The sequence below is a fragment of the Haliotis cracherodii genome, unplaced genomic scaffold (genome assembly GCF_022045235.1).
Source record: "Haliotis cracherodii isolate W230 unplaced genomic scaffold, xgHalCrac1.p SCAF_19, whole genome shotgun sequence".
Classification (NCBI taxonomy): Eukaryota; Metazoa; Mollusca; class Gastropoda; order Lepetellida; family Haliotidae; genus Haliotis; species Haliotis cracherodii.
Genome location: NW_027266274.1, coordinates 14,371,552 through 14,443,640, shown reverse-complemented (window position 1 = coordinate 14,443,640; position 72,089 = coordinate 14,371,552). Strand labels below are relative to the sequence as shown.

The following is a 72,089-nucleotide window of genomic DNA, read 5'->3' as shown; positions in this document are numbered from 1 at the left end:
ATAGCGACAGTAAATAAGGGATTTGTTTGCATTTCATATTTTTGGGTCGGCGGAATAAAACACTGCTATTCATTTGTTTATTTTCCTCACATTTCAGGTTTTTGGAGTCGACGGATTCGTAAACTAGATTTTTTTTATAAAAGGTTGGTCAAAATTCCATGTAGACCCACTTAACAATAGACGTTCCGAAAGAAGAGTGTCCGGATTAACAGCGTCCGGGATTTCGAGGTGACAATGTACCGGAAATGAGTAATGATCCCCCGTAAACCATTGGGTAAATATTGGGTTGGATTTAACCTATTTTCGGGCAAGTATTAGACTCTGAGCCAATACTGATACACATAGATCTTCATCTCTACTCGTTTGGCGCGTGTAAATCAGCAGCGAGAGTGTAATTTTGAGAGGAAAGAAATGTGGTGGAATATGATCCAACATTTCCATGCTGATAGATTTCGTTGTAAATTTCTATTAAGTAAAGAAATATAGCTTCACTGACACAGTTGTTTGAATTTGTACACGTCAGTCGGGCGAGGCGTACATCTTCAGATAACATAACCCAGTTATTGAGGTCAACGCAGGGGGTCATTGACGAGAGGCTTTTATTGAGACAGATAAGATTGAGGGGTGTCAGATTTAACGATGTCTGTTCCCAAGTCGGTTGCTTTGCCCGGGGGTGCCCAGATTCCGGCCGTGGGGTGCGGGACGTGGACCGTGTGGCAGGTAAGAGGGGGTGGGGAGGTGTGAGTGTGGGGCAGGACTTGGACGCTGCTTTTAGAACGTATCACAGGTCTAGACAATATTTACGACATACACGTGGTTTTAAAAGAGGAATCTGGTCTGGTTGACTATACAAAGGGGAGGGGGTGGATTGTATAGAACTGTTCCAGCCAACGACACTTCTGACCATGAAGTGACAAGACTAGACATTACTGATTTGTAAAGTGACATTTATTTAAAGTCGAGTAAGATCAGAAATGAATGATGTATGTCTGTTTCACACTCGTCCCCGTGAAATAATGAAGTAATCCCATCTCTCGACTAATCTCGCTGTCACGAAGATATGTGCAAGCTCGGCACATACCGGCTATTGCAATTCCGGAAGCCTAATGGTGCCACTTTTGTTGCATAATTATAGTTTTTTACTTCTAAATTTCACATATTGTCAATTATCTCTTATTGTTTCGAAATTTCGAGTGTTTTCTGGTTACCTGATTATTTTCTCGATATTTCTATAATTTTCTAGAAATTTCTGGTCACTTCAAGTTTTTCTCGTCAATTCGATTATTTTCCCATTATTTCGATTATATTCTATGCACTTCTAAAACTCGAAATTTTCTGTCGTTTCTTCGATTACTTTCTCGTTACTTCAAGTTTATTTCAAAACTCGAAATTACGAAAATATATTCGAAGAACCGCAATAAACCTCGAAAATTCGAAAAAATATACAAATATATGAAATAATGAGATATTTTTATTAAAAATATATATGTATGCTACCGAAGTATTAAATATTTCAGAATAAAAGGTTCAAATATTTACGTCTTGGGAATTACATGACTATTTAGAAACATATTTGAATGTATGATAAGTGTACCCTTTGAATGTCTCTTTTTCCAAAATGTGCATTTTCATGCTTTCTCCGCATAGAACGAGAATTCATCAAACATTTGGTAAATTGTCACCTTACGTTAAGATGTATATGAAGATATGCATATTTCAAAGATATATAGGTTTCAATCATTAAGATTGTGTCAGTGTGTACCTGCACTGTCACATTCACACCATGTGCTTTGAAAATGCTCCACATCAGTGGTACTGCAGCTCAGCAACATTTACCACTGGGACAATTGTAAGCCTATGTTAAAGTATGGGAGTTACGATTAACTTATCGCTAACATCGCTTTGTGGCACAGGGACCAGGTATGCTATCTATATGCCGTCTTGCTGAGACCGCGGGTGTTTCATCAGTCGATTATCGTCAACAATTCAATGTTTTCTGTATACAACGTTCGATACACGGCCGCGTCATACCAATAGACGTTAAAATATGGTACTTGTTGTTACCCTGTCTGGTGCTCGGCATTAAGGGGCTTAAACACGGATTAGTCCGCTCGGAAACCGGTATAATGTGTCTGAGTGGCTATTCATGTTTAACTGCGGCATGGTATACACGCAATTTGGATATGATGACATGCATCAACCAAGTCAGCGAGCCTGACCGCCCGATCCCGTTAGTCGCCTCTTACGACAAGCAAAGTCGCCTAACACGGCAACCATGGGTTGCTGAAGACCTATTCTACCCCGGATCTTCACTGGTCACCGGCCGTGAGTATTCACGGGCGATGGAGAATGGTAGTTTGTAGAAACCCGTGAAGTATTGACGTCAGTAGATATGATGGAATGGAATGTACGAGAATTGAAATTGTCGGAGGTCTACAGGGCTAGGTGTGGATGAAAAAATGTCAGACCAGCGGACCACGACACCTTAGGTATTAAACTCTTCACGGCAAGTAGGGATGTGCGGAGATGCACTGAGTGAGTGAGTATAGTTTAACGCCGATTTTAGCAATATTCCAGCAATATCACGGCGGGGGACACCAGAAATAGGCTTCACACAATGTATCCATGTCGGGAATCGAACTCGGGTCTTCGGCGTGACGAGCGAACGCTTTAACCACTAGGCTACCCGACCGCCCCGACGTGTACTGAGTTTAAGGTAGAGGAGGAAGATGATTTGACAGTTAATGTTTCATGCTAGAGTCAGCAATATTCCAGCTCTGTCAAGGACATCTAAATATAACCGGGTCAAGGACAGGAAGACCATTGGTTTATGGCACGACCAGCCTTTCATCATTTGCGTCCGATAACAAACGTAAATATATATTTAAAAATATAATCAGCAACATCGCATGGCCTCAGCACTTGATCTCCATTCTAACCTGCTCCTACAACAAACATTGAGTATGCATGAATCAATAAGAATACACGTAGCTGGGTAATGTTTAGGGGGCACGGGTGGCCCAGTCGTCTAAGGCGCCGCGATTCGCTGATCAGAGTTGCGTCCTTTAGGCACGCCAGAAACCTATGATTGTGGGTTCGAATTCCGGTTCGCCCCGATTATGTTTCTAGGTTTGTCAACACCCTACCCGTGCTCGTGGGTTTCACCGAAGTGGTAAACGTCTGAGACCTGCATCACTTCGGGCTTTCCTCCAACATTAAGCTGACACGCCGCGATATAACTGGAATACTGTTAAAAGCGGCGTCAAACCCAACTCACTCACTCACTCACTCACTTTCAGATACTCTTTCCCTTGTCACCGTAGATCGTCACATCAACATGGTTGACGAAAATATTTCTTATTATCTTTAACGACTTTATCAACTATAGTTTGTCGTCCATTCATGTGTGTGTCTGAAACTCCTGATAAGCTCCATTAACGTTATCTTCGTCCAAGTTATCTACAGTTCTATGAATGTCTTAATCTAAGACTTTATCGTCAGATAGAAACGTCACAGGGATGTTGCTGACATTATGAGGCTCAGGACAAAATAAAATGTCCCTGTCCACAGTAACCTCAATAGGGGTCGAAGAATAGAAACCGGACAAGTTGAGTGTGTAGGTCCTGACTCGATTATTCACAGACCACCGTCATATAACTGCATGCTACTGTAACACGGCTGACGTATTGATGCATGCTACTGTAACACTGCTAACGTATTGATGACTGCATGCTACTGTAACACGGCTGACGTATTGATGACAACATGCTTCTGTAACACGGCTGACGTATTAATTACTGCATGCTACTGTAACACGGCTAACGTATTGATGACCGCATGCTACTGTAACACGGCTGACGTATTGATGACTGTCTGCTACTGTAACACGGCTGACGTATTGATGCATGCTACTGTAACACGGCTGACGTATTGATGCATGCTACTGTAACACGGCTGACGTAATGATGACTGCATGCTACTGTAACGGCTGACGTAATGATGACTGCATGCTACTGTAACACGGCTGACGTATTGATGATTGTCTGCTACTGTAACACGGCTGAGGTATTGATGCATGCTACTGTAACACGGCTGAGGTATTGATGCATGCTACTGTAACACGGCTGACGTATTGATGACTGCTACTGTAACACGGCTGACGTAATGATGACTGCATGGATGTTTCAGGCTGCACCTGGCGCAGTCCGAGATGCGATTAAAGCTGCTATCGCGGAGGGCTACAGACACGTGGACTGCGCATGGGTGTATGGAAACGAGCAGGAAGTCGGAGAAGCGATAGAGGCAAAAATCAAGGACGGTACCGTTGCGAGAAGCGACTTGTTTATCACAACCAAGGTACTACTAGGTCGACAACACAAAACACAAATCCATAACTAATGTCATGCAATTATCAGAAGTGAGTCTCCAAGAAAACCACTGAAATGTAGTGTGCTTATGAGAACCTCTCTACGATCCTCTAGAATCGCATGAACGGATATATATACTGAACAAAAAGGTTAGGGATCATGAATATTTTTGGGGATATTTGTCTATAGTGAAGACCGAGCACAAACCTTCATAAAAAATTATTCCCCCATATCGTCATTCTCCTTAACATGTTTTGTTCAGTACATATTCTAACAACGGAAATATTTAATTTGAGTGAATAGTTGAGCTCTAAGCTGTGTGTACATTTAAACGTGTCTCTCTTGAGGTAGTTAATACCAACAGAGGTCAACTTGTGACCTGATTACAGTGTTGCTGTGCTCGCGGAGCACTCATACTATGTCCCTGTGCTGTAGCTGTGGGACACCGCTCACAGGCGCGGCGCCGTCACGGAGCAGCTGAAGAAGGCCCTTGCAAGGCTCAGACTGGACTACGTTGACCTCTACCTTATCCACTGGCCCACCTCATTCAAGGTAAGTCGAGTGGATATGTAACGCCGCAGTCAGCAATATATACCAGTGACTGAAAACATGGTCAGCGGGATTCGGTGGTAGGCAGCTTCGTCACAGGGGCTGGACAACCAATCCATTTAGTCTCCTATGAGAAACCGACCATTGGCCCCAAATTTATTTTTAAAAATAATTATGCCATGCCGTTGAAAAAAAGAAAGAAACTGCCTGCCACAAAAATTACATTTTCGCAAGGAGTATTTGTTTAAAAAATATTCAGGCTGGTTTAGTAGCTGTAGATGAATAAATGTCGAATGCGACACATTATCCCTGACCCCCCCCCCCCCCCCCCCCCCCTCTCGATTTTTTTTATAGGAAACAGTTTATTTGGCATGTTGGCGACAAGTGATACTTGTACAAATATTTACACACACACACACACACACACACACACACACACACACACACACACACACACACCTGTCAAACAAACTTAACTACGGCCTTGTTCTTGAAAAATGGTCCGTCCCTAACGCCATGAGGACATTTTCTAGCCCAGGTCCCCAATCTAGCGGCACTGATTTGCAGTTATATCACGTCGGTAAAAACAACAACTTGCTTCTCAATTCGTTTCTGAATCAGGTCATCTTTAGCAATTAACAAGCATACACGACATCGTAAGTCGAATTTTCGTTTTTGCAAAATGTACAAGTGTTGGCCCCATATCATGTATAAAATATGGAATTGGTAAAGTTAGTTATTTTGTGACCCTTCTTTCGTTTTTGTGTTAAATATTTTTACTCAATCACCCTCTTCAATTTAACCTGTATCACATAAACTATGATATAAACGAATGGGTGGCAATATTGCAGCATTATCACGGTGATATTACCACCAAGGGGCTTGTTATACATTCTACCCATGTTGGGAATCGAACCCAGGGGATTGACGTCACGAACGAACGCTTTAACTGCTAGGCTATCAAATAGCACCCTTTTACCCGTTGAACATACAGCGAAGAATGTTTATAATAAAATGTGTACCGCCATGGTTGTCCCTGAAGTCTTATCACACGCCCCCTGAACACAACGTGGGGAGATGGTTCAGGTATGTGACAATATGGCACGGTCACTTGGCACTGGTCCTTTGAATATGGGATGGATGTAGATAACGGGGGCTAATTATATATTGCTCTGAGCATCATCGGGAATATGTGGATACGTAACAGCAACAGTATTCAGCTTTTTGTGAGCCTTGGTGGTGGTGGTTGAGGTGGTGGAGGTGGTGTTAGTGGTGGTGGCGGTGGTGGCGGTGGTGATGGTGATGGTAGACGTGATGGTACACTGGGTGGGTTTGGTATTAAAAAGCCCTAATTGTTGAGACTGTCCTGTTGATGATTATTCTGAAGTATATATTTCTGCCATTGTTGTCTTTTAAGGAAGGTGACATCGATTTCCCAAAGGACGACAACGACAAACACATCTTCGAGTTCCATGATATCCAGGACACATGGAAGGTAGGCGTGGTACTTGGGGTAGTGCTGGGTAGTGGGTAGTGCTCAATATTGCTGGGTATCGTTGTGACAGTTACCCTATCCACCCGTAACGCGATGTACCTAGTGAGAGTGGTACATTATACATACTCGTGACAGAAGATGAGCAATGGGAATGACATTTGAAGATCCGGGAAGAATATGTCTTGAGCAACCCATGCGTGCCGTAACAGGCGACTTTGCTTGTCATAAAAGGCGACTAACGGGATCGGGTGGTGAGGCTCGCCGAATGGTTGATTCATGTCATCGTATCCCAATTGCGTGAATAGATGTTCTTGATGTCAATCAGTGGATTGTCTGGCTCAGACTCGATTATTTACAGACCGCCGTCATATAGCTGGAATATTGCTGAGTGTGGCGTGAAACAACAAATAAACAACAAAAATAAGCACAGCAATGGTACAGTATAAGAGTTGGCATTGTTTAGGGATGCAATTCTAAACAACACCCTGACAACTTACTTACCAGTGTAACACTGTAATACAGCAGTTCTTACATCTGTAACATCTGTAACTCTACAAGACTGTAACACGACCTCTGCAGCTGTAGAATAGCTACTCTGTAACCATGTATATTTGTAGTTGTAACTCTATAATACTGTAAACTACGTTTATAACGAACACGCTTATAACGAACTGACGGATATAGCGAACTTACTTTTTTGTCCCGACTATTTGCTGTAGTTATGTTGTAAACATGCTTATAACAAACTACGGTTATAACGAACTAAAATTAGTGGTCCCTTTGAGTTCGTTATATCCGTAGTGTACTGTACTGTAACTGAACTTTAGAACTATGTAACATCGTAACTAGCACGATAACATTTTAACTATTTAACAGTGTAACTCTGTAACTCTGTAACTCTGTAACACTGTAACACTCGCTCACTCAGGGTATGGAAGATGCGAAGGATGCAGGACTGACAAAGAATATCGGCATCTCTAACTTCAACAGCAAACAGGTGCAGAGAGTGATTGACGGGGCTCGCATCAAGCCGTGCAACATCCAGGTAAACATACACATCACTGACAGGGCTCGCATCAAGCCTTGCAACATCCAGGTAAACATACACACCACTGATAGGGCTCGCATCAAGCCGTGCAACATCCAGGTAAACATACACATCACTGACAGGGCTCGCATCAAGCCGTGCAACATCCAGGTAAACATACACATCACTGACAGGGCTCGCATCAAGCCGTGCAACATCCAGGTAAACATACACATCACTGACAGGGCTCGCATCAAGCCGTGCAACATCCAGGTAAACATACACATCACTGACAGGGCTCGCATCAAGCCGTGCAACATCCAGGTAAACATACACATCACTGACAGGGCTCGCATCAAGCCGTGCATCATCTAGGTAAACATACACATCACTGACAGGGCTCGCATCAAGCCGTCCATCATCTAGGTAAACATACACATCACTGACAGGGCTCGCATCAAGCCGTGCAACATCCAGGTAAACATACACTTCAGTGACAGGGCTCGCATCAAGCCGTGCAACATCCATTGCGTCACAGGGCCATATGACACAGTTGAACCAATCAACTCCACTCGAAAGGGTGCACGGGAATCACGCACGTTGAAACGCGAACGCTAACACCGTATTCGTGCGTGCGTGATTCCCGTGCACCCTCGAGTTGAGTTGATAGGTTCAACTGTGTCGTAAGGCCCTGTGACGCAGGGGTAGCATTATGCAGATGGCTGTTTCAAATGTTCGTTCCACCCGTGACTTCGGTACCTTAATTTACCTTCCAGACTATAGTTGAAGACGTGTACAGTTAGAACTCATCCTGGTGTATGTCTCCTTCCAGATCGAGGTGAACCCCTTGTTCAGTAACGCAAGGCTTATCGACTTCTGCCAGGAACGGGAACTGACGGTCACAGCCTACGCTCCCTTCGGCAGCCCCAATAGGCCATGGTAAATCAACCCACCCTTGAGTGATGCTACAGAGACTCGCATCCACCCGTATCAGGAAGGGGATAGGCTACAACCTACCCTTATAGACAGGGAATAGACCACAGTGTAGACTACAACCCACCCTTATAGACAGGGAATACACTACAGTGTAGGGGTAGATTACAACCCACCCTTATAGACAGGGAATAGACCACAGTGTAGGGGTAGACTACAACCCGCCCTTATAGACAGGGAATACACTACAGTGTACGGGTAGACCACAACCCACCCTTATAGACAGGGAATAGACCACAGTGTAGGGGTAGACTACAACCCGCCCTTATAGACAGGGAATACACTACAGTGTACGGGTAGACCACAACCCACCCTTATAGACAGGGAATAGACCACAGTGTACGGGTAGACTACAACCCACCCTTATAGACAGGGAATAGACCACAATGTAGGGGTAGACTACAACCCACCCTTATAGACAGGGAATAGACCACAGTGCATGGGAATAGACTTATAAGCACGGGATAGATTATAACCCATACTTTACAAGCGAGTATATGCTACAACCCGAATACTATCTGTTCGTCTTGTATCGTTTCACAAGACTATCTGTCCTTAACATCGGTCTGATGTTCGATCCCCTTGGAGAAATGTTAGCGTTTCTGTAGCTTTGTAACGCGCGCTTGCTCGCCACACCCGACGTTGGCTAAATGACAGCCATTGATTTTATCTGAACTACAATGTATGTATATTGACTTGATCTTGCGTTCTGCCTTCGGTCATTTATCCTGCAATATATTGATTCCTTTTTAGGAAGAAAAGTGACGACCCTGTGTTGTTCGAGCAACCAATCTTGAAAGACATCGCTGCCGCCAAAGGGAAAAGTCCTGCGCAGGTAATAGGCGTTGTCCTGCGAAACACTGAACATTGAATCAGTTACTTTAATAATACATCGGATATTTACAGACCGCCGTCATCAGCTGGAATATTGCTGAGTGCGGCATTAAACAACAATAAACAAATTATGGGAAAATTTTAGTGCTTCATTGTTGGGAAAATACCTTATGATGTCATTGATGTTTGATATGACTTTGTTTATGTTCAGTTTGTGACGTCATTAAAAATGGATGACGCTATACCTTATGGTTCTGACCAGTGAAGAAGTGTGACATCACATAACTTGAAATAGCCAATCAGCGTTCAGAACGGCTAAAATGCACATATGCAAACATGTGACAGTTATTGCATTTGCATTCCCCTATTTGAATTACATTATCAAAATTTCATCAAAAACTTGGTCAAAGTCTTAGATACTGTAAGATGCTGTCAAACACTTTGATCAAAGTTTCCTAATGTTGATTTAATTTAGCCAATCAGAAAGCAGGGAATATTTACCCCTTTTCAACCGGAAGTCAAGTGAGTCAAGTGAGGGGAATGCAAATGCAATAACTGTCACATGTTTGCATATGTGCATTTTAGCCGTTCTGAACGCTGATTGGCTATTTCAAGTGTGATGTCACACTTCTTCACTGGTTATATTGGATTTATGCAAATGATTGAGTATTCTACATACATCCTTGGGTCTCTTTACCCCGATGTAGAAGTTCAAATCACTCAATTATGTCTTCAGAGACCAACAGTGAAATGATATTCTATGTCTGGCCATTAAACTTTTGGCGGCAATCTTAGCATTTTGGGCCACCAGGGGCCACTGGTGACGGAATGTCTTATCTAAAAGTGTTAACTATACTTCGGTGAGTTAGTGTACCAAGTTATATGCATATAAGTCCTAGCACACTGTTTTAGGGTTAAAAGATTCAACAGTGTAAACACACATTTAGGAAACTTGTCGTCCATCTTGAAATTGGCGGCCATCTTGAATTTTTACAGATTTGTCAATAGTCGAAAACTTTCAGTTGTTGTGAATATCTTTTTAGAAACATAATATGGCTATTTCGCAATACAACAAATGCTTTTTTTCATCAAAACATTGACCCTCATCTGAAATATGGAAGATATATTGAGAATTGGTGGCCATATTGGATTATCCAAATTAGACATATTTCCCAAACTGGGATTGCTTGGGACTTTTAGTATGTTGTTTTCGGGACCTTGTAGAAATGCATTGTGGTAAAATAAATTCTGTTGTAATTTGCTCCAAGTGAAACCTTATTTTGCCTGGACTAATAATTCCCTCCAAAACTTTTTTTTTATATAATATCGCTTACTTGAGATATTTTCATTATAAAATCAACTGAGAGGTATAGTTTCTTTTGCCCATCAGTGTATGTATAACTTGACACGAGTAGACTGAAGACTTGGCGATCTTCATCCATAGACATGGGTCCACTAATAGCATCTACAACATTCATTCCTAGGTTTCTCATTATAATCTAAGGCGCCGCAATTCACTGTGCGGAGTTGCGTCACTTGGGTAAACCAGAAACCTATGATCGTGGGTTCGAATCACAGTTTGCCACGATTATTTTTATAGGTTTGTCAGCACCATACCCGTGTGCGTGGTAAACCTGCATCATTTCACTCCTCCCACATCGAAAAGTTAAATGCGGAGTTAAAACCAACTCACTCACTCATGATAGTCAGCATTTTCTCCTAGCGCGTTTGTTATAATGTTATTGATACGTGCCTTTATAAAGCTTAGTCCGCTGCTGTAAACTAACACAGGAAATCATGTTATCACAATGTTTGTTTTTTGACGATTTAGGTGTGCCTGAGGTTCCTCCTCCAGCGGGGCTTGGTCGTCATCCCAAAGAGCGTCACACCGTCAAGGCTGAAGGAGAACTTCCAGGTACATCATACAGTGAAACTCGGCTACTCCAAACACTGCTAGTCTTAGTCTATCTGGAATCCCCGCATTGTGGACGATTTTTGTTTGTTTGTTTATTTGTTGTGTATCCCACCTGTATGACGGCGGTCTGTAAATAATTAAGTCTGGGTCTGACAATCCAGTGATTCATATCATGCACATCGATCTACGCAAATGGTATACGATGACATGCATCAACCAAGCATCAGCGAGCCTGACCACCCGATCCTCTTACGACAAGCATAGTCACCTTTTACGGCAAGCATGGGTTGCTGAAGACCTATTCTACCCCGGATCTTCACGGGTCTGAGCAAGGTTTACGTCATACTTCGTCTGACCTTGCTTGCCCATACCTATTGAACTCCCTAGGGTACTCCGGTTAGCAGCCTCCAAGTGACGTCATCGTTAAACCTAATTCATGTTATTTGTAGATTGAATAATAAACAATAGCATTTGAAAGAATATAATTTATTAGTTATTGATAGCATGTACTATGTGTCGGGGAAATTTAATTTTCGATTATTGATATAATACTTTCGAATCAATGGTGAAACCTTGATGATGATTGTGCACCTCTGTTTCATGTTCTTTCCGTTATCTTGTTCTTTGCGTTATCTTGTTTTTTCCGTTATATTGTTCTTATGCTTGTCGTAAAAGGCGACTAACGGAATCGGGTGGTCAGGCTCGCTGACTTGGTTGATACATGTCATGGATCCCAATTGCGTAGATCACTGCTTGTTTTCTCTCTTGTTCTCTGCGTTATCTTGTTCTTTTTGTTATCTTGTTCTTGGCATTATCTTGTTCTCTGCGTTGTCTTGTTCTTTGCGTTGTCTTGTTCACTGCGTTATCTTGTTCTTGGCATTATCTTGTTCTTGGCATTATCTTGTTCTCTGCGTTGTGTTGTTCTTGGCATTATCTTGTTCTTGGCATTATCTTGTTCTCTGTGTTATCTTGCTCTCTGCGTTGTCTTGTTCTTGGCATTATCTTGTTCTCTGCGTTGTCTTGTTCTTGGCATTATCTTGTTTTCTGCATTGTCTTGTTCTTTGCGTTGCCTTGTTCACTGCGTTATCTTGTTCACTGCGTTATCTTGTTCTTGGCATTATAAAGTTCTCTGTGTTATCTTGCTCTCTGTGTTGTCTTGTTCTTGGCATTACCTTGTCCTCTGCGTTATCTTGTCCTCTACGTTATCTTGTTCTTTGCGTTGTCTTGTTCTTGGCATTATCTTGTTCTCTGCGTTGTCTTGTTCTTGGCATTATCTTGTTCATGGCATTATCTTGTTCTCTGCGTTGTCTTGTTCTTTGCGTTGTCTTGTTCACTGCGTTATCTTATTCACTGCGTTATCTTGTTCTTGGCATTATCTTGTTCATGGCATTATCTTGTTCTCTGTGTTATCTTGCTCTCTGTGTTATCTTGTTCTCTGCGTTATCTTGCTCTCTGTGTTATCTTGTTCTCTGCGTTATCTTGCTCTCTGTGTTATCTTGTTCTCTGTGTTATCTTGTTCTCTGCGTTATCTTGCTCTCTGTGTTATCTTGTTCTCTGCGTTATCTTGCTCTCTGTGTTATCTTGTTCTCTGCGTTATCTTGCTCTCTGTGTTATCTTGTTCTCTGTGTTATCTTGTTCTCTGCGTTGTCTTGTTGTCTGTTTTATCTTGTTCTCTGTGTTATCTTGTTCTCTGTGTTATCTTGTTCTTTGCGTTATCTTGTTCTCTGCGTTATCTTGTTCCCTGTGTTATCTTGTTCTTTGCGTTATCTTGTTCTCTGCGTTATCTTGTTCACTGCGTTATCTTGTTCTCTGTGTTATCTTGTTCTCTGTGTTGTCTTGCTCTCTGTGTTATCTTGTTCTCTGTGTTATCTTGCTCTCTGTGTTATCTTGCTCTCTGTGTTATCTTGCTCTCTGTGTTATCTTGTTCTCTGCGTTATCTTGCTCTCTGTGTTATCTTGTTCTCTGCGTTATCTTGCTCTCTGTGTTATCTTGTTCTCTGTGTTATCTTGTTCTCTGCGTTGTCTTGTTGTCTGTGTTATCTTGTTCTCTGTGTTATCTTGTTCTCTGTGTTATCTTGTTCTTTGCGTTATCTTGTTCTCTGCGTTATCTTGTTCCCTGTGTTATCTTGTTCTTTGCGTTATCTTGTTCTCTGTGTTATCTTGTTCACTGCGTTATCTTGTTCTCTGTGTTATCTTGTTCTCTGCGTTGTCTTGTTTTTGTCATTATCTTGTTCTATGCGTTATCTTGTTGTCTTACATGCATTAAACAGAAAAGACACAATGGCAGCTTTCTAAGAAAATGTTAACCTCGTAGTTGTGTGTTATAGCATGGCTGTTCTTCTTCGTTTTATCGCCATTTTGTATTATATCTAAGGTTACATTTTATACGTTTTATTTCGGATACTGTGAGTGTTATCGTAGTTAAGAATAGAGTTCTTTTAATGTTTTCTATCTGTCTATCCGTCTGTCCGTCTGTAATCATATATCCTCTGATGACTCTTCTAAAACAGTTTTATAAACAATATTGTTTCAACATTTTAGGTTTAAGGTTTTAAGATAGTTGGACATGGTTTAGATAGTTAAGACTAGTCAAACACTCATGTCTAGTCGTTAGAATGTCCTCGAGTTGGAGATCGAGATCTCTAAGTAACCATTTCAACGATGAGACCCATGAAGATTTCGGGGTAGAATAGGTCTTCAGCAACCCATACTTGCTGTAAAATGCAACTATGCTTGTCGTAAAAGGCGACTAACGGGATCGGGTGGTCAGGCTCGCTGACTTGGTTGATACATGTCATCGATCCCAATTATGTGGATCAATGCTCATGATGTCAATCACTGGTTGTCTGGTCCAGACTCGATTATTTTACAGACCGCGGTCATATAGCTGGAATATTGCTAAGTGCGGCGTTAAACAACAAACAAAAAACAGACAAAAATTCAACGATTAGACACCAAGTCATCCATAAAATATCTTGTCTTTACTGTTACGAACTTACCTGGGAAGATCCGGATTAGAGTTGGTCTTCAGCAACCCATTCTTTTCGTAAGAGGCGACTAACAAAATCCTGTGGTCAGGCACGCTGACGTTTCGTGTGCATATCATCGTGTCCCAAGTTTAGATCAATGCTCATGCTGTCTGGTCCAGACTCATTTATTTACACACCGTCGCAATATAGCTGTAATAATGACAACAAACATATGACTCGTGACTGTTGCAAGTCTCGACGAAGCAAATTAAACGACATTGTTACGAATCCGGCGACAATAGACTAATTATATCGTTACATTTGTTCATTACAGTTGTACGACTTTGAACTCTCTGAAGCCGAGATGAAACAAATGTTCAGTCTGAACCGAGATCACCGAGTGTATGGACAGGAAATGTGAGTACTTCGCTTTAAATACATGAACGCGTGACTATACGTGTAAAATACATCGCTGTTAACCACTCGACATTAAATAACAACTGAGGTCTAATGTTCGATGTGACACCAATTGCCTATAACGTCGTAGTTGACCCAATCTCATTAAAATCAGATCGTAGTTCTCGCTGGGGGCACGGGTGGCCAAGTCGTCTAAGGCGCCGCGATTCGCTGTGCAGAGATGCGTCCCTTGGGCACGCCAGAAACCTATGATTGTGGGTTCGAATCCTCGTTCGCCCCGATTACGTTTCTAGGTTTGTCAGCACCATACACGTGCTCGTGGGTTTCACCGAAGTGGTAAACGTCTGAGACCTGCATCACTTCGGGCTTTCCTCCCACATTAAGCTGACATGCCGCGATATAACTGGAATACTGTTAAAAGCAGAGTTAAACCCAACTCACTCACTCACTAACTCACTTAGTTCTCGCTACCGCTAAACAAAGATCTGAGGACATCCCATTACGGGTCACGTCAGATCGACCTTGCACGAACTTTGACTGTCGAAAGGAATGACCAATCAGAAGGCAGCTTTCTCGTGCTTTACGGCACTAATTTCAAAATGGCGACTACGCTTCGCAAAATATTTTGACAAATTCTCGATTACAAATTTGAAACCTGAACAAAAAAACATCCCGGTATGGCTAAGAGATGGTCTTAGATTGTATGGATTCAGTCGTTAAACCCGTAACTATCGTTCGAAATACCCCGTGTTAAAGTTTTCGGGGTTGTATGATTTGAAATCACATTACGACTGTCACTTTCATGATCTGGCAAGCGACGCTCTGATTGGTCGGATGAAAGGTCGTTCTGACATGACCCCTAATGGGATGTCTTCAGATCTTTGTTTAGTGGTAGAGAGAACTTAAGGTCTGATTTTAATGAGATTGTAGTTGACCTTGTTCCCACTTCGAGTTATCATGCTGAAAGTAGGCCATAACATAGATTTAATTTCAACACAAATATTTCATTGAGAATAAATTTTGTAACTCGTGAACTCACAATTGTAAATCTGTTACATGTGTCACCAGTGGGGTGTACAGCGTATGTGGATTGCACGAGCTGAACGTTTCTGTACGCCCCTTGACCTTCGTCTCGTGGTGTGGAAATTATATATTATGTTGGTGATCGGACTGAGATGCATTCACAAAGTCACAGTATCACAGTTGCATCTTCACATCTTATCATCAAGCGACACAATAAGGAATCCCTTTGAAATTAATTTTTAATATCATTAATTGTCATGGTCACTGATTAACGTTGACTATTGATGTTTCAGAACACTCGATCATCCGGAGTATCCATTTTCGATTCCCTTCTGAAGCCACATGATACTTCATTATTGTCCTGGTCAAGACGGACACCGGTCATGATGTGACTAATATATACAATAAAACAATACATCAATGGGAGATCAGTTTGGTTGTTCATGCGTGGTATACCATCCCGTAGGGAATTCGGGTTACAGCTGATCCCCAGCCACCTATGCTTGTTGACTTGGTGGGGCGGTTGGGTAGCCTAGTGGTTAAAGAGTTCGCTCGTCACGCCGAAGACCCGGGTTCGTTTCCAAAATTGCGTACAGTGTGTCAAGCCCATTTCTGGTGTTCCCCGCCTTGATATTGTTGGAATATTGCCAAAAGCAATGTGAAACAATACTCACTCACTCACACAAAAAATAAAACACGTTAAACTACTTGTTTTTTGTAAAGTATTACGTGCGTTTTAGTTCCTGAGACAATACTGGAAAAGAATAAAGTTCATTGTTTGGGGACGTTCGATCGTTTTCAGGTTTATTAGTCAGTATAGTCACTGCTGAAAGTCTCCGAGATTCTAACACTACATTGTAGGTGTGTCTGTATAACGAAGACTAGGAACATTTCTTGTACAGAGTGAGTGAGTGAGTTGGGTTTAACGCCGCTTTTAACAGTATTCCAGTTATATCGCGGCGTGTCAGCTTAATGTGGGAGGAAAGCCCGAAGTGATGCAGGTGTCAGACGTTTACCACTTCGGTGAAACCCACGAGCACGGGTATGGTGCTGACAAACCTAGAAACATAATCGGGGTGAACCGGGATTCGAACCCACAATCATAGGTTTCTGGCATGCCCAAAGGACGCAACTCTGCACAGCGAATCGCGGCGCCTTAGACGACTGGGCCACCCGTGCCCCCTCTTGTACAGAAGAAGCATAGAGTACCATTATTACATAGCTAGGACCTTATATGGTCAGCGAGAGAACACTGTTTTACGTAAGCAATGTTACAGCAATATAACATCGACCTGTGTGGCTGAAACATTGTGGATGAGACGTAAAATGAATGGTTGGTATATTGTGCCATAATGGGAGTTATAAGGTTCAATTGAACATTATTAGCCAGGTCAGAGACTGAAAACACCATAAGCTCATTTCGCCAAACATGAGGCACTGGGGACCTAGTCTGTCCTGGCATCCCCACAGGGAGACAAACATGAGGTACTGGGGACCTAGTCTGTCCTGACATCACCACAGGGAGACAAACATGAGGTACTGGGGACCTAGTCTGTCCTGGAATCACCACAGTGAGACAAACATGAGGTACTGGGGACCTAGTCTGTCCTGGAATTACCACAGGGAGACAAGCATGAGGTACTGGGGACCTAGTCTGTCCTGACATCACCACAGGGAGACAAACATGAGGTACTGGGGACCTAGTCTGTCCTGGAATCACCACAGGGAGACAAACATGAGGTACTAGGGACCTAAGGAAGAGAGTATATGGATGTCAACTTCTTTATTATGAGGAACACAACGTTTCGGAGTATATGCTTACTCCTTTATCAGGTGAATGAGTGAGTGAGTGAGTGAGTTGGGTTTAATCCCGCTTTTAACAGTATTCCAGTTATATCACGGCGTGTCAACTTAATGTGGGAGGAAAGCCCGAAGTGATGCAGGTCTCAGACGTTTACCACTTCGGTGAAACCCACGAGCACGTGTATGGTGCTGACGAACCTAGAAACATAATCGAGGCGAACCGGGATTCGAACCCACGATCATAAGTTTCTGGCATGCCCAAGGGACGCAACTCTGCACAGCGAATCGCGGCGTCTTAGACGACTGGGCTACCCGTGCCCCCCTCAGGTGAATGAATGCCATGAGGCAGACAGCATATATATATGTGTACATGTAAGGACAACAATATGAACAAGATAACAAAAGAAGTCAACAGATGATTGCCGCTGATAGGTGAATAGCAATAGACAATGGAAGCCAACACTTAAGTTAAGTAATATGTACTGGACATTGGGCAAATGGTGGGGGGGGGGGGGGGGGGGGGGGGTAATTATATAACACTGATAGGTGAAAGAATGGGCATTGCAAGGGGCAAATTGAAGTCACCTGACTGCGAAAGTGTATTAGTATATAAACGACACAATTTGACGTTCATACGTTTTTCACGAAACCGTGTTATTGAAATGACGTTAACACTGACGGACTACTTCCACATTCCCGGGGAAACCCCTGGGAATTCACTATCACGAATACGCACAGAAGCGTTCGTTGTGATCATTTAGACCCTTTAATATTGAACTCGGCGTTTTAGTGTACATTGAGAAACGTCGGAGTTTGACTGCACGATCGTTCACGAATGCATGCAATGGCCCTGCATGACATGCCAGCATTTTTCATACCTATCACTTGCCATCTTTCAGCGTTCGTTAACTTTCTCCTCACCATGGCTGATTTTCAACCTCTATTGGAAAGGGAATCTCACACAGGAGCAAAATGCAACCACGTGTCTGAAACTTGATTTTCACTATTTATACGGTAGGGGAACTGCAGCAACACGTAAAGCACGCTTTCCTTGTGGTATCTGGACAAATTTGGGTTCATGAAACTATGGAAGCCTAATTCAGTAATACATCATCATATTTCGTATTTCTGATTCCCACACGTGAAATCAAGAGACTATGAATATGGTGGCGCTTAACTTTTGTGCATGTGTATATGTTTCTTACGCTTCGAAAGAGATAAAACGGGAATTTTGGCTTTAAAAGCTTGAGTGGCAAGTGCTATACATGCTGTTGACCAATTCAACCTTTTTTAAAATATTATCCCAAGATCCCAGAACTTATTATAGATAGTCCTGGTTTCAATAGTTAGTATAGTCAGATAACGCCCTTGCCTAGGGAAGATGGCATCGTTGGTCCCAGAATAGTCCCGTAAGTAAGCAAAAGCAACGATCGATAGAACCAATAAGAACGTCGGAACTTATTCCAGATAGTAGTAAGCGTACCATCCCTGCTCGAGATGAGTATGAGAGTCAGTACGAAGTCATCAAAGTCAATTGACCGGTCACATGGTCCTTTCCTAACGTGAAACTTTTCGTCGTCCCTATACGGTGGCCATAGAAGCAAACCTGCTCTGCAACATTCCTCCTGATGAGTTGGGTTTTACGCCGTTTTTTAGCAATATCCCAGCAATATTACGACGGGGGGCACCATAAATTGGTTTCACACAATGTGGGGAATCGAACCCGTGTCTTCGCCGAGAAGGGCAAAATCTTTAACCACTAGACTACCCCACCGCCCTCCACCTAGAACAGGCAGAGCGATTACAACTGTCATCATAAGTCCCAAGTCTAGTTCCACCGCCATGGGACGCTCGTCGAGTTGTTTCACCAATATGGGGAGTACGTTTAAGAACACGAAGGATAGGGATGCGGTGCTGGCGGCGCTGCTGCTGGTGGTGGCGCTTCTAGTAGCGTAGTTGGTACTCAACGTCTTATACAGCATTCGACCGAACAAGAGCGACCTCAAAATTCCTTCAGCTGAGTCTGGACCGATGTGTCCGCGTGACAGAAAAATAATTCAGTCCCCGCTGTATTCCGCGATTCCGCCGTCGCGGAATCTTTTGCAGAAATGCCCACTCAGTGCAGAAATGTACCTATGTTGCGCAGAATCCCTGTTTGTGCTGAAATCGTGCAGAATTGCATTTTTCTGCCGCAGAATGTGTTAAATACAGGAGAGAAGTGGTGTTAAACCTGTATATATTGCATAGGTTTACTGAACCGAAGTCATTTAGATTGTGCATTGTATTCATTAAATCATTCCAAATAATTATTTGAGGTGTTTGTCTACAAACCATATTTTAATAATTTTATGTTTTCAGAAATGGTTTGAATTGATGCTGATTTTTGTATTATGCCTGATTTAGCATGATTGTGTCGTCTAATTAGATTTTTGTGGTTAATTTAGCGTGTTTGTGTCCTCTCGCTAGACATCTCTGCCTGATTTATAAATTAACAAGATCGTGTCTTGTCACAAGACGTCTGTGTCCGATTTAGGGTGATGTTGTACTCTGAACGATTTTAGACGTGTCTGCATGCTTTAGTGTGATTGTGTCTTTTCCAAAGACGTCTGAGCCCGTGTGATTGTGCTTTCTAAACTGTTCTTGAGATTTGTGACTGATTTAGCGTGATTGTGTCGTCTAATCAGAAATATGTGACTGACTTAGCGTGATTGTGTCTTCTTACTACACGTTTGTGCCTGATTTAGCATGATTATGTTTTCAAAGGGGTTATTTGAAGCATGTGGCTGTTTTGTCGTAATCGTTCATCTTTTCTTGACTTATTGTAATTGTGCATTCTGAAAATTCCAAGACGTGTATGCCTGATTTAGTGTGTCTGTGCCCTCTCAAGAGACACGTGTGCCTGATTTATATATTAGCAAGATCGTGTCTTCTGACTAGACGTGTGTGTGTTAGCGTGGTTGAGTCTTCTAACATGACGTCTGTGCCTGATTGGTTGTAACTGTGTCATCTTACTAGACGTCTTGTCCCGGTTGAACATGATTGTGTTTTATAAACATTACAAGACGTGTATCCCCGATTAAGCGTGTTGTTTGCATCTTCTCACTAGACATATTTGCCAGATTAGCATGATCGTGTCTTCATACAAGACGTATGTGCCAAGTGTGAATGTGTCTTCTAACAAGACGGATTTAGCTTCATTTGCTTTCTTCGAAAAGTTGGAAGATGCATGTGCCTGATTTAGACTGAATGTATCCTACATGTATCCTGTGAAGAAAGTAAACACTAGGTGTCGAATGTATCCTACATGTATCCTGTGAAGAAAGTAAACACTAGGTGTCGAATGTATCCTACATGTATCCTGTGAAGAAAGTAAACACTAGGTGTCGAATGTATCCTACATGTACCCTGTGAAGAAAGTAAACACTAGGTGTCGAATGTATCCTACATGTATCCTGTGAAGAAAGTAAACACTAGGTGTCGAATGTATCCTACATGTATCCTGTGAAGAAAGTAAACACTAGGTGTCGAATGTATCCTACATGTATCCTGTGAAGAAAGTAAACACTAGGTGTCGAATGTATCCTACATGTACCCTGTGAAGAAAGTAAACACTGGGTGTCGAATGTATCCTACATGTATCCTGTGAAGAAAGTAAACACTAGGTGTCGAATGTATCCTACATGTATCCTATGAAGAGAGTAAACATTAGGTGTCGAATGTATCCTACATGTATCCTGTGAAGAAAGTAAACACTAGGTGTCGAATGTATCCTACATGTATCCTGTGAAGAAAGAAAACGCTAGGTGTCGAATGTATCCTATATGTATCCTGTGAAGAAAGTAAACACTAGGTGTCGAATGAATCCTACATGTATCCTATGAAGAGAGTAAACACTAGGTGTCGAATGTATCCTACATGTATCCTGTGAAGAAAGTAAACACTAGGTGTCGAATGTATCCTACATGTATCCTGTGAAGAAAGTAAACACTAGGTGTCGAATGTATCCTACATGTATCCTGTGAAGAAAGTAAACACTAAGTTTCGAATGTATCCTACATGTACCCTGTGAAGAAAGTAAACACTAGGTGTCGAATGTATCCTACATGTATCCTGTGACGAAAGTAAACACTAGGTGCCGAATGAATCCTACATGTATCCTATGAAGAGAGTAAACACTAGGTGTCCAATGTATCCTACATGTATCCTGTGAAGAAAGTAAACACTAGGTGTCGAATGTATCCTACATGTATCCTGTGAAGAAAGTAAACACTAGGTTTCGAATGTATCCTACATGTACCCTGTGAAGAAAGTAAACACTGGGTGTCGAATGTATCCTACATGTATCCTGTGACGAAAGTAAACACTAGGTGCCGAATGAATCCTACATGTATCCTATGAAGAGAGTAAACACTAGGTGTCCAATGTATCCTACATGTATCCTGTGAAGAAAGTAAACACTAGGTGTCGAATGTATCCTACATGTTTCCTGTGAAGAAAGTAAACACTAGGTGTCGAATGTATCCTACATGTATCCTGTGAAGAAAGTAAACACGATCTGTCACGGGCAAAGGCGGGAAACGTTAACCAATATTCCGTGCAGGACAGCGTGACTAATTGACGTCAGACAACAGGACTAAACATACAGCATGCCTAGCAGGGAAGTGTGGTTTATGGTTATAGTGAGTGAGTTGGGTTTAACGCCGCTTTTAACAGTATTCCAGTTATATCACGGCGTGTCAGCTTAATGTGGGAGGAAAGCCCGAAGTGATGCAGGTCTCAGACGTTTACCACTTCGGTGAAACCCACGAGCACGGGTATGGTGCTGATAAACCTAGAAGCATAATTTGGGCGAACCGGGAATCGAACCCACAATCATAGGTTTCTGGCGTGCCCAAGGGACGAAACTCGAATCGCGGCGTCGTGGTTATGTAAAACATACACACTCACAACGTGGTGGGTGTTAAATTTTAACAATATCTGCACGTCTCCACTGATCTCGTTATCTCACTGTGGCACCAAAAGCTGAGCTGGAAACTGTGCCTGAAGTAAGACATTTCACGTGCGCCTCAAGTTACGATTTTAGTGAGTGCGTCAAAGTGGCTAAATGATGTTGGAGGAAAGCCCAAAGTGATACAGGTCTTAGACATTTACCAAAATAGTGAAACCCCAGAGCATGGAAATGGTTCTGCCATACCCAGACTCGGGCCGAATATGGAATTTGAACCCACGGTCATAGGTCTCTAAGACTCATAGCGGACGTAACGCTGCACAGTAACATGCGGTACCTCCAAGGACCGGGTGCTTTCATTACCATGGGGCCATGGGGATGAGAAATCGTTAGAAATACGAAAACAAATAAAAGAAACATAATCTTTGTCTCACACATGTATGATGACATGCATACATTCTATAAATGTATGAATAATTATGAAAAGATTTGTTTTAAATTTTCCTAACTGTAACTTATTACGCAAACATGTTGTCCTAGACTGGTTTACCTGCTCTAGAGCGTTTGCGCTCCTCCCCTGCAGCCGCTAGGAGGCGAAGGTCAAGGTACCAGTCTAACTCTATCCCACTTATATGCCTATACAGCGTTTCGCTCCGTTGAAACGTTGACCCATTTCTGTGAAGAGGATATTGTCTGTCGATGGGGACGGGGACAGGCGTACAGGCGTACCGCATGTCGCTATGCGGGAAATGTTGTCCCAGTTTCCGTGTAGCGAGATATTATCACTTTTTGGACAGTGTGAATAATTAATGTGTCAGGCTACAGAAGTAAACATATCACCATTAGGTAACTATTCGACGCGGTCACAATGATGGCCGACTGATGCGTCCTTGATGCTTCCCGAAACGAGATTCCCAGTGCCGTATTAACGCTGAACGATGTCAGTGAAATCGTATTCTTTGGTAGGTTCTTTCTTGGCGTTGGCAGTAACACACCCAATTTGGCTGTCCAGGATGAAATGGGCTGGATGTCGCCTTTTCAAAGCAAAAAACTGACTTTTTAGATGTACCGAAAAGAACAGTCCCAATACCCAGCACTATATGCAGAAGGTCTAGCATGTTTTCAAAATCATGTAATAATATTGTTTTTAATATGCTGAATCGTCTTAAGTTACTGGTACCAGATTTGTATAATATATCTGAAACAGAATGTTATGTAACGCAATGTTTGGATTGCCAGGATTGCAATGAACTTTGGAATGACACCGAACGAAAATAACCGTCGCACCTGTAGACAGTTTAAGACCTTATTGCTATCTGAACCATCTGTTACTAACATCTCACGGAGATCTTACCAAAGTAGGCTTAATAAGTAACAAAGGCCTATGTGGTCTAGTGGTACAGCGTCCGCCCGGAGAGCGGAAGGTCCGGGGTTCGATCCCCGGCCGCGTCATACCAAAAGACGTTAAAAGATGGTACTTGTTGTTACCCTGTCTGGCGCTCGGCATTGAGGGGCTAAAACAAGGACTGGTCGGCTCGGAGTCCGACTGTGTCTGAGTGGGGTATTCATGTTCAACTGCGGCATGGTATCTCAGTGAGCGAGCACTATAAATCGGCATCAGACCGGACTAGTACAAGCAGACACACACACACACACACACACACACACACACACACACACGTACATGCAGTCGCTATATAAGTGCAATAATCTTAGACGCGACGATTAACACCATTTCACCTCACCTATTAAGTAACAATGTGGTACCTTCCCTTCAGCAACAGAAGCTGGTAGATATACACGCCCCCAAACACCTAAAGTGAATAAAGTTTTCAAGTGTTGTGTCAGTAACTATGACGACAAAGTTCCTTTTTATCATTTGTTTATCTTATTTGACTCACGATATAAAATGTGATTGCTGTGTTATTTATGAATACGTTTGTATCTTTATTGTCGCCCATTGATCAGGCCGCATTCGTATTGGGTAACACTAAATTTCTAAAACTCTTAGCCGCATTAGTTACTAAAGGTATAAAAGATGGAAATACTCCCTGTAGCCTTAGTATAAAGTTTATATAATAATATACTAAGTTATTCTTATCATTGTATAATAATGATATTAATACCATTCTTCCATTTATGTGTTTTGTGTGGTCTAAGTGTGTCGCATTGGGATTTAAGCCATATGTTACATTTATCATAAATAAATACATTTGTAATTTACATTTGTAGGGGTCATTACAAGCAATCGATAGCAACTGCAGTGATGGTGTAAATCTGCCGGGGTACCATGCAGACAGCAGAAGTCGCTATTGTGGTGATCAACCTAAAGTTTCTGTAGAGACAAAATATATTATTTTATGGGCTCTTGTTTCTGGCGATATGTAACCCGTGTTGTTGTTTTTGTTGTTTATAATAATGTACAGTCAAATAATAGTTATAGCGATTTAATGCTCTAATAAAGTAGTTATAATACAATTTATTAATATAATTTATTTAAAATGCTGTCCATTGTCACGATATGGCCGAAATACTGCCGATGTGGCTTCAACTTTTAACCCCGACTAGAGTTACCTCCCTTGTGTCGTTCTTCTTTATCAAAGTCTGTTTATTTATAACATCCGGTGCTATGAAAGAGTGACAGCGTGACAAATATTTTGTCAATTAACAGTGGATCTTGGGCTCTATGAAAGTTACTTTGGTGACGGAAATAGTTTAAATCAAAAACTGTCAAAATGATGCAAGTAACAGATTTTCAAAGTGAGTAATTTCATTGAATTAAGCTTCTGTTGGATACTTGTACTGACACGTCATTCGTCATTCTTGCTGACGTCTGTTACCCAGTTATGTTTTCATTAGGCGTATCGACAGCTTGGACGAAAAGCATAATACAGAAATGGTGTTTTTATTCATTTAGTAACAGATAGTGAAGATAGTTGCACACTAACATTGGAATCTAGACAGAAATTGATACACCACCTAACAAATATACTTAACATGTTTAAATTAGTTTTGGAATAGTGGAATTTCATTTGGACAACGAACTGATACTGTCCACATGTAGGACATTGTGTTGTGGAGAGCATTAAATATCGAAGCTAAATATTGAAAAATCTGTTCTATCGATGATAATCAATACATTGTTATTATTTCTACCAGACCCGTGAAGATCCGGGTTAGAATAGGTCTTCAGCAACCCATGCTTGCCGTAAAAGGCGACTATGCTTGTCGTTAAAGGCAACTAACGGGATCGGGTGGTCAGGCTCGCTGACTTGGTTGATGCAGGTCATTGATCCCAACTGCGGGATCGATGCTCATGATATCAATCACTGGATTGTCTGACTCGGTTATTTACAGACTGACGTATTATAGCTGGAATATTGATGAGTGCAACAACAAAACAACCAACCAATTTCTACCACAAATTAAGTAAAAACATAATGGACCCTGTGAGTGTTACATGTTTCTTTTAATTTAATAATTATGTCAGTTTTGTCATTTTAAAATGTTGCGCTCATCATTTACAATTATGAAATTAATGAGTCACCAAATAATTGTCAGTGCACTAATGCAGATCTAGCTGAAAATGCATTATGCAAGTTGACCTACCTTTGAGATTAAATGACAGACAACTAAGAATAGCATGATACAGTATGAGGTATCTGCAGTTCTATTGAGTGATAGCATTTACTCTGTTGTGATCTAACTTCAGCTAGCAGGAAATTGAACATTATGCATATTCTACTGATTATATTCACCACATCTGCTGTAACCATGGTAACATTATAGTTGCTGCATTATACTAAGATGATTAGCCTTAAATAAAAACATGTTTGCCAAAACAACATGAACAAAGTCCCAAAATAATAATTAATGATTAATAATAAAATTATAAGTCATCATCTAAAGTCACACATTAGTACACAATGCAATGAAAAAAGTATATCTTGATAAACGAGGTTGGCTAACAAGGTTGTGTAAACAAACAGTGACAAGATTTGACACGTTACTAGGTTGAATATACTGAAGTCTAGTGCTAAATCACTTTGGTTATTGACTTTGTTATTAGATTCATTTATTATGTCCCATAGCAATGCTCATTCTGAGCACCAGGTAACCACAATATCTTTCAAGGATGCTTTGGTTTATATGTCAAGGGATGTTGAGTATTTATGTAACATTAACTACAATTTGTTTGTGTTCATGGAGGTATAAACATAATGGGCTTTATTGGGTTTTTTCGGTTCATGGAAACCAAAGCAAAGATTCACTGGTGAGTTTTGTCAGCAATTAAAATAAAGTTCAGATATACCATGTATACTGTGTTTAAATCAGTTATGAGAGATTTATCCTTGTGAAAAAAAAATGTGAAAATAAAAGCCAGTATTTCAACAGTATCAGTATGAAAATGAAAACCATGCAGTACTTCACTCGTGTGATTAAAAAAAACAGTATTTCACTTGTATGAAAATATAAAAAACAGCATTACAGTCTTGTGAGGGGCGGTCGGGTAGCCTAGTTGTTAAAGCGTTCGCTCGTCACGCCGAAGACCCGGGTTCAATTCCCGACATGGGTACAATGTGTGAGGCCCATTTCTGGTGTCCCCTGCTGTGATATTGCTGGAATATTGCTAAAAGCGGGTAAAACCATACTCACTCACTCACTCCGACATGTGAAAATAAAAACCAGTATTTCACTTGTGTAAAAATAAAAGCCAGTGTTTACATGATCCTACTCTTGATGAAAGTACTAATGTTGTGTACTCTTTGTTTCAGAAATTGGAGTGGGCTTGGCTGGATTTGGCATAGCCTTCCTGTTTCTGGGTGTAATGTTCTTATTTGACAAAGGTCTGCTTGCAATTGGCAATGTAAGTACTGGGGTTCTACGGTCTTGTCCGACTGGATTATATACAGGCTCCATCATCATGATCATATACATGACGTACAGATTATATACAGGCTCCATCATCATGATCATATACATTACATACAGATTATATACAGGCTCCATCATATACATGACATACAGATTATATACAGGCTCCATCATCATGATCATATACATGACATACAGATTATATACAGGCTCCACCATATACATGGCATACAGATTATATACAGGCTCCACCATATACATGACATACAGATTATATATAGGCTCCATCATATATATGACATACAGATTATATACAGGCTCCATCATATACATGACATACACAATACAGCTGAAATATTGCTGATTCGACAGTGCAGTAGCTGCTTGCCCATCCCTCATTTTGATGGCTTGAATTCCCACTAACTTTAGTAGCTGTGTGCTGAGTGTTGGGATGATGTTATTAGCTGAGTTTACTAGACCGAACTGAATGTTACTAGACACAGTCTTCGGGCGAGTGGCTTAAGTCGTAGACAGCATTCAAGTGATAAAATGTTAACATTGTCCATGACATTTTAACCATGGTAATCTTAATAATGTAAACAAGACCGCCTCCGTGGTCTAGTGGTAGAGCGTCCGCCCGGAGAGCGGAAGGTCCGGGGTTCGATCCCCGTCCGCGTCATACCAAAAGACGTTAAAAGATGGTACTTGTTGTTACCCTGTCTGGCGCTCAGCATTAAGGGGCTAAAACAAGGACTGGTCGGCTCGGAGTCAGTATACTGTGTCTGAGTGGGTTATTCATGTTAAAAACTGCGGCATGGTATCTCAGTGAGCTAGCACTATAAATCAGCATCAGTCCGGACTAGTACAAGCAGCCACACAAACACACATACTCATTAATTTGTATATATACATTATCAACATGAAAAGATTGCCGATACCTCGATATCGCGACATACAGTGAAGTCCCCACTACAATGTTTAAGACATTTCTTTCTGTTTGCAGATTTTATTCTTAGCTGGCCTAGCATTCGTCATCGGCTTGGAGAGAACAGCCCGATTTTTCTTCCAGAAGCATAAAGTGAAGGCAACGGGGTTCTTCCTCGGGGGCATCCTGGTGGTCCTCCTTGGGTGGCCGATGGTCGGCATGTGTGTGGAGATGTATGGATTCTTCTTGTTATTCAGGTAATGAGATGTACTTAGGTGATGATAACCAGGTTCATCATCAGTGTAAATGCTTGAACTTTACTTGTCGGCCCGTGAAGATCTGGGGTAGAATAGGTCAATATTGTCTAGCATTGTGGAAGATGCAACTCAAAATATTAAAAAAGTAATTAATTTAAAGTTAATTTTGACCTGTGAAGATCTGGGTTAGAATAGGTTTTCAGCAACCAATGCTTGCCGTAAAAGGCAACTATGCTTGTCGCAAGAGGCGATTAACGGGATCGGGTGGTCAGGCTCGCTGACTTGGTTGATGCATGTCATCAATCCCAATTGTGTGGATCGATGCTCATGATATCAATCACTGGATTGTCTGGTCCAGACAGGATTATTTACAGACTGCCGTCATATTGCTGGAATATTTCTGAGTGTGGCGTTAAACAACAAACAAACAAACAAATCTGGTTAGAACAGATCCCCAGCAACCAATGCTGGTTGTTAGATGTGACCGATTGATCAGAGATCAGACTTGGTGTCTTGGTTGATTGCATGATTCCTAATTGCATGGACGGCGGTAGAAACTAACACTTTTATCCACTAGTCCTTATAATGAAAACATATGGTAATACCCTTAAAAAGGGCAAATTTCTACTCGTCCTTATGATTACTATTGGGCAGTTTGGCAAGGACTACAGAACAAGTGCCAGTTTTTATCGCAGCATGGATCATTATGTACAGTATCGATCACTGGATAGTCTGGTACAGACCTGATTACATACAGGTTGTTGTCATGATGAGTGTGGCATTAAACAGCAACAAAACAAACAGTATTAAGGTAGCCAAGTAGATAAAGTAGCTCACCCAAGACCTTGGTTCAAATCCCCATTCTTGGTGTGACAAGCAATGATTTTGCTCAATATTGTCTTGTCATTGTGGAAGATGCAACTCAAAATATTAGAAAAGTAATTGATTTCAAGTTAATTTTGACCCATGAAGATCTGGGTTAGAATAGGTTTTCAGCAACCCATGCTTGCTGTAACAGGCGACTATGCTTGTCATTAGAGGCGACTAACGGGATCAGGTGGTCAGACTCGCTTACTTGGTTGATGCATGTCATCATATCCCAATTGCGTGGATCGATGCTCATGATGTCAATCCCTTGATTGTCTGGTCCAGACAGGATTATTTACAGACCACCTTCATATAGCTGGAATATTGCTGAGTGCAGTGTTTAACACCAAACAAACAAACAAACAAACAATCAAGTTGATCTTATGCTTCAAAAATTGAAGCTATAATGAAATTACAAACAGAACAAGCAAGAAAGGTTTAAAGATGCATATTTATCATGAATCAAATGATTGTTCTAACATATTATTTTTCACTGACTCCTGTGAAATACTGACAATGTTGTTGTCTGTTTCAGTGGATTCTTCCCTGTCGCTGTCAACTTTTTAAGACGTGTGCCAGTTGTAGGAACAATATTGAATCTACCGGGAATTAGATCTGTAAGTTAAATCTTTGTGTCCTTGTATATAGTATAAGGAGACAGACATTTTATTGTATGTATATTTACACCAAAAGAAACGCGAATGCCATTCATGTTGGTTAAGATATGAAGAATCACTCGTATTCAAGAGATGTTACATTAGTTTGATGCACAAATGAACATACTGGTATGTCGTGTGAACCGATGCTCATGACTGCAGCACATCATAGATACATGAGATGCAATCGTTGTCTTGTGCAGAATTAGCGTGTAAAGTTTGGAAATCCCGTGCAGCATATCGTGAAAAGAATAAAGACACTCTGTGTTACCACTTGACTGATTGTTAGTTTTGTCATCAAGTGGTACACATTGGAAACATCTCTTCTTAACGATGCTTGTCGAAAGAGGCGACTAACGGGATAGGGTGGTCAGGCCCGGGGACGATGTTGATCGATATCATCGTATCTCAGTTGCATGGATCGATGCTCATGATATCAATCATTGGATTGTCTGGTCCAGACTCAATTATTTACAGACTCCCGTCATTTATCTGGAAAATTGCTGAGTGCGGCGTTAAGCAACAAACAAACAAACAAACAAAATCTTAACATACATACTTCTCTATATGTTTCTTTTGGTAGTGAGTATATTTATGGATTTCCGGGTGTTATTGTGTACTAGATATATTGATTATTGTGGGGTTGACCTATACCCAAGCCATTCGATTGAGGTAGATATTTCAAGGACCAAGTTAGTCGGACAGTAAATGCTATGTTTTGAATGATACATTTTCTCAAATATACAATTTTTCGTAGCTATTGGTAAAAGTCATGTATTGTTTTTAATTATTTCTTGTTCTCTTTCTTTTATGCTTATCTGAATATTGTGAGTAATCACTGGTAGAATAATTAATGCACTGATATCTAAATCTGTTAATGAAATATTTTCTGAATTTACGTTTCGTTCTTATTTCAGTTTGCGGATAGAGTGGGAGAGTCTGGCTCTATGGTATAACTCCACCTGATGCTCATTGTAAAACACATTCATGTGTTACCATTTGTCCGACTGCGTTGTGTGAATGTTGACAGTGTAAACGGAAACAAAAGTGTAAAGTGGGAGTAACACCAGCTAGTTTATCCGAAGTGTAACCCCGGCTGGTGTATACAAGGTGTAACCCCGCCTGGTGTATACGAAGTGTAACTCCAGCTAGTGTATACAAAGTGTAACCCCATCTGGTGTATACGAAGTGTAACCCTGGCTGGTGTATACGAAGTGTAACCCCGGCTGGTGTATACGAAGTGTAACCCCGGCTGGTGTATACGAAGTGTAACCCCATCTGGTGTATACGAAGTGTAACCCCATCTGGTGTATACGAAGTGTAACCCCCGGCTGGTGGATACGAAGTGTAACCCCATCTAGTTTATACGAAGTGTAACCCCATCTGGTGTATGCGAAGTGTAACCCCAGCTGGTGTATACAAAGTGTAACCTCCGTTGGTGTATACGAAGTGTTACCCCAGCTGGTGTATACGAAGTGTAACCTCGGTTGGTGTATACGAAGTGTAACCCCAGCTGGTGTATACGAAGTGTAGCCTCAGCTGGTGTATACGAAGTGTGACCCCGGCTAGTGTATATGAAGTGTAACCCCGGCTGGTGTATACGAAGTGTAACCCCAGCTGGTGTATACGAAGTGTAACCTCGGTTGGTGTATACGAAGTGTAACCCCAGCTGGTGTATACGAAGTGTAACCTCGGCTGGTGTATACGAAGTGTGACCCCGGCTAGTGTGTACAAAGTGTAACCCCAGCCGGTGTATACAAAGTGTAACCCCGGCTGGCTTTTAATCGCAGTGTAACCCCAGCTGGTGTATACAAAGTGTGACCCTAGCTGGTGTATACGAAGTGTAACCCCAGCTGGTGTATACGAAGTGTAAACCCTGCTAATGTACACAAAGTAACCCCGGCTGGTGTATACAATATGTTAAGCCGGCCGGTGTGTACAAAGTTTAACCCTAGCCGGTGTAGGATTCTCCCATAATTCCACCCCATTGTTAATACCACCAGATTGATTGACACCTACCATATTTAACATATAAAAGGTGGACATTCATTCCACTTTATTTTAATTTGGTTAATTTCGTTTCATTTTAATTGGGTTTTTCTCCTGAATACATCAATACTATATGAACTGATACAAACAACAGGAGGAATCTCAATGTGTTGTCATAACAAACACCACTTGAAACTTTGTTTTGAAAACTATTGATGCTCCTGACAATGTCTGTTTTATGAAAGGTATCAGTTACAAGACTATGGCAGAAGATAGCACCAGATTGTGGAGCTTAGTCTCCATGTTATGCATCAAAACAGGAGGAACGAGGAGAATGTTGTGTGCATGTGTAGTAGTTTCCTCCATATCATGGATGAGGAGTCATGGACGGCCCAGTCGCCTAAAGTGCTGCAATTAGCTGTACAGAGTTGTGCCCCTTGGGAACGCCAGAAAACCTTTGATTTTTGGTTCACATCTCAGTTCGTCCCAATTATTATTCTAGGTTCGTCAGCACCATATCCGTGCTCGTGGGTTTCACCAAAGTGGTATACATCTTAGATCAGCATCACTTCGGGCTTTCCCCCCATATTAAGCTGACACATTGTGATATAACTGGAATACTGTTACAAGCGGTGTTAAACCCGACTCACTCACTCATTGATGCTGCAATGTGAAGGTGTCAACTACTAAGGAAGACAGGTCAGGGGAGACTGATGGAGACTCGGCTATAAGCTGCATGAAGCCTGGCTGCATGTACCATATTTCCTCAATTAAACGCCACAGGGTAACTGAAAACCTTAAACACTGGACCTCAATTTGACAACAGGTAGTTTTTATGCTCGGAATTCTCCGAATTATTATCTGTGCGAGTTTCGTAACACATACCGTATCCTACTTCAAGTACTATATGTGTACAACTCATTGTGTCCACGAAACAGTTTAGAGAATTTTGAACTATAGTACCGAAGGAGGATCTGAATATTAAATACCTGGTTGAAGAGTGTCTGAAAGAAATATGCACCCGGGCGTTATATTGAGGAAACATGGTATGCGCATTCTGTCAGTCTGATGTTCAACATTAGATCTCCGGTTACTCTTCAGATATAGATAACCATCATAAAACATCCAGTAAGAAACAACTGTAGCTAGAGGTTAACGGCAGGTGTTTCCACCCAGTGCCCTGTTGCAGGTACAGGCTGTCTTCATCTTCCCGAGGCAAGGGAGTTAACTATCTATAAAAGTCCACTCTTTCCACCCTTGCCGAACTAGGCTGGTATTATGGAGTTACATTTTGGCTGGACTAACGAGTCTATGCATAGTCCAATCAAAATCGCAAACCGAAACCGAAATCCGGTTCGTAAAGTGTCATGCAGATTTCGGTCGACTGCAGGATTTGTAAAACATGTGCACCGCTAACTCGTTGTCAACAGATATTTTCTAAATCTTTTCATGTTTTTAATCAAGGTGCTCACGTGATTTGATGCACTTCCCGATGTAAGACTCGTTTTATCACAATATAGATCTTGATTATCAATCAGATCGTCTTGACTGGGCGCCACCGTTTTGTTTGAAGCAAATGCAAGTGATACGAGAGGTTGAATCTGATTGGTCAATAGGAGAGGCATAGAAAGGACATAACTGGTAATAGCCACTGGTGGCGCTATGATCGAGCCCAGGAATTCCAGCCTAGTTCGGCAAGGGTGGGAACTGGACTTTCAAAGTCAGTGAACTGTCTTGCCTCGGGAAGATGGGCTGTCTTGTGTACAGAGTAAATACATGTTTACCTCAAGCTTTACATGTCTAACCCAAAATGTCACGAAACTTTTGATTATTATTCGTAGTTACAGATCTGCGATAGAAAATAATCTTGTATTCCAGTTCAAATTGAAAGTTTTCTGATATTTCAGAAAATTGTTTTTGAGATTCAAATGTTGAATATCTCAAATTGTATGGAGGTTGTTCTTCAGTGCAGCATTCATCTGGGATGTGAAAATATTAACAAAATCTTTTGAAATACAATTTAATAAATTCTCAAAGTAGATCTACCAGGTTGGTTATGCTGCTTTGAGAAGGATGAAGATGCTAATTGCTACAAAGTTTCCAAAATAGGACTTGTTGGGTCTTTAATCTTTCCTCTGTCATGAAGAAATAGGCCCCCTTCGTGCATGTGGTGAGTGTTTATGTACCATCTTGTACCATCAAGGTACATTGGTATCACGTTGTGTATCATCACAGCCCTGTATCATCCCTGGTGCTCAACACCCTGTGTACTGGCCACAGCACTAGCGAACTGTGAGATGCTCTGCCTCACCAGGGGCGGTCGGGTAGCCTAGTGGTTAAAGCGTTAGCTTGTCACGCTGAAGACCCGGGTTCGATTCCCGACATGAGTACAATGTTTGAAGCCTATTTCTGGTGTGCCCCGCCGTGATATTGCTGGAATATTGCTAAAAGCGGCGTAAAACCATACTCACTCACTCACTCACTGCCTCACCAATATTCACAAGCTGAATTTCTTATAACAGAATAATTAGCATCATGATCTGCTGCCAAATTGTCTAGCCAACCCATATGCCAATAATGAATGGTTTCATATTATGCTTAAGTTATAAGATGTACTTTTCATAAAATATTTGCTACTCCAAATTATCAACTTTCCTGGTTATTTTTGAAGATATGGGCGAAATCTTGAGACACCAGGTGTTGTGTCATTTAGGTAGCCCAGTAGTTAGTGTGTTTGCTCAGCTTGGACTAAACACAGGTTTGATTCCCACATGGGTCCTCACTACCAGTGTTCAACACAGCCCCTAGTCTACTAGTTGAAGATGGTGGAAAGTTTTAAGGATGATTCTCTTGCAATGAAAGACCACAAGAATTTTGGATTATCATGTCCAGCTCGGAATATGTCAAGTTGATTTCAATCTCATTAAAATCAGACCTTAGTTCTCGCTACCGCTAAACAAAGATCTGAAGACATCCCATTAGGGGACACGTCAGAACGACCAATCAGTGCGTCGCTTACCAGATTATGAAAGTGACAGTCGGAATGTGATTTCTAGTCATGCAAACTTTAAAATGGTGTATTACGAACGATAGTTACGGGTTTAACGACTGAATCCATACAATCTAGACCATCTATTAGCCATTCCTGAATGTTTTTTTGTTCAGGTTTCAAATTTTTAATTGAGTATTTGTCAAAATATGTTTTGAAGCATAGTCGCCAATTTGTATTTTGTGCCGTAAAGCACAAGGAAGCTGCCTTCTGATTGGTCATTCCAATATTTCCATTGGTCTGTCAAAATTCGCGCAAGGTCGGCCTGATGTGACCCGTAATGGGATGTCCTCAGATCTTTGTTTAGCGGAAGCGAGAACTAGGATCTGATTTTAATGAGATTGAGTCGATTTTTGGTTAATGGGTAGTCAGTGAAAGTCCAGATGTTGACTGACCAGTATGTGGTACACAGGAGCTTGAACACAATAACATGTATCTGTGTGTTTAGTAGAGCAGGTAACTTATCATGAATGTGTGGGGACACAATATAAGAGTGTTCCTTGTTACCAGTGTGCTGTCTGGCCCTGTATGAATGTCGTGTAAGATATTAACCATGTATAAATGTGAAGTATAACTATTTTGTCATTATCTTCCTGTAAATATCATCTACGTTATCATCTGAAGCAAACATATGCAATCTGGTTCATCAGTGATACCCTGCAGCAGCATCACGGTCGTCTGTAAGTCGCTGACTCGTCACAACTCTCAAACATACCACTCAAAAGAAGATAAGAAAACTAATTCTTTCATGTTACTATACTTAATCTGTCATGACAGATTGACAACAGTAATAGCAAAGCATTGGGTGGTGCTTGACTTCTTTTGAGTAGTATGTATAACCAAATACCGTATTTGCCGTAATAATTCATCTTCCCGAGGCAAGGGAGTTAACTGACTAAAAAAGGACTGGACTGGACTTGGCTGGACTAAGAAGTCAGTGTGCAGTCCAATCAAAGGGAGCTCTCATTAAACCCTACACAAGTTGAATTATGTTGTCAGAGATCGAGAGATAGAGAAAAAAATTTATTCAAATTTGGATGGATGTAATACTTAGGATTTAGGGTAGAGTAGGTCTTCAGCAACCCATGCTTGCTTCAAAAGGCTACTATGCTTGTCGTAAGAGGCGACTAACAGGATCGGGTGGTCAGCCTCGCTGACTTGGTTGATGCATGTCATCGATCTCAATTGCGTGGATCGATGCTCATCAATCACTGGATTGTCTGGTCCATATAGCTGGAATATTGCTGAGTTCGCCGTTAAACAATAAACAAACAAACAAAACTTAGAGCGTCCTACTCCACTTTTGTTAGGGAGAGATTTTATCGTTCCATGAAACACAAAAATGATTTCTTGTCAGTTGTTAAATTAATATGTCAGGTTATCCCTATCAAATGTTGAGTGGTATAGTTACTAGGCAATTTTTCCTCATTCTGTAAATAAATTTGTAATATACACACAAAATATGAACGGGCATGTAAACTTTGGGCTTAGTATGAGGGATTAATAAGGATTACTAAGAGATTACTAAGAGATTGTGGCAGTTGATAAGGGGGTGCTTGATACCACAAATATGGTAGTTTATACTTAAGTCCCAAATGAATTGTGATAAGCATCGTTGATGTTCATATGTCCTCAGTATGTTTTAGCTATTACGTGTAGGACATGGCAAACAGCTCCTGCTGACATTCAGTGGTATTCGAGTGAGTGAGTGAGTGAGTGAGTTGGGTTTAACGCTGCTTTTAACAGTATTCCAGTTATTTCGCGGCATGTCAGCTTAATGTGGGAGGAAAGCTCGAAGTGGTGCAGGTCTCAGACATTTACCACTTTGGTGAAACCCACGAGCACGGATATGGTGCTGACAAACCTAGAAACCTAATCGGGGCGAACCAGGATTCGAACTCACAATCATAGGTTTCTGGCATGCCCAAGGGATGCAATTCTGCACAGCGAATCGTGGCGCCTTAGACGACTGGGCCACCTGTGCCCCGTCAGTGGTATTGGAGGGGCGGTGGATAGCCTAGTGGTTAAAGTGTTCACTCTTCAGACCGGAGACCCAGGTTCCATTCCCCACATGGGTACAATGTGTGAGGCCCTTTTATGGGGTGCCACGCTGTGATATTGCTGGAATATTGCTTAAAACGGCGTAAAACCATACTCTCTCACTACTCACCTTTGCCTCGGGAAGATGGTTTGCGACCACATCTGTCCAACAATAAGGTGTCAATCGCGTCAAGACTCAGTTGTCGAGGAGAATTAAATGTCTTGTGTAAGATGTGACTCTTCACTAAAGAAAACATAAAGAATGATGCAAATGTTCAATATTTTAATTGCATTAATAACAGTTGCTACAGTACTGTAATTGATAACCACAAGAACTATAGATCTGGGAGGTGAGGTGAAGTGGGGATTAATGTGGCGTTCAAGATTATTGCACTTACATAGCGACATGACTGCACGTGTGTGTGTGGCTGCTTGTACTGGTCTGGACTGGGGCGGTTGGGTAGCCTAGTGGTTAAAGCGTTCGCTCTTTACGCCGTAGAAAAGCGGCGTTAAACCATTCTCACTCACTCCAGCAATTCATCAAGATCGTATGTACAGGAGTCAGTGACTTATGACTTACATATCCCCCTCCCGATCATGTCACGACAAGTTTCTGTTAGTCCCCAATACTTGGTGCTAAAGTTGAACAAATACTTATGTTAATATAGTTCTAAACTTTTCTTATTATGGTACTTTTGTTTTGATTGGAACTTAATATTCTAGAAACATTATCATACCTAAAGACGCCCTGCAGTTGAATGGGCTGGGGGGTAGGCTAGTGGTTAAAGCGTTTGCTCCTCACGCCAAAACCCCAGGTTCGATTCCCCACATGGGTACAATGTGTGAAACCCATTACCGATGTCCCCTGCCCTGATATTGCTGGAATATTGCTAAAAGCGGAATTAAACCATACTCACTTACTCACCCTGCAGTTGAAGGTTCTGCAGTGCAAGTACGACCAGGAACCAGACCCTCAGGCTCTTTATTGGTTATTTTCTACCGGGGGACTGACTGCCATTGCTCAAACGGTAGATAGTTCGCTGTTCTCATAATGGATAATGAACAATAGTAGGAATGTGTTTAGGAAATAACAAGGTTTGTTCTCTGAATCATGATGGATCATCAAAAATATTTTTATTGGGCAGTGAGACATTTATCATTTGATAGTTACACCTAAAGGTTAAATCTGTTCAACACTTTTGTACAGTGTAACCATGGTAACCTGTCACTCAAACATAGATCAATAAATTCAATGATTGGTCCTTTTAGAATGTGTTGTTTTGTTTGAAGTCATGACTATATTTTGCATGAATATAAGGTTTTTATCAAATCAAGTAAAGCTCTGTTAGTCACAAGTATTATCTGATGTCAACATGTCTCATATTCCTTACTCCATCGTTCAAAGCTTCAGTTTATTATGTACATAGCCAAATAAACAAATGTGAAACCATGGTTTTGTTTGTTTTAGTGTTTTCTCCGAATGTACAGTATGAGCTCCACATCACTTTTTGAGCAATTGAGTTTTTACTCTCGGGTTTCTATTTTAATTCAATCACATAAAAATCAGATCTTAGTTTTCGCTACCGCTAACCAAAGATCTGAGGACATCCCATTACGGGTCACGTCAGAACGACCTTTCGCGAACATTGACCGACCAATGAAATGACTGACAAGAAATCAACATTGGCTAATCAGAAGGCAGCTATCTCAAGCTTTATGGCACAAGTTTCAAACTGGCCATTACGCTTCGAAGCATATTTTGACGTATTCTCGATTAAAAATGTTTAAACTGACCAAAACAATATTCTGGAATGGCTTATAGATGGCCTAGATTGTATGGATATAATCATTAAACCCGTACCTGTCGTTCGGAATACCCCATGTTAAATATCTCCAGGTTGTATTAGAAAACACATTCCGACAGTCACTTTCAGCATCTGGTAAGCAACGCCCTGATTAGTTGGATGAAAGGTCGTTCTGACGTGACCCCTATTGGGATTGGATGTCCTCAGATATTTGTTTAGCGGTAGCAAGAACTAAGATCTGATTTTAATGAGATTGATTTTAATTGGGTAATTAAATTTTTCATTGGGAACCAATATTTTCTCACTCATCTATTCATCACTCTATTGCGTTTTTCCCAAAAGTAGTGAACATTTTAAGATTTCAAAAAAATGAAAAAATATATAACTGTTCTAGATATATAGATCTAGGCTTGACTCGGGAAGTAAATTAGCTGGTAATTGTGTCTTGGAAATTAGCTTCTTTGTACGGATGCTGGAAAAGCTTCATTGGGTATTTACCCGTGCTGTTTAGATACATTTGATTTTTTCATTTAATGCATGTGTTTCTGTACACTAGTAATTTTAAGAAATTGGGTTTTGAATATTTTGTATGTATGTATGTATGTATGTATGTTCTGTATGTGTGTATCGTATGTATCAGGATCGCTTGTAGGTTTTTTATATTTATATATTTGATTGAAGGTTGCTCACCTTAAATTTTACAAATGTCTATTAACATATTCTGTTGATATTTTTTTATCTTCTTATTGAGATGTTAATTAATCATAGTAATGTAAGGAAAAAACTGACTCTTTTCAATTTTTTTCATCTTTTTTCATGTTCCACACAATCAATTACTGTTTTGAAATGTTGTATGAAAACATATCCATTTTTAAATATTTCACAGAATTGTTTACAAAAAAAACTATAAATCAAACAATAGAGAAGGGAATCCAACTTGACAGATCTGGTTTTGGGGTTTGTCAGCACCATACCCGTGCTTGTGGGTTTCACCAGAGTGGTAAACGTCTGAGACCTGCATCACTTCGGGCAATCCTCCCACATTAAGCTGACACGCCGCGATATAAATGGAATACTGTTGAAAGTGCTTTTAAACCAAACTCCCTTCTAGATACCATTATGATAGTATGTATATGTTTGTTAGATGGATCTTGCTACAGTTTATTATTAGAAAATAAATTAAGAAAATATTGGCTAGGTTTAGATTGTAGAATGATTGGTTGAACATGATTGTAATTGATGGTCATTATTTCACAATACAAGTATGTCATCATATAGACTGGACAAGATGATGAGGCACTGACTGTTTGTTGATTTCAGGACAAGGTGTAATCCCATTGTGAGTATTCCAGGAGTCAGGTGGTGGTTCTGTGTTGTCAGCTTCCCCATAACCCGTCAGTTAGTCCCAAGGGAAAGGTTACCCCCCAAATTTGAGATTGAAAACTACATGGGCAACATCCATGTATTGGTCAAGAGTGAGTGAGTGAGTTTGATTTTACGCCGCTTTTAGCAATATTCCAGCAATATCACGGCGGGGGACACCAGAAAATGGCTTCACACATTGTACCTAGTATTGGTCAAGACAAACAGGGCGTAGGGATACTAAACCATGAGTGTTGATTAAGATTAAGTATTTTTAAGGTGCAAGTTTAGAACTGGTGCTGGTATTGTAAAGGAATTGAAAAGAAGATTGTTGTAATAAACGTTTATTTTCTGTAAAATGTTCTTTAAAGTAAAATGTGAGTGAAATGATCCTGATAATTTAAGAGAAAAAATTTTTTTAATGCAGTTTCTGTAATTATGTTAAGGGTTTTGATGCTCAAATGTGATGGACATTATGACCCTCCCCTGATGCTTGTCATATTTTTGGATGACCCTCCCATGTCCTGGCACGTTATTTTCATGACCCCCTCTAAAAGGAAAAATAAGCACTTGATATATTATTACAAAAGATCCATTTTTTCATGACCCTACCCATTATACCCTGTATTATTTTTATGAGTGAGTGAGTGAGTTTGGATTTACGCCACTTTCAGCAATATTCCAGCAATATCACGGCGGGGGACACCAGAAATGGGCTTCACACATTGTACCCAGGTCGGGATTCGAACCCGGGTCTTCCGCGTGACGAGCGTATTATTTTTATGACCCTTCCCCTAGAGACGGTCATTTATTTATTTTTGATGACCCTCCCCTGATTCCCAATGACCCCCCACCCCTATAATAAATGACCGGTCCCTTACACAACATGACTATAGCATGACAACACTCATTTGTGCACACTACGGAATGCATAGGTAGGAGTACGGGACACTGACAGAGGTATTTGAGAGAGCTACGTGGGTGGTCTATATATTCCTTGGTGGGACAACTTTAAATTTCTCCTTTAAATTAAAGGTGACCTGGTGGTTGAAGTGAACTCCTCACACACCCGAGTTTGATTCCACACGTTGTGTTACCTCTCTGGGTGTCCCAGCATTGATGGTGCATGATTATTACTAAAATCTCAATCTCCATCCGCTAATTTGTGACCTGCGTAAATTGAGCCTTTGTATGGAGTTCCCAATGGGGGAGGTCACAAGCCAGTATAGGCCTAGTCAGTAAGATATGGGGTCTTTGTCAGTATTTTTACGACTTTGTTAAAAAAACCACGTGAATAGCAGAAAAGCTGTAAAATCAAAAATGCGAAATTATGCCTATGCGAATACGGATATCTGTCTGCAGGGAAAATTGGGACAGCTGGTTCTGCTTTCGTTTCATATCCGCAATTCTGGTTTTTAAAATACCCCAAAGTGAATGGTTTATGTCTAGTTTCATACGTTTATTTTTTACGAGATTTTAGCACGGTTTTGTTAAACAGTACAGATCTAATTTACAAGAAGCAATATTTTATGGACATAAAACATTATTTTTTATGATAAAAAAATATATTTAACTAACCTTACTGACAGTGGCAGCTTACTGTGCATGGTGTGTTCGCTTTAATGATAAGTCAGTTTATGATGCGCCAAATTCCATCCACCATCTTTGGACTCCCAGCACTGTCAGTGAATGGTTGTTAGCTGATCGTAACTGCCTTTCTGGGTGCATTTGTACAAAGCAATCTAGCGCTAAGGTGATCGTAACTCCCATACCTTACACAGACTTACGACAGTCGTGGTGCTAAGCTGTTTCGTACAACGGCACCCTGGGTACTGTTGTACAAAACAACCTTAGCGCTACGACTGTCGCAAGTCTGTGTAAGGTATGGGGGCTACGATCACCTTAGCGCTAAGATCGTTTTGTACAACGGCATAAGGTATGGTGAGATTGGTAAGGTAGGGCAGCCCATGGGAACACCCAAACCATCGAAAGAGTAAGTTGGAGTTACTGCTTAAACATCTTCCGAGGCAAGGGAGTTAACTGACAGTAAAAGTCCACCTTGTGGAAACTGGTTTTATAGTCAGTTCACTGCCTTGCCTCGGGAAGATGCTGCTTAAACAATGAACAGCAGATACGACCAGTTTCTGTTGCTTCATGGCCGGCTATTAAACTTAATGTGTGTAATGTGGGTGTTGGTCATGAAGGGTAACTTTACTTATACCACGGGTATGGTGCTAACATATAATTGGGGGCGGTCGGTAGCCTAGTGGTTAAAGCGTTCGCTCGTCACGCCGAAGACCCGGGTTCGATTCCCGACATTGTGTGAAGCCCATTTCTGGTGTGCCCCGCCGTGATCTTGCTGGAATATTGCTAAAAGCGGCGTAAAACCATACTCACTCACTGACATATTATAATTGGTATGATGTAGCTCGTAAATGCTGATTTGTAATGAGATTTCTGTCGCTTTAGTTTTTTTATCGGTCAATATCGGGGATGTGATGCAATAGTAGGGCGGAATCGCGCCTCAAAGGTATCCCTACATTGTGTAGATTAAACAATAACTGTATAAACAGATTATCTGCACAAACTTGTGTAAAGGTTAATAGATCTTCTACCATAACAGAGCGTTGGGTAATTGTTAAATCGATCGCTCGTCACGCTGAAGACCTGGTTTCGATTCACCACATGGGTACAATGGTACTCACGCAGTCACATTCATGTTAAACACATATATAGGGGTTGACCCTTGCGTGTAGTGGTCGTATTTAACAGTAATGGAATGTTATCGTTTGAATGAACTCATTATTTAGTTCCCTGTTTATAACGCTTACGTAATTTGAACGTAGAAAATATGTGGCATTATTAGTGTGTGATTGTCTTAACCCATGACCCCCTAGTCGTGATTTCGAATCTCTGATCAGGAACCTTGCATCTACAAACTTAATATTAATTTACTTTGTAACTTCACTTGCCAAACAAGAAAATATATTGTAAGTAATACAAACATTAAATATACAAAGAGGACATGTCTCATAAGGGTCTGACCATTTCATATTCGGGGGGTGGAGGTGGTTGTTGGAATTTTAATGGAAAATATTAAATTGTCCCTCATATTGCATAAAAAATTCATTCTGCTTGACATTGTTGACAAAAACAAGAAATAGTTTGCCACAAAAAATACATTGTTGCAAGATGGGTAGGGGTGGGTTGGGGGTACCCTGGTATTAAATTTGGACTCGTCCCAGACCTAACACAAAGCCAAGTAGGTAGTGTGTTCGCTACACTCCCGACATTGGTACATCACCTAATCCAGCTTGTTGGCGTCCTCCACTCTAATCAACTGCAAGATTCCTAAAGCCATTTAATAAACGTTTGTTTCTTGAAGAAATTGATACTAACTCGGTCACAGTTTTGTATGTTGAATTTATTTCCTTTCAGACGAATAAAGACTGAATCCACCAAGATGCTCAAAGCAAATTACACCCACATTCATATGTAAATAGTGATATTTCCATGTACACTTCCATTATTATATCGTCACGTGGATTCCATGAATTCTAACCTCGTTACATTATTCACCCCAATCTCATTAAAATCAGATCTTAGTTTTCGCTACCGCTAACCAAGATCTGAGGACATCCCATTACGGGTCACGTCAGAACGACCTTTCGCGAACATTGATCGACCAATGAAATGACTGACAAGAAATCGATATTTGCTTATCAGAAGGCAGCTATCTCGAGCTTTACGGCACTAGTTTCAAACTGGCCATTACGCTGACGTATTCTCGATTAAAAAAATTTAAACTGACCAAAAAAACATTCTGGAATGGCTAATAGATGGCCTAGATTGTATGGATATAATCATAAAACCCGTAACTGTCGTTCGGAATACCCCGTGTTAAATATATCTCGAGGTTGCATGATTAGAAAACACATTCCGACTGTCACTTACAGGATCTGGTAAGCGACGCTCTGATTGGTTGGATGAAAGGTGCTGACTTGACCCGTAATGGGATGTCCTCAGATCTTTGTTTAGCGGTAGCAAGAACTAAGATCTGATTTTAATGAGATTGTTATTCACCCCAAACAATGGCCCAGAAATACAAAGGATTCTACATAGACACCCAACTTGGATTTAAAACACTTTCCTGCAGCCCACGCTTTGCACTTCCTGTACAATCTACCCCTGAAGATCCGGGTTCGAATTGAGCAACCGTGCTTGCCGTAAGAGGCGACTAACGGCTGTCAGGTTCGCTGACTTGGTTCGTTCATGCCATGGTTCCCAATTGCGTAGATCGATGCTCATTGTATTAAAAAGAGATTGGCAGCCTCTTAGCACAGACCTACGGAGATCGTAGCACTAAGATCGCCTTTTGGTCCGAACAGAACTATATATCACCTTCTAAGTAAGAAACATTGGTTTCTCCACACGACATTTACCTTGGCAACTGACGCACGAGGTTCATCTTGGCACGGCATTATTCGTGACTACTCGTGTCATTCCGGGACAAGACGGAAAGGGACGGGTCGAGCCGAAGAGGTGTGTGGCATCCGGTTATTAATCAGAACATCAACAGCTGATCAAGATGATAAGTGTCACCAACGACGAGGGTACGCCGTATCTGGATATCATGTTCATGTTGTATAAAGGATACATTACAGAGAGAGTCAATAAAACACAAATATACAGTTTCGTCTCTCTTGTCCCGTGATATGTGATAATAAATCTACAATGGCACCGCCATACTCCAGAACTGAATACACAAATTATATTTTGAGCCAATCCAATTAAAATCAGATCTTAGTTCTCGCTACGCTAAACAAAGATCTGATGACATCCCATTACGGGTCATGTCAGCACGACCTTTCATCCAACAAATCATAGCGTCGTAATGGCCAGTTTGAAAATAGTGCCGTAAAGCTCGAGATAGCTGCCTTCTGATTGGCAAATGTCGATTTCTTGTCAGTCATTTCATTGGTCGGTCAATGTTCGCGAAAGGTCGTTCTGACGTGACCCGTAATGGGATGTCCTCAGATCGTTGTTTAGCGGTAGCAAAAACTAAGATCTGATTTGAATGAGATTGATTTTTAGCCCCCGGGACAACATAATTCATATTGTGAGAGTTCCGGGTTATAACCACAGGATAGTGCATTTCTGACGCTCGTGATATTAATTGATCTGGAAATATTTAAGCAACGACACGAGGGCCTGTTGTTGGAATATGTCCTCACCACTGTGCTAGTCGTAAGAAGAAACCAGGTGGATCGGGTGGTCAGCTTCTGTGACTTAATTGATGTCGTGTCATCGTACCCAGACGGCGCGGATCGTTGCTCACAATATCAATCACTGGATTGACTGGTCCCGACTCGATTATTTACTGGCCGCCGTCATACAGCTGGAATATTGCTGAGTACGGCGTTTAACAACAAGCACACAAACAAACCTGTTCTCCGTCCGGAAACAGTTTTAGAGATAAACATCCACTGACATTTAAGCACAAGCCGACATACAGACTTCTGAAGATGGCTATTGACAAGAGACGTACAAATTAGGGATGGTCTTAGTGCAATAGCCCGTCGGGATTGCGCATAAGAATAGGTCCTAGACGTGCCATAAACATGTGTTTGTGGGTTCGAATCCCCACAAAATTGTAAACAGTTTATACCTGTATTAGAGCTGGGACAGGTAACTCGGGTACTCGGGTCGGGTGGGTCCTGAGTAGGACCCGGGTACCCACAGGACTACCGGACCCGTGGTTAGTCATTTGGTATATTGTTTAATGACAAAAACTCGCTATAGCTCAGTGGTTACACTACATGTCGCCAATGTTTGCATTTCTTTTCTAACGATACACAAATTCCTTTTGACTTGTGCATATTTGAGTAAAGATATGCTTCGGTCAATTTCCGTGTACACATGATCTGATCGTTTGATACATGAATCTAAATAGTTTTGGTCATGGCTGCGGTAAAACCATTCCCAATCAGACATTTCGTTCTCTTGAGACCTGCAGTGGGTACCCGGGTAGGGTCGGGTAATAGGGGATCGGGTACCCGTGTAGTAAATTTGGACTCGTCCCAACCCTAACCTGTATCACTTCGGGCTTTTCTCCCACATCAAGATGACACGCTGTTATATGGTAACTGAAATATTCTTCAAACAGGTTTTAATTCAAACACACTCACTAATAGAACTCCCATACTAGTGGTCGATAGCGGGATCATTCGGGTGGGTCTCAGAGAGTCTTGCCACTCGTAAAGGTCTGGGTTAGAATAGGTCTTCAGCAACTCATTCTTGCCGTAAAAAGGCGACTATGCTTGTCGTAAAAAGCGACTAACGGGATCGGGTGGTCAGGCTCGCTGACTTGGTTGATGCATGTCATCGCATCCCAATTGCGTGGATCGATGCTCATGATGTCAATCACTGGATTATCCAGGCTCGATTAGTTTCAGAAAGCCGCCATATAGCTGGAATATTGACGATTGCGGCGTCAAACAACAAACGACCAACAAAAAGTCTTTCAATCCACAGCCAGAGGAGTGTGTTGTAGTGATAACATCCCTGCACTGCGCATAACCTGCAGTCATCATCCGCATCATTGGATTTCATCATCCAGTAGGGTACTGTAAACGTTTAGGTGAAACGGCAGACTAAGCTCGTGAGCGGCCATAAATATTTCGAGTTCCGTAATGGGATCTAAACCACGGACCTTCTGATCCGAGGTAGGACACCTTGTCCACATGATCAAAGAGCAAGCTGACAAGGTAAGGATGTCATCTGTGGGACGGCTCCATGCCTGCTAGTCTAAGCAAGTTTATTCAAGTATTTTGAAAAAAACCACTTTGCATTAATTTTGAACTAATCCAAATACGAAATAATTGATATTGGTAAATATGAATAGCCTTTGTGGTACCATCCCCATTGATAACTTGCATCGTGGACCTGTGGTTTTTTTTCTCTATATAACAGATTGTGATCACTACGTCATTTGTCCGTTGTTACACTATCGTCATGGCAACACCACACTCCAGCTAATCTACAAATCAAACCGATTAGTGTCGGAACGATTGAGCGCCAATACCAATTAAGGATATACCACGAGAGAGTTGATAGATATCAATTAATTATTTTGAAATCTGTAAGATAATCACAAGTTAGAGAATATTAAAAATAACATTTTTATAGATGTCACCTCCTTAGTTATGACGGGGAACGGGTAGCCCAGTCGTCAAAGGCGCCCCGATTCGCTGTGCAGAGTTGCGTCCCTTGGGCATGCCAGAAACCTATGATTGTGGGTTCGAATCCCGGTTCGCCCCGATTATGTGTTTAGGTTTGTCGGCACAATACTCGTGCTCGTGGGTTTCACCGAAGTGGTAAACGTCTGAGACCTGCATCACTACGGGCTTTCCTCCCACATTAAGCTGACACGCCGCGATATAACTGGAATACTGATAAAATCGGCGTTAAACGCCGCACCCAGCAATATTCCAGCTATATGACGGCGGTCTGTAAATAATCGAGTCTTGAACAGACAATCCAGTGATTAATATCATGAGCATCGATCCACGCAATTGGGATGCGATGACATGCATCAACCAAGTCAGCGAGCCTGACCACCCGATCCCGTTAGTCGCCTCTTACGACAAGCATGGTCGCCCTTTACGGCTGGGTTGCTGAAGACCTATTCTAGAGAGCATTGTTATATACGTGTGAAAAAACAACAAATGTAATACGATAACAAAGATGGAAAAAATAACAAGCAAAGCCAGCAGTAAATTAGCGCTGATAGGTTATTAGCAATGGACAAATGGAAGCCAACAGTTACATTAGAACTGATGTTTATTAGGGAATTCTCGCATAACGCAAAACCGCTAAAACAACCATTATTAAGTTACTGTTGATTCCACAACTATTATCCATCCTAATTCCTGTCATAGTGATGGCATCTTCCAGTTTCGATTAAATGAAGGACACCAAACAAGTATAAGTGTGTTTTGATGCGTGTAATTTTATAACAATGTTTCATTTGACATTTGACAATTATACAATTTATGACAATCAACAAACGAAAACACCATTACTCGCATGTATTGATGTTTAAAACAGAAGGTTCAGCACAAAAAATCTTCATCTCAAAGTTCTCAGTTCATTTTTCCTCAGTTCCTGAGCACCAAGGGACCAACGGCACTGATGTACTGACGGGCAGTCTTCTGTCCAGTCCTTGATCGGTTCTTTCTCCCTGCAGACAAGCAATGGGTAAATAGAAGGCAGGGGGTTAATTAGCACTGATTGGTAATTAGCAAGTATACACCGAAATGTTGCGTTCCTCATAATAAAGAAGTTGACATCCGTAAATTCTCTCTCTTATGGGTATCACTTCTAAATGTCATTCAAAGACTCGATAAAACAAGTGCAAAAGTGAGCATGGCTCACTAATACCCCCGACCCGCCTAGTGTGTCAGTAGTTACAAATTAAATAGCTAGGATAGGGTTAGGGTTTGAAACATTCATAAAAAAAATGGAAAACTAATAAAAACATTTTTTCTTTCTTTTGACTGCACCCCTCCATATGACACAGATTATATGTACTTAGTTTGAGATGAATCCACTGAATAGTTTAAGAGAAATCGCGCGGACAAAGTTTTCGGATGGACGTTAGGGTTTGAAAAATTCATTAAAAAATGGAAAATTGATATATTTTGTCGGGGGTATAAAAAGAATCACGTTAAAAAGCCCATCATAACAATAATCCTTCGTGACGTAGTTGACAGCGTGTCATCGTACCTCACAGACAGACATATGCAAACCGGAATAGACTTCACTACTTAACACAATTTTTAGATATTTTCACAACAAACAATTGTTTATATGGAATCAGTCAAAATCAAGCAAACCTCACAGATGTGAATTCGTGATTAAAATGTTTAGCGGGCGACACGAGGTTAGAAGTTTGAGAGTTGTCTCCCTTAGATTCCCTTCTGCTCGAGGTCGCTGTACACAGTTCTGCACACATATCTGAAGTTTGATGGAGACTGACAGCTCTCTACAGCATCCATCATGTGGCGGACTGTATCGTTTGTTGAACGGGTGGAGGTAGAGTTTTCGGGGAACTTGCTCAATCAGGCGATGGTGCTTGGCGATGTTGATAATGATAAGGTAAACTGCTGGTGATACTGGGTGTTGACACAATACGAAAGTTCTCTCGTTATAAGAGTCTGTTGTAGGCAAACACCAATATATTTAGTCCCATCTATAACTTTTGTCCCATCAATCTATTGTATGACTGTCATTGTATCAATCACATTCGAATGATAATGTTTGTAATTCTCTAAGAAACACTTGTCACTTCAATAGGATTGGGAAAGGGTCCAAAATCTTGTGTTTCTTAAAAATGCTTATGTAGCAGGGCATGGAGTCATCCCACAGATGACATCCTTACCTTGTCAGCTTGCTGACAAGGTTAACCTCTTTGGTCATGTGCACAAGGCGTCCGACCTCTGATCAGAAGGTCCGTGGTTCGAATCCCATGACGGGACTTGTACATTTTATGGCCGCTACATTGGCGCCCAAAGTGGGGCTGAGCTCGTTCATATTAAATTTGAGCAAAATAAGCCTCAGTACCCTACAATGCGGCCTGGGACGTGCCTTCTGTTGACATGGCAGTATTTAGCAGGGCGAGGAGTCATCCCACAGATGACATCCTTACCTTGTCAGCTTGCTGACAGGGTTAACCTCTATGGTCATGTGAACAAGGCATCTGACCTCTGATCAGAAGGTCCGTGGTTCGAATCCCATCACAGGACACGGAAATTTTATGGCCGCTACACACAGAACACTCCATTTTACATTCTGACTGATTCCCAATTCACAAAATAATGCAGTTAGGTTATTGTTTCTGAATACTATCCTGTATGGCTACCCTGCTATGCAAAGCACTATTTTCTGTTTACAGTATAATGAGCTTGTTGTTGGGAACATTGATGGAGACCTGTCAGTCTTTAAAGGCAGCAGTGTCACACCTTGGAGAAAGACTTCAGATCTTGGAATGGTTTGTAGATTAGACTCATAAATCAAAGTAGACGATAACATTTGCAGATATTTCAGTTTCAGACAAGGGATCTCTAGGGGCAGTAACCATTTATTTTGTAAAGTGTATGTGAAACAACCACATATTTACAAAACAACTATTCTCTCTAAATTTACACAAGTCTCGGACCATTAGTGGCCATGTCTGTACCTGGGTCTCTCTTCATCTCTCTTACTGAACCCAGAGCATATAGGCAATTTAATGATACATTCTCTTCTCATCTCTAGCAGGCTGTACACTTTATTCCTTTCCAGACTAAAATTAGCAGACTTGAGTGTATATATGGACATGAAAGTAACGTCTGCACAACACTGTGCTTTATAGAATGTTTTTTTTTAACTTTATACAAAACTTTGGGGGGGGGGGGGGGGATAAATGTATCTCTTTACAGTTTATCTGACCATATTTTATGGATTGTTATACATGGCTATTATTATGAGTCATCTTAAAGTTGATCATGTTGAGATCAGTTTCAAATGTTCTAATTTCCCCTTTTCAGATAACATGTATAGGGCTGGGAGACATATGCAATAAAGGAAAGGTAATCCTTAGATATTTTAAGTTGAAGGAATTCCAGAGCACAGTAAAAATGTACAGTGACATATTTGAGGATGCAGAAACAAGAGGAAAAATATCCTTGCTGGAAAAATGAAATTGGAAGGAGTTGTAAATTGGCAAAATGATAACATTTACTATTTTTTGCGTCCGATGTCTTCAGAAGCCCATGCCTGTCTTAAGAGGAGACAAACAGAACAATGTTTACCACAAGTTATTTGTGGGTTTATATAAACTACCATATTCACCATACTAAGGGCCCCCTTATCAACTGCAAGGCCATTACCTTACTAATCCTAATAACCTGGGAAGATCCTGGGTAGAATTGTTTTTCATCGACCCATGTTTGCCATAAGAGGTGACTAGCAGGATCGGGTGGTGACTGGTAAAACTTGCTGACTTGGTTGATGCATGTCATCATATCCAAATTGAGATCGATGCTATGACGTCAATTTCTGGATTGTCTGGTCCAGACTCGACAATTATTTACAGAGTGGAACATTGCTGAGTGCAGTGTTATACCACTAACAAACTAGATTGTGGGACAATACCAGTGCCTCTGGGTTTCATCAAAGTGGTAAATGTCTGAGACCTGCATCATTTCTGGTTTTCTTTAAACATGAATCTGAAATGTTGGGATATAATGGAAATGCAAAGCAGCACTACACCCAACTCACTCACTCACACTTTGATTCAGTTTTGAGACTTTAAACAACTTGAAATTATATTCAGTACATTTATGAATGTTGTCATCGTTACAGAACAACCTGGTTTGCCTGACGGCTGAAGGCTGGTGCTACATCTTCGACATCAGGCCAGAGGGCAGCATAGAGGTAGGTGTCTGTAGTAGACAGGTCAGTAGTAGGTGTCTGTAGTAGACAGGTGAGATGTAGTAGACAGGACAGTGGTAGGTGTCTGTAGTAGACAGGTGAGATGTAGTAGACAGGTCAGAGGCATGTGTCTGTAGTAGACAGGACAGTGGTAGGTGTCTGTAGTAGACAGGTCAGTGGTAGGTGTCTGTAGTAGACAGGACAGTGGTAGGTGTCTGTAGTAGACAGGACAGTGGTAGGTGTCTGTAGTAGACAGGTCAGAGGTAGGTGTCTGTAGTAGACAGGACAGTGGTAGGTGTCTGTAGTAGACAGGTCAGAGGTAGGTGTCTGTAGTAGACAGGACAATGGTAGGTGTCTGTAGTAGACAGGTCAGAGGTAGGTGTCTGTAGTAGACAGGACAGTGGTAGGTGTCTGTAGTAGACAGGACAGTGGTAGGTGTCTGTAGTAGACAGGTCAGATGGTCCTATGCCTACAACCAACTGTACGGTATATTGTGTTCAGGTTCTGTGTCCAGGTGTAAATGTAACTTGAGATGACATGCATGATGTCCTATAACTGCCTAGTTTCCCTTGTTGACAGTTCTTGAGAGAAGATGAGAGTGATATTGACATCAGAATCCTCAAGCCTGCCTACACACAGCACCTCCCAGCCAACGGCAAGGTGATGCTCATAGCCGATACAGGTAACTGTCATAGCTGATACAGGTAACTGTCATAGCCGATACAGGTAACTGTCATAGCCGATACAGGTAACTGTCATAGCCGATACAGGTAACTGTCCTAGCCGATACAGGTAACTGTCATAGGTGATACAGGAAACTATCATAGGTGATACAGGTAACTGTCACAGCCGATACAGGTAACTGTCATAGCCAATACAGGTAACTGCCATAGCCAATACAGGTAACTGTCATAGTCGATACAGGTAACTGTCACAGCCGATACAGGTAACTGTCACAGCCGATACAGGTAACTGTCACAGCCGATACAGGTAACTGTCATAGCCAATACAGGTAACTGCCATAGCCGATACAGGTAATTGTCATAGCCAATACAGGTAACTGTCACAGCCGATACAGGTAACTGTCATAGCCGATACAGGTAACTGTCATAGCCGATACAGGTACCTGCCATAGCCAATACATGTAATTGTCATAGCTGATACAGGTAACTGCCATAGCCGATACAGGTAACTGTCATAGCCGATACAGGTAACTGCCATAGCCGATACAGGTAACTGCCGTAGCCAATACAGGCAACTGTCATAGCTTATATATGATTTGAAAACTTCAAACTGTGTCATGTTTTTAAGATGGCGATGGCCAAACAGAGTTGGTTGTGGGCTACTCAGACAGAGTGGTGCGGACATTCCGATGGCAGTCCGGAGTAGACAGCGATGCCTACTCCACAGGACAGTTCATACAACACCAGAAGTGGCAGTTGGCTGGCCAGGTGAGCTATGCATGGACTTGGTTGTTATGAGTTCATACAACACCAGAAGTGGCAGTTAGCTGGCCAGGTGAGCTATACATGGACTTGGTTGTTATGAGTTCATACAACACCACAAGTGGCAGTTGGCTGGCCAGGTGAGTTATACATAAGTGGCAGTTGGCTGGCCAGGTGAGCTATGCATGGACTTGGTTGTTATGAGTTCATACAACACCAGAAGTGGCAGCTTGCCAAATGTGATTATTATCCTCCGCCATGAAGTGGAAGGGTGATATAGGAATGGGTGCTGTCTGTCTGTCACTTATCGTTTCTGGAGCAGTACTCAAAAATCATGAGAGATATCTTAACCAAACTTGACACATAGATAGATCAAGTGGTAAACTGGTGCCTTTTGATAGTTTGGGATTTCTGACAAATTTATTGTTCAAGTTTCCATAGCAATGACTTAGACTGAAAATGACGCTAGTGCTCGTTCCCAGAGCAGATCTTGAAAAAACGTACAATATTTCTTGCCTTGCACACAACCGTACATTTTGGTGGAGGATATGAGTATTTCATGTTTGAAGAATTCTTTGATGTCCGTCAAGGAGTAGAGTGGCCGTCATCGTATTGTTGTTGCATTATTACTGTGCTACATAATCTGTTACCATCACTCACTCCCTGCATAGATCGGATCCATGACAGTGAACAGTTGTGGAGAGGGCAAGCCTCAACTGCTGGCATCCCAGCCGGGCGGAACACTGGTCACTCTACTGCAGGGAACCAACATCAGGATGGAGCAACCCCATGTAGACCACAGGTCAGTCCATAGAACACAAGTCAGTCCTTAGAACACAGGTCAGTCCATAGAACACAGGTGTGTTGTACGTAGAACATAGGTGTGTTGTACGTAGAACATAGGTGTGTTGTACGTAGAGCACAGGTCAGTACATAGAACACAGGTCAGTCCTTAGAACACAGGTCAGTCCTTAGAACATAGGTGTGTTGTACGTAGAACACAGGTCAGTTATTAGAACACAGGTCAGTCCTTAGAACACAGGTCAGTCCTTAGAACATAGGTGTGTTGTACGTAGAACACAGGTCAGTACATAGAACACAGGTCAGTCCATAGAACAGGTGTGTTGTACGTAGAACACAGGTCAGTCCATAGAACACAGGTCAGTCCTTAGAACATAGGTGTGTTGTACGTAGAACACAGGTCAGTACATAGAACACAGGTCAGTCCTTAGAACATAGGTGTGTTGTACGTAGAACACAGGTCAGTACATAGAACATAGGTCAGTCCATAGAACACAGGTGTGTTGTACGTAGAACACAGGTCAGTTATTAGAACACAGGTGTGTTGTACGTAGAACACAGGTCAGTTATTAGAACACAGGTGTGTTGTACGTAGAACACAGGTCAGTTATTAGAACACAGGTGTGTTGTACGTAGAACACAGGTCAGTTATTAGAACACAGGTGTGTTGTACGTAGAACACAGGTCAGTCCTTAGAACAGAGGTCAGTCCTTAGAACACAGGTGTGTTGTACGTAGAATACAGGTCAGTTATTAGAACACAGGTCAGTCCATAGAACATAGGTGTGTTGTACGTAGAACACAGGTCAGTACATAGAACACAGGTCAGTCCATAGAACACAGGTCAGTCCATAGAACACAGGTGTGTTGTACGTAGAACACAGGTCAGTCCATAGAACACAGGTCAGTCCATAGAACACAGGTGTGTTGTACGTAGAACACAGGTCAGTACATAGAACACAGGTCAGTTATTAGAACACAGGTCAGTCATGATACATAGAATATGGCCAGTCGTATATAGAACACAGGTCTGGTAGCTCCAACAGTCATCATGTCGTATGTCATACATCAAACTCTTCAAAAACAATCTCATTAAAATCAGATCTACTTTTCACGAACTTTGACTAACCACTGAAACGACTTACAAGAAGTTGATATCAGCCAATTCGAAAGCAGCTTTCTAGAGCTTTAGAGCATTCGTTTCAATCTTCCATTTCATACTACGCTTAAAAAATATGTTGACACAGTCCTCGATTAAAATTTTGAAAACTGAACAAAAGAACATTCTGGAACGTCTAATATATCTTTGTGATTGTATGGCAGTGCTTCCCATGTACTGTGCAACGCCTCACCCATTGAAATGTTTATCCCGCAGAAGCGAGAGATAGACAATAATTTTGACGGAATCAGTGGTACGGGTAAAGCTTTGATTGGATTAAAGGTCGTTCTGACGTGACCCATAATGGGATGTCCTCAGATCTTTGTTTTGCATTTTGCAGCAGCAAGAACTTAGATTTGATTTTAATGAGAAAATTCAAAAAAGGACGAGTAATACGACAGCCTCATGGTTAAAGCGTTTGCTGATCCCACCATTAACCTGGGTTCTATTCCAGTGAGGAGTCGACTCAGCAGTCCTTCGTGTACCATCCCCTGGGGTCATGCAGAGCTCGTAACAAGGAAGTCTCCACTGTCATCGTTGGGGGGATAAAACGAGAGAGAAAGCAAGAGGATGACAAAGCGTCGTCTTTCTATGCCCTGGCCACTCTAGATGGTAAGTGTCAGTATAGCACATAATGAAGTTAGCACTTGTAACACTTTGGTGGATGTACAAACTTTAAAAGAAATTGTGTCTTAAATTAATACCAAGGTTTGCATTTGACCCCAATGAAGCTATGGGGGGCACGGGTGGCCCAGTCCTCTAAGGTGCCGCTATTCGCTGTGCAGAGTTGCATCCCTTGGGCACGCCAGAAACCTATGATTGTGGGTTCGAATCCCGGTTCGTCCTGATTATGTTTCTAGGTTTGTCAGCACCATACCCTTGCTCGTGGGTTTCACCGAAGTGGTAAACGTCTGAGACCTGCATCACTTTCGGGCTTTCCTCCCACATTAAGCTGACACACTGCCATATAACTGGAATACTGTTAAAAGCGGTGTTAAACCACTCACCCAATGAAGCTATGTATACTCACCCACAAAATAACGCAAATACCATGCATGTTTGCTAATAACAAGAATTACGCATATTCATGAGATATTAACGAACATACTGGTATGTTGCATGAACCGATGCTCATGAACGTATCACATGTGACATCATAGATCCATGACCCGAGATGCACCATTTGTCTTGTAAAGTTTGGAAATCATGTGCAGCATATCATGATAAGAATAAAGACACTGTGGTAACACTTGACTGTTAGTTTTGTCATTAAGTGGTACACATTGGAAACATCTCTTTTTACATACATACTTCTCTATATGTTTCTATGGCTCCCATTTCTTTGGGTGGTGAGTATATATCAGTATGCCAAAGTAGTCTATCATATTTACATAGATTAAAATAAAGAAAAAAACAATCAACTGTCCTCTAGCCTAGTATCCCATAAAACCTTAACTATACTTTCTAGGACCTGTTCCACAAAGTGATCTTAGCGCTATGATTGTTGAAAGTCTGTGTTAAAGTATGGAGGTTGCGATCATCTTACCACTAAGATCGCTTTGTGTAACAGGGACAGGTGATATATTTATATCGGCAGAATGCCAGGTAAGATCGTAGGTATATCAATATACTCCTATATTCAAACGTGTGACCCGTGAAGATTTGGGTAGAGAATAGGTCTTTAGCAACCAATGGTTGCCGTTAGGGGCAACTACACTTGTTGTAAGAGGCGACTCAAGTGATCAGGTGGTCTGGCGCACTCACTTGGCTGGTGCATGTCATCGTATCCCAATTGCGTAGATCGATGCTCATGATGTCAATCACTGGATTGTCTTATCCGTACTCAATTATTCACAGCCTCTGCTTACAGCTGGAATATTGCAGGGTGCAGTTTAAAACAAACAACAGGAAACACACAGAACCTCAACCATTTGATTGATGGCCAGCGGTCAAGCCCTGAGTAAAGTCCAGCCACACTTTGTTGTTCATCTTCTCAATTCAAGAGAGTTAACTGTCTGGAAAACTCCAATTTCCACCCTTGCCGAACCAGGCTGGAATTTCTGGCCTCAATCGTAGCGCCACCAGTGGCTATTGATCTTCCCGAGGCAAGAGAGTTAACTGACTTTAAAAGTCCAATTTTCCACCCTTGCCGAACTAGGCTGGAAATCCTGGGCTCGATCGTAGCACCACCAGTGGCTATTACGAGTTATGTCCTTTCTATGCCTCTCCTATTGGCCAATCAGATTCAACCTCTCGTATCACTTGCATTTGCTTCAAAGAAAATGGTGGCGCCCAGTCAAGACGATCTGATTGATAATCAAGATCTATATTGTGATAAAATGAGTCTTACATCGCGAAGTGCATCAAATCATGTGAGCACCTTGATTAAAAGCATGAAAAGATTTTGAAAATATCTGTTGACAACGAGTTAGCAGTGCACATGCTTTGCAAATCCTGCAGTCGACCGAAATCTGCATGACACTTTACAAACCGGATTTCCATTTTGGTGCGAGATTTTGATTGGACTATGCATAGACTCATTAGTCCAGCCAAAATGTAACTCAATAATACCAGCCTAGTTCGGCAAGGGTGGAAACTGGACTTTTATAGTCAGTTAACTCACTTGCCTCGGGAAGATGGTGGCTTTTACGATCTATGTCCCTTCTATGTCCCTCTGATTGACCAATCAGATTCCACCTCTCATATCACTTGCATTTGCTTCAAACAAAAAAACGGCGCTAATTGAAGACGTTCAGATTAATAATCAAAATCTATATTGTAATAAAACAGGTCTTACTTTCGCGATGTGCATCATATCAAGTGAGCACCTTGATTAAAAACATGAAAAGATTTGGAAAATATGTGTTGACGCCGAGTTGGCAGTCCACATGATTTTACAAATCCTGCAATCAAATGATATATGCACGGCAATTTACAAACCGGATTTTGATTTGGTTATGAGATTTTGATTGCACTATGCATAGACTCGTTAGTCCAGCCAAGATTGAAGCCTATTTTGTCAAGGGTGGAAACTGGACTTTGATAGTCAGTTAACTCCCAGCCTCGGGAAGATACTTGTCATTAATTCTGCCCTTGGCTGTGGTCTGAAGACTCGATACAATATGTCATCCTGTTTGCAGGCAGCCTGGTTCTAGTGCAGTCCGATAAGACGGAGTCGGACAAGATCGTATGGTCACTCCAGGTGGATCATCAGCTGTTCTCTCTGCACAAACTGGACGTGACGGTCAGTGGAACAGCCGCCAGTCTGTGAGGGATTGTATCACATATTTACAAGGGCAATATGTGTGGGATTATATCACATATTTACAAGGGCAATATGTGTGGGATTGTATCACATATTTACAAGGGCAATATGTGTGGGATTGTATCACATATTTACAAGGGCAATATTAGTGGGATTTTATCACCTATTTACAAGGGCAATATGTGTGGGATTGTATCACATATTTACAAGGGCAATATGTGTGGAATTGTATCACATATTTACAAGGGCAATATGTGTTGGATTGTATCACATATTTACAAGGGCAATATGTGTGGGATTGTATCACATATTTACAAGGGCAATATGAGTGGGATTGTATCAGATATTTACAAGGGCAATATGTGTAGGATTGTATCACATATTTACCTGGGCAATATGAGTGGGATTGTATCACATATTATCCAGGGCAATATGAGTGGGATTGTATCACATATTTACAAGGGCACTATGTGTGGGATTGTATCACATATTTACCAGGGCAATAGTATAACATTGAAATATCCTGCAGGATGGGGTGTAATAGTGATGAGTGTTTGTTTTCAGTCCAGTAACAAAACAAGGCCATGTGTAACTCAGTCCCAGATGAATTCTACGGCTGAAGTTGCACAATTCTTCGATAAGTCTGCAGTAAAAACATAACCATTCCCCCCTAAAAAATTAATACAAACTCATTTTTTTCAATTTTAATCTCTTGCATTTGGACATTTCAAGACATCCAATTATCCAACTAAATATGCATAGTATCATGGATATTTGTATGTATTTAAACACAAAAACATTTAAAAAGGAGATATATATATATTTTAAATTTCATTTTATTGTAGGATTCATATTTTGAATGTTTGAATAACATGTTCAGTGTTTGGGCATCACTCAAGAGCAAAATTTGATAAAGAAGACTGAAAATCATGAAAATTTGTGAAATGATTGATAAAAGAACCAAATTCTGCAAATTTACTGGAATTCTGTGGTAAGTTACGTTTTCTGCAAATATTTCCATTTCCAGAATCACAAAATTCATCTGGGACTGACAACTCATGAAAGTCAAATTATCCCTACTCTGAGTTATGTACGAAAAGGTCGAAAGGTTACCGGGTATCACAAATGTTGCATCAGAAATTTTGCCGTTTGTGCGATGTGTGGAGTAGTTTGGCACTTGTTGGTAGGGAAATATTGCCTTTTATTCTGTGTGTAGAGTGGGTGTCTGAAAGGTTGTGGCACAAATTTCATGGAAAATATTGTCATTTGTACGTTGTGTAGAGTAGCTGGCTGAAAGATATGAAACATGTTGCATGGGAAATATTGTCTTTTGTGGGATGTAAACAGCGAAAACATTTATATTGCATTCAATATATAGTCAAGTCTCGTTTATCCGACACTCGTTAATCCGACAATCGGCTTTATCCGACACAAATGATGGGAACTGAATAAATCATTGCTGTTTAGACCTGTTAATCCGACAGTCTCGCACTCCAACTCCGACACACCTGATTTGCAATGATTTGCTGAAATCACTCTTTGATCAGTCTCGTTAATCCGACACAGTGATAAGCATACTCCATGGTCATCTGCCCGCAAGAACACAGCTCCGTGTTTTAATGCGAGACGAGTTGGCGAGTAGCTGTATATTTAAATGGCTGCAGAGATAAACTTTGTGTTTTGTGTTAAACTTTTAGAGGTTGCATGATTAGAAAACATATTCCGCGAACAATGTAACACAACAAAATGAATATTTCCTTTTTCCTTTTTTTATTACAACATGATTGAATCGTTATCTATCGTGTAGTTGTCCAATTTTCGATCACGAACGTTGATCATACCTAATTTCGTTTATCCGACATACTCGTTAATCCGACATAATCATATGCAACCAACAATGTCGGATTAACGGGACTCGACTGTATATGCTGACAAAAGCATCACATCTACAACCGTTACTCTGATATATGCTTCTTCTCTAAGAAGAGTGAAAAATGTATGACAATATTTACGCGTGAAATGGATAGTCATAATTGGGTCATGTCTTAGAAGATAATATTTTTTCAATATGGGTACTATTTGGTCCTGTTGTCGTTATTGTAGATTATGTTGCTATGGTAACCACAGCAGAGTCTGTATGACAGATTATGTTTGTGTTACCATGGAGACTTGTGGTGTAGAATGTGTTTTCTTGTCTCTAGGGTAACAACCGTGAGGAGGTTGTGTGTTGTTCTTGGGATGGACAGACGTATATCGTCAACCACAGTCGGGAGGTGGTCAGGTACCAGTTCGAGGAAAATGTCGCCGCCTTCTCTGCAGGTAGGTCTTCAAATATTGTAACAGTTGTGAAATTTCACAAGCTTTCTTCTATGGAACACTTGTTTTAAGTTTTGGGTGCATGAGTGGTCCAGTCATCTAATGCGCCACAATTTGCTGTACAAAGTTGCTTCCCTTGGACACACCTGAAACCTATGATCGTGGGCTAGAATCCCAGTTTGCCCCGATCATGATTTTAGGCTTGTCCGCACCATTCTCATGTTCATGGGTTTCCCTGAAGTGGTAAACGTCTGAGACCTGCAATACTCCCGGCATTCCTCCCACATTAAGCTGACATGTCATGGTTCAAACTGGAATACCTTACTTTGCAAAAAGAAAAAGAAACGCAAAAGTGATTTTCAGTGTATATTTTATCTATCATAAATACACAAAAGGTGGTAATCGATTGTTCAAAATTTACACACATCATTCTCATTGAGCCAGGTTCCATATGGCACACATGAAACAGTAGATTTTCAAGGTGAAGGTCATCTGTTCTCAATCTCTAAAACATCTTCCCGAGGCAAGAGAGTTAACTGACTTTAAAAGTCCAGTTTCCTATCATGATATAACATTTATACTAAGTTTTCCTCTAATAATTAGATCCACATCAAGTGCTTTTATGACTTATCATGGTGTAATATTTATACATCATTTCATATAATTATAATTTAGCAAGTAATACTTATCATCAGGTAAAATGCATATATAAAATATCAGTAGTTTCAGTTATAGCTTTTTAGATAGATGCTAGCCTAAGGTAATGGGAGCACATATCCTAGACATACTATTCAATAAGACAAGCGTTATGTCTACATAGTTAAATAGATTTGAAGCTTTTAGATAAATGCTAGCCTAACGTATCAAGATCCCATCTCCCAGACAAAAGATATGTCTACATAGTCTTATAGATTGCTTTGAACTATTTTATTTAAGTAAATCTGTCATCACCTATATTAGAATAACGTTCAGCAATTACTTCAATTTAGACTCATTAAGGATTAGCCCCCATACAAGCTCATCTATAGTGCATTAAGGATTAGCCCCAATAGAAGCTCGTCTATAGTGCATTAAGGATTAGGCCCAATACAAGCTCGTCTATAGTGACACCATAATCTCTTTCAAAGCACCCATTAAATATGTCAACAAGATTAGTGCCAGTCCAACAGGATTAACAGGATTAAGTATTCCTCTCTGTCTAGCCGTTCATTTAGCATAGGGCACAACCAATCGTGTATCAACCAATCATGTTCCTTTTTATTGTTCAAATTTTTGTTAAATACATACTGTAGCAAAATTTTAGCAGAGAAGGGGTTTGACTCTCTTACCAAGCAGACCTCTCTCCCACAGCCCAGAGGGTTGTACCGACTCTCTGTGGCACCCTCAGCTATAGTTAAGATATTGTTCATTTTTAATTGTTCTTGTAAATAAAATTGTGATTAGTCTCCTGTGACTCCGGCTCTTTGCTGACTATTTCCCCCAAGAAATCCAGCATGCCATTTGGACGGTTTTGTTCATCCCACAACAGTCCATGATAATTTGCTAAACTATAATTATATGAAATGATGTATAAATATTACACCATGATAAGTCATAAAAGCACTTGATGTGGATCTAATTATTATAGGAAAACTTAGTATAAATGTTATATCATGATATCCACCCTTGCCGAACTTGGCTGGAATTCCTGGGTTCGATCGTAGCGCCTCCAGTGACTATTACCAGTTATGTCCTTTCTATGCCTCTCCTATGGACCAATCAGATTCAACCTCTCGTATCACTCGCATTTGCTTCAAACAAAATGGTGGCACCAAGTGAAGACGATCTGATTGATAATCAAGATCTATATTGTTATAAAACGGGTCTTACATCGCGAAATGCATCAAATCACGTGAGCACCTTGATTAAAAACATGAAAAGATTTTGAAAATATCTGTTGACAATGAGTTGGCGGTGCACATGCTTTGCAAATCCTGCAATCGACCAAAAAGAAGCATGACAGTTTCGTTGCACGATTTTGATTGGACTATGCATAGACTCGTTAGTCCAGCCAAATTGTAACTCCATAATCCCAGCCTAGTTCGGCAAGGGTGGAAACTGGACTTTTATAGTCAGTAAACTCCCTTGCCTCGGGAATATGTCTCTAAAATGGCCACCATTAGAGTCCAAAACTGACTGGCATCTTCATCCCATGGAAGCAATCAGGGATATAACTGGAATACTGTTCAAAGCAGCGTTAAGTCCAACTCACCCACTTGAGAATGTTTGAGCTGTGCACATCATTAAAAGACAAATTAGTGCAATAAATAGATATTATTTAATTGCAATTATTTACCCATGAAAGATTTTGAATTTTTGTCTGCTAATTCTTTATGATGTACAAAGGTGAAGTGCCACAAAATTATGTTGGCACATGAATACAGGGTAGGATTATGTTAGCACATGAATACATGGTAGGATTATGTTAGCACATGAATACAGGGTAGGATTATGTTAGCACATGAATACAGGGTAGGATTATGTTAGCACATAAATACAGGGTAGGATTAGGTTAGCACATGAATGCATGGTAGGATTATGTTAGCACATGAATACAGGGTAGGATTATGTTAGCACATGAATACAGGGTAGGATTATGTTAGCACATAAATACAGGGTAGGATTAGGTTAGCACATGAATGCATGGTAGGATTATGTTAGCACATGAATACAGGGTAGGATTATGTTAGCACATGAATACAGGGTAGGATTATGTTAGCACATGAATACAGGATAGGATTATGTTAGCACATGAATACAGGGTAGTATTATGTTAGCACATAAATACAGGGTAGGATTAGGTTAGCACATGAATACAGGGTAGGATTATGTTCAAGAGCCTTCAGACATGCAGAGATATATGTAATAGGACTTGACAAGTGGATTGTGTTATTTCAAGCAAAGATGATGTGGACATAGTGACACAAGAGTATTAGCATTTGTTTCAAGTAGCACACTAATGTTCCGCATGTTTCAGGTTTCTTTGCTTTACCGGACCAAGGCAACGTGCCATGTTTTGTGTACGCAACATTCAACAACCGCATCTACATCTACTACAACATCAACCTCCCCGAGGTGGAGTCCACCAACCTGCTCACTGTCATGGGTCGGAGGGACGACACACGGCAGCTGCTGGCCAGACTCAACATAGATCGTACGTTCCTGTTTATAATGTCTCTGACAACGCTTGTGTGTTTGTTGTAAGCCATCTTCCCTAGGCAAGGGAGTGAACTGACTGTAATAGTCCAGTTTCCACCCTTGCCAAACTAGGCTGGAATTTCTGGGCTCGATCGTAGCGCCACCAGTGGCTATAACAAGTTATGTCCCATCCTTTTGACCAATCAGATTCCTCCTCTCACATCACTTGCATTTTATTCAAACAAATGGCAACACCCATTGAAGAAGATCTGATCGATAATCAAAATCTGTATTGTGATAAAAGGGACCTTATTTCATGAAGTGCAACAAATCATGTGAGCACCTTGATTAAAAATATGAAAAGTTCGGAAAATATTTGTTGACGCTAAGTTGACGGTACACACGCATTGCAAATCCTGCAATCGACCAAAATCCGAACACCAGTTCACCAACCGGATGTTGATTTTGATTGGACTATGAATAGGCTTGTTAGTCAAGTGAGTGAGTGAGTATGGTTTTACGCCGCTTTAAGCAATATTCCAGCAACACACGGCGGGGAACACCAGAAATGGGCTGTACCAATGTCAGGGAATCGAACCCGGGTCTTCGGTGTGACGAGCGAACCACTCTAACCACTAGGCTACCCGACCGCCCGCGTGTTAGTCAAGCCAAAATATATGAAAAATACATTTTCATGTATAGCTCCAAATCTCTGTCATCTAATACATCTATTCAGCATGATTCAGTATCTGAGCCACAGCTAAAGAATGCATGCCTGGCAAGAGATCAGATTTGATCCTGCTGGCTAAGTGCTGAAATGTGTACAGAGTTGTTTCCCTTAGATCTACAAGTGGAGGCTTCAAATCCAAGATATCCAAGAATTTTGTTCTTGGTCTGTCAGCACCAAGCTCTTGCTTATAAAGTTGTAGGTCTGGGTTAGTATAGATCCCCAGCAACCTATGCCAGTTGTATGAGGCGACGAAATGGATCAGGTGGTCAGACTCAATTATTTTCTGGCCACTGTCATGTAGCTGGAATATTACTGAGTGCGGCATTAAACAACAAACACACACATCATGTTTTAAATTTGTGATGTCATGAGCAATGTATGATGTCATATGATTGTCCTCATCAATACTGCAGTATAACGGTATATTGATTCACGTAACCAATCAACTTCCACTTTTAAAGAACACATTTCCAAATATTCCCAAGTTTTTTGTTTCAACCCTTGTTGTTGATATTGTATGTTTCTGGTGAATGTTTCAGCCAATATTCCAAAAATTTTTTGTTTCAACCCTTGTTGATGATATTGTATGTTTCTGGTGAATGTTTCAGCCAAGCGATCAGACCAGCTGCGGCAGCTGTACCACTGGGTGCTGTACGGCTTCCACAGCAAGACATGACCTCCCGAGTGGACCACACCTACCAGGGGAAGGTCCGGGACTGTGGATGCTTACTGATGATATTAAGTTGCTGTGACATCAGTTTGTCAAGTAACACTGCATGAGTGATCCGACACAATGGAAACATGAAGATGTGGATATGATTCTGTGGACAAATCTGAAGCCGACGCCATGTTTTCTGTCTGTCCTGCCACTAATGCCCAGCATGGATTACAGGATGATCTAATTATATGTACAGAATGTTATATCTTTAGCACCCTGTGGGGATACTGGATTAGAATACCATATTCAACGTAATAAGCGCCCAGGGCACTCTCAAAATTAAAAATTGGTGGGCTCTTATAAGAATATTATGTTGGTGAAAAAAACAGAGTTGAAAGATGAATTTCGTGGTTTATAGTGACAGCCTGAAATGTTTATGTACGACAGATATATTTTTCCAGAATTTAATGGACTATAATTAAGGGTGCATATAACACACAAGTGTGTATTATACGCGAATAAATAAGTCTTGTGTACATTGATCAATCGGAAGGGGTGCTAATTGGGATTGTTCACTTGCCAAAATATCAGCAAATATCACCGTGGGCGCTTATTAGAGTGGGGCGCTTATTACATCGAATACGGTATGTCTTTATGATTGTGCTAAGATGTGACTAATGAGTGAGTGAGTTGGGTGAGTTCCAGTTATATCACGGCGTGTCAGCTTAATGTGGGAGGAAAGCCCGAAGTGATGCAGGTCTCAGATGTTTACCACTTCGGGTATGGTGCTGACAAACCTAGAAACATAATTTGGGCGAACCGGAATTCGAAGCCACGATCATGGGTTTTAGGCGTGCACAAGGGACGCAACTCTGCAAAGCGAATCGCGGCGCCTTAGACGACTGGGCCACCCGTGCCCCCCTGTGACTAATTAGATCAGGTGGTCATTCTTGTTGACTTGGGTCATTCCCCAATGTCGTGGCACGTTTGTTTACAGACACCATCATGTAGCTAGAATATTGCTGACTATGGTGTCAATATTTACTCACTCACTCATAGACCCACAGAAGTATATTTTTGACAGAAATTTGGAATGCATATCGTTTTGATCTTATAAGATTCATGCATTTTCCTGTCTGCATTAAAAACATTAAGATTAAGTTATTGAGCCTGATGCCTGTGTTGACTAGGACGAGGAAACAGGTTGTCAAGTCTCCATGTCTTCACCAGTAACCTGGTGTGTTGACTTCATGTGAGTCTGATGTAGTCACCAGGAAACAGGTTGTCAAGTCTCAATGTCTTCACCGGTAACCTGGTGTGTTGACTTCATATCAGTCTGATGTAGTTACCAGGAAACAGGTTGTCAAGTCTCCATGTCTTCACCAGTAACCTGGTGTGTTGACTTCATGTGAGTCTGATGTAGTCACCAGGAAACAGGTTGTCAAGTCTCAATGTCTTCACCAGTAACCTGGTACCGCCTCTGTCTAACCTAGGATAGACTTTGGATTTACTTAATTTCACTAATGTAATGTTATCAAACCTGCTGTGAGTCAGTACATCATAGCCATGGAAATGTATATTGAAATGTGCTCAGTATAACAGTGATCGATGAAGTTGGAAATGCACAGTTTGTCAAGAGAGAGATATGATTGTGCATCGTTTGTATACTGTACAAATATAAATAAAACACCAAACATATTTGACTTATTTTTAGCTCATCTTGTCAATATGAGCTTATGTACTGAGCCTTTCCGTCCCTCAGTCCCCCTGTGGTTAGACCTGTGAACTTCAAAAAACTCATCTTCGTCAAACCTACAGAACATACCAATATCAAGGTAGACAAGCTGACAAGTTGACAAATTCAAAATGGCTACCTCTTCACGCTAGGAACTATTGGATAATTTGTTTTAAGAATGTTGTGGGGATGATTGTAAGATACTTTTCTACAATGAAGAAGGCCATTATATTGTTAAATTCACAACAGCTGTTGTGACGTGAATTAGAGTGAGTGTATTTAGCTATTTGGTTAACAAACAAAAAATATTTAAAAATCTTGCAGAAGTAAAATGTGAAATCAGTAAATGACCTCACAAGTTCAATGTGCAATTCACAAATCATATTGAATCACAAATCACAAACGGCAACACGATGGGTCAAATGAGTGGCGGTAGCAATGTGAGACAGGTCCTATATTTCGTGTCTGTGCACTCACAAATGTCCATTGAAAATCTTGAAACAGCCCTGACTGTTCTTGAATCAAGAATAGTGATGGAAGCTGGCAGGAATTTTCACTTGGCAAGTAGATAAAACACACCTTAGATTGCTTAAGGCCTCAAATTGTCCTGGTGTTGCTCTTATACAGGTACGGGGGCACAGGTGGCCCAGTCGTCTAAGGCGCCGCTATTCGCTGTGCAGAGTTGCGTCCCTTGGACACACCAGAAATCTATGATTGTGGGTTCGAATCCCGGTTCGCCCCGATTTTGTTTCTAGGTTTGTCAGCACCATACCCGTGCTCGTGGGTTTCACCGAAGTGGTAAACGTCTGAGACCTGCATCACTTCGGGCTTTCCTCCCACATTAAGCTGACACGCCGTGATATAACTGGAACACTGTTAAAAGTGGCGTAAAACCCAACTCCCTCTTATACAGGTACAGCCAGCCTACTAGAAACTGTCCCATCATGAAACTTCTCTAATGATCAAGCCAGCCACGTTTGTCACAACAACCAGGGGCAGTAACTCTAGCCATGACAGCACTTGACATTTTACCAGCGCTTCAATCAATCATTTGCTGTCACTGGCTATTTCTACAAATAAGTGAGTGAGTGAGTTGGGTTTAACGCCGCTTTTAACAGTATTCCAGTTATATCACGACGTTCAAGGACGTGTGGCCGAAGAACCCTCTCCGGGTAACCTTGCACCAAGTCTGTTCCACCAGTGTAGGAGATGGCCGCCCACATCATCACACTACCACTGCCAAATGTCTTCACTTCCGGTATGCAGTTTCATGCATAACGTTCCCCGCCACGCCTGTCAACACGACGTCTACCATCCGCACGGTGAAGCATGACTCATCACTGAACCAAACCTTTCTCCATCGCAGTTGTAGCCATACTCTGTGACCTTGACACAACTGTGGTTACCTTAATTCTAGAGATGGCCGTTTTTTCACGTAAGCGACGTAGCTGTATGAATCTGTACTGTGCTCTAGTGACTGAGTTGGGTTTAACGCCGCTTTTAACAGTATTCCAGTTTCATAACGGTGTGTCATCTTAATGTGGGGGGGGGAAGCCCAAAGTGATGCAGGTTTCAGACGTTTACCATTTCGGTGAAACCCACGAGCTGGTGCTGACAAACCAAGAAACATAATTGGGGAGAACCGGGATTCGAACCCACAATCATAGGTTTCTGGCGTGCCCAAGGGACGCAAATCTGCACAGCGAATCGCGGCGCTTTAGACGACTGGGCCACCCGTCAGCATACTGACTCCGAGCCGACCAGTCCTTGTTTTAGCCCCTTAATGCCGAGCTCCAGACAGCGTAACAACAAGTACAATCTTTTAACGTCTTTTTGTATGACGCGGCCGGGGATCGAACCCAGGACCTTCCGCTCACCGGGCGGACGCTCTACCACAAGACCACGGAGGCGGTCGCATTGCATCGAGAATGGAAGCAGATCATATCAGAAGACTCACTGGAGGAATGAGGAGAAGGGTAGAATCTGTCATCCAGGCACAGGGCAGTTACACTCACTACTAGGGGGCACGGGTGGCCCAGTCGTCTAAGGCGCCGCGATTCGCTGTGCAGAGTTGCGTCCCCTGGACACGCCAGAAACCTATGATTGTGGGTTCGAATCCTGGTTCACCCCGATTATGTTTCTAGGTTTGTCAGCACCATACCCGTGCTCCTGGGTTTCACCGAAGTGGTAAACGTCTAAGACCTGCATCACTTCGGGCTTTCCTCCCACATTAAGCTGACATGCCGTGATATAACTGGAATACTGTTAAAAGCGGCGTTAAACCCAACTCACTCACTCACTCACTACACTCACTACTGATTTTCAAGATTGTGATTATCTTTGTAAGATAACAATGACCGTTTTTGGACAGTGATGGTCGTTCATACGTGATCAGGGAAGTTCCCAGATTCCCAGATCCCTAGACCAGTGGTCGAGCGTCCGCCCGGAGAGTGGAGCGTCACGGGTTCAATCCCCGACCGCGTCATACCAAAAGACGTAAACAGATGTTACTTGTTGTTACCCTGCCTGGCGCTCAGCATCAAGGGGCTAAAACAAGCATCAGTCGGCTCGAAGTCAGTGTCTAAGTCAGTGTCCTTTTTCAGTTGGTCGTTTGCAGACTTCCGGGTAAGGTCCTGGGAGTAAAACCTTATGAATATTTGTGTCATTCGTTTCAGTTCCTGATAAAAGTCAATATACCGGAAGTAAGGATATTTCGTGAATGTGGGTATTACACATGACAAGGGTATTATTCTATCGGATAGAATGGGTCTGGCCCAAAGTAACTTTCTAAAATAGAAATACCCTTGACTATTCGAGTTGCTATTCAAATACGGAGACCTGTGAAGATTCCGGGATAGAATAGGTCTTCAGCAACCCATGCTTGCCGTAAAAGGTGACTATGCTTGTCGTAAAAGGCGACTAACGGGATCGGGTGGTCAGGCTCGCTGACTTGATTGATGCATGTCATCGATTCCAATTGCGTGGATCGATGCTCATGATATTAATCACTGGATTCTCTGGTCCAGACTAGATTATTTACAGACCGCCGCCATATAGCTGGAATATTGCTGAGTGCGGCGTTAAACAACAAACCAACCAACCAAATCAAATACGGAAACTTAGGTTTTTGTTGATCAGTGACTTCGAACACGAGATTTATGACATGAACGGCGCACCATACTTCTCGTGAATTCAATTGCAGTGTATCAGTTAATAATCCTCACGCCTGAACGACCTCTAAAATAAAGCAACAGGAAAACATGCACATTGGACGAACAGCACGTTCCACGATTATAATCGCGGAGGTGCATCCGGTTTATAACACGGTGACGTCACGTGTACCGTATTCGACGTAATATGCGCCCACGCCGATATTTATTAATATATTGGCTTGTGCACAATCCCAATTAGCACCCCTTCCGATTGATCAATGTACACAAGACTTATTTATTCGTGTATAATACGCACTCGTGTGTTATATGCACCCTTAATTATGGGCAATTAAATTCTGGAAAAATATATCTGTCGTATATAAACATTTCAGGCTGTCAGAATAAACCACGAAATTTATCTTTCAACTCTGTTATTTTTCCACCAAAATACCATTCTAATAAAAAAAAACCTATTTCTAATTTTGAGAGTGCCCTGGGCGCTTATTACGTCGAATACTGTATGTATGGCTCTATAAAACCTTGTTTCGCTCCTGTGACAATGATTGCGTGTGGATGGGGGCCATTATGTGGAGGACCGTCATTGGCCAGCTTGCGTAGTGATACATCTAGCCCAGCTCCAAGGCTGTACTGAAAGATATGTCCATGGATGTTTAGTGATCCTTTCCTCCTTATAGGCAAGTCTAGATATATGGACAGTACGGACTCCAGTCTCTTACAGGACAACTTGTGTGATTTAAACTAATAATTATTGCCTTTGAGACTTGTGCAAGTCTATGGCACAGTTGGAGTGGTTACAATGTCAAACGGTAAGTACTCGCGTCAGGTTGCACTACATGGTGTCATTACATATCCTTCATGCCTAGAAAATGGCGACTAGACAGACACGGTTCGAGGACAAGTTTGGATTAGGTGAAGGTGGTCATACGGAAGCTAAATTTGACAAACGGACGCTTGCCATTGCATGGGACGTCGTGAACGGCAAGTACGACATCTACAACCACCCACAGCTACAACAAGAGGGTGATATAGACTGGCTGTTTTTCATCGTCGTCAAAGACAAACAATCAGCGTTGTGGGCCATTAGGGACAGCGAGTTGAGTCGAGTTCAAGATATAGTCGCGAACGGGGATGTGTGGCCATGCGATCTCGAATCTTCCATGGAAGAAAACTGCTTGATCCGAAGATATCACGTTGTCTACAGCCAAGACTCCGACTCCTACTTTGTCAGATCCGACAACCTTACTCTGACGTCACCGAAGTATGACGTATGCTTGTATGTTGGAACGCTGACGATCTCGGAGCGAGCTTTGGATGTTTTGATGGCGTCTCTGGCTGACAAAACCTATCTTCTGTTGGTGTCAGATTGTTTGGAATACTGTAAAACGTTTGTGTACAAATATTTTGAAATGACTAGCAATACTATGGACAAAGAACAAAAAGAATTGCTTGAGAAATTGACAGTAATGACAATATTTATGTCTCAGCTCAGCGAGAGAAGCGGACGAAAATACTATTTGTCTGGAACAGCAATCCGTAGTTTTCTTATGTCATCCCCTGGTCAGGTTGTCCTTGCTTCCGCCTTATCAAGTCTCGTGATGGTGTTTTTCATGAGGCGCTACATGGAGTAGGCCTACTCCAGTTTATATTTCAAACTTTTACACCATGTACGGTACCTGTTCAGTGACAGTACCAGGGAACAATATTGAAATCATTATTCTTTTGGAATCCTTGGAAAAAGTAATATTTTTGTTGACAAAAAAATTAAAAAGAAAATGTACCGGCTCATCTGTCTGGACCCTCAATTATTCCAGGAAAACTTGACTCGTCAACTGGTGGTGTTTTCAAGAGGCCGGAATCTATTAATAGTTTTGGGATTTCCAATAAAAAGGATGTGTGTCGATGTATTTTAATGTGCACATTATTAAAGGAAGACTTTATAACAGTAACCTCCCGTGTTCCATATTTGAAAGGCGTGTAACAAGTATTCCTAAG

The 72,089-nt window shown here is 41.4% G+C and overlaps 3 protein-coding genes across 3 annotated transcripts; all 3 read left to right on the top strand.

Annotated features, from left to right (window-relative positions):
- The first annotated feature begins 617 nt into the window (after positions 1-617).
- On the top strand, positions 618-16,008 carry LOC139467133 (1,5-anhydro-D-fructose reductase-like). The gene is made up of 10 exons (XM_071248850.1): positions 618-720; positions 4,189-4,356; positions 4,803-4,919; positions 6,334-6,411; positions 7,340-7,456; positions 8,271-8,377; positions 9,185-9,266; positions 11,097-11,180; positions 14,483-14,565; positions 15,882-16,008. The coding sequence occupies exons 1-10, from the start codon at positions 640-642 to the stop codon at positions 15,922-15,924; spliced, it is 960 nt and encodes a 319-aa protein (XP_071104951.1). The 5' UTR covers positions 618-639; the 3' UTR covers positions 15,925-16,008.
- Positions 16,009-24,959: 8,951 nt separating this feature from the next.
- Positions 24,960-44,833, top strand: LOC139466778 (vesicle transport protein GOT1B-like). Its single transcript, XM_071248455.1, has 7 exons — positions 24,960-25,099; positions 27,115-27,206; positions 28,218-28,396; positions 29,799-29,880; positions 30,837-30,869; positions 40,123-40,141; positions 43,603-44,833. The coding sequence occupies exons 1-6, from the start codon at positions 25,075-25,077 to the stop codon at positions 40,132-40,134; spliced, it is 423 nt and encodes a 140-aa protein (XP_071104556.1). The 5' UTR covers positions 24,960-25,074; the 3' UTR covers positions 40,135-40,141; positions 43,603-44,833.
- Positions 44,834-49,159: 4,326 nt separating this feature from the next.
- LOC139466779 (KICSTOR complex protein ITFG2-like) lies at positions 49,160-65,962 on the top strand. The gene is made up of 12 exons (XM_071248456.1): positions 49,160-49,323; positions 50,120-50,215; positions 50,754-50,795; positions 51,571-51,642; positions 52,219-52,321; positions 52,951-53,090; positions 53,756-53,886; positions 55,498-55,655; positions 58,184-58,287; positions 60,510-60,627; positions 63,641-63,817; positions 65,140-65,962. Exons 1-12 carry the CDS (start codon positions 49,225-49,227, stop codon positions 65,205-65,207), a joined length of 1,308 nt encoding a protein of 435 aa, XP_071104557.1. The 5' UTR covers positions 49,160-49,224; the 3' UTR covers positions 65,208-65,962.
- The last annotated feature ends 6,127 nt before the right edge of the window (positions 65,963-72,089 follow it).

Coding starts and splice junctions, on each gene's coding strand:
- LOC139467133 (XM_071248850.1), top strand. CDS start 640: ATGTCTGTTCCCAAGTCGGTTGCTTTGCCCGGGGGTGCCCAGATTCCG. Junction 8,378..9,184: donor GGCAGCCCCAATAGGCCATG/GTAAATCAACCC, acceptor ATTCCTTTTTAG/GAAGAAAAGTGACGACCCTG. Junction 11,181..14,482: donor GGCTGAAGGAGAACTTCCAG/GTACATCATACA, acceptor TGTTCATTACAG/TTGTACGACTTTGAACTCTC.
- LOC139466778 (XM_071248455.1), top strand. CDS start 25,075: ATGATGCAAGTAACAGATTTTCAAA. Junction 27,207..28,217: donor GTCTGCTTGCAATTGGCAAT/GTAAGTACTGGG, acceptor TTCTGTTTGCAG/ATTTTATTCTTAGCTGGCCT. Junction 29,881..30,836: donor ATCTACCGGGAATTAGATCT/GTAAGTTAAATC, acceptor TTCTTATTTCAG/TTTGCGGATAGAGTGGGAGA.
- LOC139466779 (XM_071248456.1), top strand. CDS start 49,225: ATGTGGCGGACTGTATCGTTTGTTGAACGGGTGGAGGTAGAGTTTTCG. Junction 49,324..50,119: donor GCGATGTTGATAATGATAAG/GTAAACTGCTGG, acceptor TTCTGTTTACAG/TATAATGAGCTTGTTGTTGG. Junction 52,322..52,950: donor GATGCTCATAGCCGATACAG/GTAACTGTCATA, acceptor CATGTTTTTAAG/ATGGCGATGGCCAAACAGAG.